Source organism: Perognathus longimembris, chromosome 1 (genome assembly GCF_023159225.1).
Source record: "Perognathus longimembris pacificus isolate PPM17 chromosome 1, ASM2315922v1, whole genome shotgun sequence".
Taxonomy (NCBI): domain Eukaryota; kingdom Metazoa; phylum Chordata; class Mammalia; order Rodentia; family Heteromyidae; genus Perognathus; species Perognathus longimembris.
In genome coordinates this window covers 68,019,566-68,080,513 of record NC_063161.1, presented here as the reverse complement: position 1 = coordinate 68,080,513, position 60,948 = coordinate 68,019,566, and the positions used below count along the sequence as shown (strand labels likewise).

The following is a 60,948-nucleotide window of genomic DNA, read 5'->3' as shown; positions in this document are numbered from 1 at the left end:
AAAACAACAAATGTGTACACACACACACCTGGGTTTTCAGAAAGATCTCTTTGCAGCATATTCAACATTGAAGACTGAGACTGTTTTTTGTTTTTGTTTTTTACTTTTTAGTATTAGCCATTTAATGGAATGTGTTGATTGTAATTTTGTATGTGAAAAACGGCATTTTTTTGGTCATCTTTCTCATTCTCTCAACTTAAGGACACCCATGACACCCACACCCACACTATAAGGTCACTATGGTTTTTATATGCAGCCTGGTTCCTGCATTGGACTTCGGTGGAGAGAAAACTGGAACATCAATGGGCTGGGGATATGGCCTAGTGGCAAGAGTGCCTGCCTCATATACATGAGGCCCTGGGTTCGATTCCCCAGCACCACATATACAGAAAATGGCCAGAAGTGGCGCTGTGGCTCAAGTGGCAGAGTGCTAGCCTTGAGCAAAAAGAAGCCAGGGACAGTGCTCAGGCCCTGAGTCCAAGCCCCAGGACTGGCAAAAAAAAAAAAAAAAAAAAAAAAAAAAAGAAAACTGGAACATCAAAACTCCAGGTGTGGCGGGCTAAGCAGGGGCTGCACCAGCTACAGGAGCAGGGGGGTCCTCTCTCCAGCTGGCTGGGGCTTTTGGAAGAACTCTCTGATCCTGGTGAATTGGTCCCAGAGTCTGTTTCTCAGTGGCAGGATGTGGTGACTAGGGTCCAGAATGTTTGTTACTCTGCGTTCTCTTTCTTGCTTCCACAGCTTGTAAGGGTGGGGAGGGAAAAATGGCTGCCCTCTTTCTCTTCGAATCTGTAATGTAATTCCACTGACAGCCAGCATACCCCATATTGCCAGGACAACAAAATCTAAAAAATAAAACAAGAGAAGCACCTTGAATTCTAAAACTTAATATATTTCTAAATCTAAAACATTCTAAATCCTTCATGGAATAAATCTATCTCTTCCTTTCTAGTATCAGATTTCCTGGGAAATTGAGTCTAAACTAGTGTGTTTACAAACCAAAAGACGACTAGAGAAGCTACAGGCTGATTTATGAATTAGACACTTTTAGCTAGGCACCAGTGGCTCACACCTATAATCCTAGCTGCTCAGGAGAAACTGAGGATCAAGATTCAAAGCCAGCCTAGACAAGAAAGTCTCTGAAAGTGTAGCTATGGCTCAAAGTGGTAGAACGCTAGCCTTGGGTGAAAGAACTCAGGGACTGTGTCCAGGCCCTGAGTTCAAGCCCCACGAACGGGGAAAAAAAAATCTCAAGAACGTCTCTGAGACTCTGATCTCCAATTAATCAGCAAAAAGCTAGACATGAAGCTGTGGCTCAAATGGCAGCGTGCCAGCCTTGAGTGAAAAAGCTAAGCAAGAGCATGAGGCCCTGAGTTTAAGCCCCAGTACCAACACAAGAAAAACATTAAATTCCCATGATGTACAATTTGCTTTTAATAATGCCTAATAGTCATACTTGTGGTTATTAAACCCAGCTTCAATTCTAAAATATTCTCTGCCACATTGTAACATTTCTGAAATCAACATATTTTACAAACCTTATGAAGGTTTAATGTAATTTTTTTTCTGCAAAAAGTTAATAAAAAGCCAGGCAACAGTGGCTCACACCTGTAATCCTAGCTACTCAGGATGCTGAGATCTGAGGACCAAGGTTCAAGGCTAGCCAAGGCAGGAAAGTACCTGATAGCCTTATCTCTATATAACCAGCAAAATGCTTCAAGCAGGGGCTGGGAATATGGCTCAGTGGTAGAGTGCTTACATTGCACGCACGAAGCATGCATGAAGCCGTGGGTTGAATTCCTCAGTGGTAGAGTGCTAAACTTTAGCAAAAGAAGATGCTGTCAGGCACCAGTGACTCCTGTTTATACCTAACTTCCAATGCTGAGATCTGAGCATGATTTTAAGCCAGCCGGGGCAGGTAAGGTAAGTGAGACTCTTATGTCCAATTAACTAGCAAAAAAACAGAAGTGGAGCTGTGGCTCAGGTGGCAGAGCTAGGTGCTGGTGGCTCACACCTGCAATCTTAGCTACTCAGGAGTCTGAGATCTGAGGATCACAGTTTGAAGCCAGCCCAGGCAGGAAAGTTTGTAAGATTTATCTCCAATTAACCAGCAAAAAAGCTGAAAGTGGAGCTGTAGCTCAAGTGGTAGAGTACTAGCCCTGAGCACAAACCTCAAGGACAGTGGTACCTAGGCCCTGAGTTCAAGACTCAGAACTTGTCTCCCTTTCCCCCCGAAAAAGCTAAGTGATGGAGGAAGGATGATGGAATACTGCTCAAGATGCATTGTACTTGTAACTTGACTTCTGGAATTGAGACCTCTTTGTACAACAATTTAATGAAAACAGTTTTTTAAAAGTAAGAGTATGGCTGGGAATATGGCCTAGTGGTAAAGTGCTCACCTCGTATACATGAAGGCCTGGATTTGATTCCTCAGTACCACATATACAGAAAAAGTCAGAAGTGGAACTGTGGCTCAAGTGGCAGAGTGCTAGCCTTGAGCAAAAAGAAGTCAGGGACAATGCTCAGGCCCTGAGTCCAAGCCCCAGGACTGGAAAAAAAAAAAAAAAAGTATGATACCTAGAGTTCAAGCTCCAGGGCTGATACACACACACACACACATTAACTTTACAAAAATCTAACTGTGCTATGTGCAAACATGGATATATTTTGATCAAATTCTCCCCTCTATTGATAATCTTGTTTATTAAATGGATTTTTTTTCTATTCTCATATATCCATACAAAGTAATTCAATAATATTCCCCAAACCCCGTGTATTCACTGGTTCAAAATAATCTTTTTTGTGCCAGTACCAGACCTGGGTGCTATCTGTTAGCTAGTTTGCTCAAGGGTGGAGCTCTACCACTTGAGCCACAGCTCTACTTCTAGCTTTTAGCTGGTTAACTGTAGATAAGAGTCTCAGGAACTCCCTAGGCTGGATGTACATCTTTTTTTTTTTTTTGCCAGTCCTGGGGCTTGAAATCAAGGCCTTGGCACTGTCTCTGAGCTTCTTTTACTCAAGGCTAGCACTCTGCCAGTTGAGCCACAGCACCATTTCCAGCCTTTTCTGTTTATGTGGTACTGAGGAATCAAACCCAAGGCCTCATGTATGCAAGGCAAGCACTCTACCGCTAAGCTACATTGCCAGCCCAGAAATGTATTATTTGCCTGACTTATGTAACCACAACTGCTCTGTATATCACCTTTACAATAACAATAAAAAGATTTAAAAATAAAAACATTTAAAAAAATGTTAAGCACTAAAAAAAGGGCTGCATTTCCTAACCCTTCCTCCATTCCTGTGTCCCTCCACTGCCCTCCCCCAGTTTGGGGGCTTTTAAGAGTCCTACCATTTGTTTGAAAAGGCACACTTGTGAAAGCCTTATTGAAATTCGCATCCAGGGCTCTCCTGAGGACATTGACGGTGATGGAAGAAAGGCTTGTGAACACATAGCTGCCAATAGCCAGAACCACGGAGTAGGAGCCAATGATTCCACATGTCAGGATGTTCAGCTGTGGAAGAGGGAAAGAGTGAGGCACTCATGATCCTTGGCAGAACATGCCTCTCACAACTGACTCCCATCACAAGGAGTCACTTCTCCCTAGCTCATGAAAAGATGACTACCTCAAAGTATAAACTCATAACCACCCTGGAGTTCCACAGTGGATTTTTTTTTTTTTTGTCGGTCATGGGGCTTGACCTCTGGGCCTGGGTGCTGTCCTTGAGCTCTGAGCTCTTCACCTCAAGGCTAGTGCTCTACAATTCTGACAGCACCACTTCCAGTTTTATTGTAGTTAATTGGAGATAAGAGTCTCAGAGACTTTCCTGCCCAGGCTGGCTTTGAACCGGGTTCCTCAGATCTCAGCCTCCTGAGTAGCTGGGATTACAGGCATGAGCCACCAGCGCCTGGCACATAGTAGATTCTTCTAATGCAATGGATCAAAATAACAGCCACGCACCACAAAACCCTCTTCTAGTACAATGTCAATCTCAGAAGAGTCTATTGCCTGGGCCAGGTGCTGGCGGTTCATACCAGAATCCTAGCTAGCTGGAAAGGCTGAGATCTGAAGACAGAGGTTCGAAGCCAGCCCAAGCCAACAAATCCAAAAAGCTCTTATCTACAACTGACCAGCAAAAAGCTTGAAGGGGAGCTGTATCTCAAGTGGTATAGTGACAGTCTTGGGGAAAAAAAGTTAAGGAACAGCATTCAGGCCCTAAGTTCAAGCCTCAGTACCATTACCAAAAGAAAAAAAAAAATCTCTTGCCTAAGACTAGTACTGGTAGTTCACACCTGAAATCTTAGCTACTCAGGAGACTGACAGCTGATGAGGGAGGTTCAAAACCAGTCCAGGCAGGAAAGGGCCTAAGTCTTTTATCTCCAACTAACTAGGAAAAAGTTAGAAGTATGCTGGGTACAGGTGGTTCATTCCTATAATCTGGAAGTTGAGATCTAAGGATCATGGTTCAAAGCCAACCTGGGCAGGAGTCTATGAAACTCTTATCTCCAAGTAACTGCCAAAAGAACCGGAAGTGAGGCTGTGGCTAGAGCACTAGCTGTAAGCAAAAAAGCTCAGGGACGGTGCCCAATCCCTGAGTTCATGCCCCAGGACCAGGAGAAAAAAAGCCAGAAGGTGTGACATAGTGGTACAGTGCCAGCAATGAGCAAAAGTCCAAGTAAGAGTGCAAGGCCCTGAGAGTTCAAGCCCCACTAAGAAAAGAGAAAAAATCTAATTTTTTAAAATAAAACACTTACTATTCTTAGGCAGCCCATGAAAACTACTGGAATAAGGATGGCTATACAAGAGAAAGTCATCCAAAACACACCATCGTCACGAAAAACCTTTAAGTTTCCTGAAAAAGAAAAATTATGATAGACAAGAGGTTCACCAAGTTAAGTTTCATTTTCTCATTATCTGAACACTTGACACACATTGAAGGTTTAAAGTAATGACCCAGGAATATGCTGGCAAATGGGATTCAACTCTGATGTTCTCCACTCAAGTAACAATACACTCCTACCGGGTATGTGTGACTTGCACCTGTCATCCATCCTAGCTACCCAGGAGGCTAATAGCTGAAGATGATGGTTCAAAGCCAGCCCTGGCAGGAAAGTCCCTGAGACTCTAGTCCAATGAACCACCAAAAAGCCAGAAGTGGAGGTGTGGCTCAAGTGGTAGCCTTGAGCAGAAAGAGATAAATGATAGCATCACTGGGCTGGGAATCTGGCTTAGTGGTAGAGTGCTTGCCTTGCATGCATGAAGCCCTGGGTTGGATTCCTTAGTACGGCATACACAGAAAAAGCCAGAAGTGGAACTGTGGCTCAAGTGGTAGAGCACTAGCCTTGAGCAAAAGAAGCTCAGACAGTGCCCAGGCCCTGAGTTAAACCCCAGAACTGTCAAAAAAAAAATATATATATATATAGCACCCGAGCCCTGAGTTTAAGCTCCAATACTGCCCCCTCCCCCCCAAAAAAATCAGGAGGCTGGGATATGAGGATAATGGCTCAAATCCAGCCTATGCAGGAAAGTCTATGAGAGTCTCCAATTAATTACCAAAAAGAAGAAAAAGCCAGAAGTGAAGCTGTGGCTCAAGTGGTAGAGTGCTAGCCTTGAACTGTTAGGGCTAACCTGAGTGACTAAATGTAAGTTTTAATGTTAAAATAACAGCTTCTAAACCCTGGTGATGACTCCATTCCAGAGGGCTGTACCCCCATCCATGAGACTAGTTTCTTGTAGTTTGACATTTAAAAACATAGGGAGCCCTTGTTCCCCTCTGTACCTAGGTAGCAACCATGGTAACCGACAGTAAAAAATGATCATAGCCATAGACTATAGAAATAACCATAATAGTAGTAGAAATGCCATGGTAACTGTTGGGTTGGTTTACTTATGATTGAGTACTGGATTGTTTTAGCTCGCTCAAGTTTGCTTAGTGGTAATGGGAAAACATGGTAGCGATTGTCAAAATAAAGTAGGTACTAGGTCAGCCTGACCACAGAATTCTGCTTCTGTAAATGGTGGTTTGCTTAACCCATTTGTGACTTGCTCTACCCCCTGCATTAACCCCATGCATCAGTGCTACATGACCACCTGCTCTCAGTTCCTGACACCAAGGCCAGTTCCCGTTATCAGAGCCAAAATAGTTAACTGAAAGGGTAGATAACCAGGGCTGGGGATATAGCCTAGTGGCAAGAGTGCCTGCCTCGGATACACGAGGCCCTAGGTTCGATTCCCCAGCACCACATATGCAGAAAACGGCCAGAAGCGGCGCTGTGGCTCAAGTGGCAGAGTGCTAGCCTTGAGTGGGAAGAAGCCAGGGAAAGTGCTCAGGCCCTGAGTTCAAGCCCCAGGACTGGCCCAAAAAGAGGTAAATAAATAAATAAGTAAGTAAACCCAACACTGCCACCCCAAAATAAAAAGAAAAGGAAAAATCAAGAGAAGAATAGTTAGCATGCAGCCATGTGAAGAATAGGTCTTTTTCCTTTCCAGAAAATAATCTCTTTGCTACCCACATGAGGTAAAAACAGCAGGGATTGAATCAGATATGAGAAGACAGACAAGTATTTTTCAAATTCTGATGCTTTAACAAAACTGAGGGTTTATTTAAAAAAAAACTGTGCAATAATGCGATGCTTGCTCTAATTGTATTTGAACTATGAGACAATGCATTAATATATCTAGTGGGAGTAAGTTAAATTATTTTCATAAACAGCAGTAGTTCTTTAAAAAGTTTAAAGATAATTCTCCCTCCCCTTGAGCCAGTGGCTCATGTCTGTAATCCTAGCTCACTGAGAATCAACAACACCTGCTGCTGGGTCATTTGTGTAGGGGAAGACACAAACTTTGAGAGTAGGTATGCTTGGCAAAGGGCTCCCTGATTCAATAGGTGTGTTTCAGATCTTATCTTTCCAGCTGCAACTGTCCCAGCCATCAGAAACTGGAACACAGCTAGTCTTCCTTGGGGCAGTACAGCCCATGGGAATTGCTGCTACTGGAGTCCTCAGCCAGAATGTCCCTCACCTCATTCCAGCCACTGCCCTGGGTCTGCAGCCTGAACCTACCTGGGCCCAGAGGGAACAAACCTAACAGCAGAACCACAAATACAAAGGTGAAGGTCAAAGGTTGGAGAACATCTAATGTACAACACAGCCTGGCTGGTACACACACACACACACACACACACACACACACACACACACACACACACACTGCTTCAACAAGGACAAACTACTTAGTTTCTCTTTTATAAGCACTTAGATTGGCAGTTTAGTCTACCTCCCCTTTTTGTTGCTTTTGTTTTAATCCTTTTTTTTTTCTTTTGTGCTGGTACTGAGGTTTGTGCTCTCTCTTGGCTTTTTTACTCAAGGCTGGAGTTCTACCTCCACTTCCGTTTTTTTGCTGATTAATTTCTCTTTGATTTGTTTGGTTTCAAATAGTAATCCTCCGGTCTCAGCCTCCTAGTAGCTAGGATTACAGGCATGAGCCACACACAGTGCCTAGTAAGACTGGAGGGATTCTTATTTGCATGAGTCTTCCGAAAGTCATCAAAGTCACCAGAACTCTTCAAAAGATGGAGATATGCAACATCCTTCCAGGATTCAAATCCCTAACATGCCTTCCAAACAATGAATTAACCCCAAAGAACATCAGTTACATATCTCTTACCCAGTGGAGTGAAGAAAGTCATGGATGAGGTGAGGAACCCCAGCACCAGCCCAACACAAAGCATACAGAACATGAGAACTCCAAATCGCCACCATGTAGCCACCAAGAAAACTCCTCCAATGCTTCCAGCTAAAGCTGTCAATATCAGGAGAACTGTACAAAGAAAAATGAATATGTGTGTGTATACATATACACACACACACACTTCCAGTGACAGTCACACAATACCACAGCAGAGTCAACCCAGCCTTCCGGACACGAAGCCAGTGTGCAGCAGTCATCTCTAAGGGGGGCCCTGAACTTGTCTGACAGGTGCAGTTTATCCTACGTAAGACCTGAACTGAACTGATCAAGACAGACTCAGCTTGACAATATGTTCGCCCACGAAAGAAAAGATGATAAGCATTCTATTAAATGATATGGACTTGGAGAAAGGGGTGTTTAAGATAAAGAAATTCTTGCCTTGGGTTCAATTCCTCAGCACCACATATATAGAAAAAGTCGGAAGTGGCGCTGTGGCTTAAGTGGTAGAGTACTAGCCTTGAGCAAAAAGAAGACAGGGACAGTGCTCAGGCCCTGAGTTCAAGCTCCAGGACTGGCAAAGAAATGCAAAACAAAAAGATAAAGAAATTCTTGCCCAAGGCTGGTGGTGCATGCCTCTACTGAGGAAGCTAAGATCTGAGAATCACAATTCAAAGTCAGCCTGGGCTTGCCATATCCAAAAGAATCTTAAGTCCAATGAAGCAGCAAAAAGCTAGAAGTGGAGATGTGGCTCAAGAGGTAGAGTGCCAGCCTTGAATGAAAAGGCACATTAGAGCATGAAGTTCTGAGTTCAAATCCCAGTACTGGCACTTAAATACTTTAGGAAAGGGGAGGCCCACTGTTTCACATTGAATGTGATACCCCACAACCATGGCTACGTTCTCTTTCAACCCACAATTACTTAATTTCACTTACCATCATATTTCATAGATGTCAGTCTTGCAATCAGGATGTAAAAGAAGAATCCCAGGAAGATAAAACCTATAAAGAACAATTCTAGTAGCAAATCACCATCAAACAAATAAAACACAAAAAAAGATGTGATCAGATATACTTCTTAACCATGTAATTAAAATATCTAATTGACAAATAGATGCTTAAGCTTCTAGAACTTATTCAGACTGGCATTTTAAGAAAAAAAATAATTATCTAAGAAGAAAAGAGAAATTGTGAAGTCATTGGAAATAAAGTTAGTATTAAGTACTTAATATATTAAAAACTTTACAGAACACATTTTCATGAATGTAAGTCAATTTCTTTCTTTTGTTGTGGGGTTTTTCTTTTTGTTTTGGTGCAGGTACTGAGGCTTGAACTCAGTGCCTGGTATGTCTCTTTGCTTTTTCTCTCAAGGTTGGCACACTACTACTTGAACCACACTTCCACTTCTAGATTTTCATGGTTACAGGAAGAGTCCCATAGAAATCAGGCACTGGTGACTCTTGCCTATAATCCTAGCTAGTCAAGAAGCTGAGATCTGAGGATCATAGTTCAAAGCCAATCTATGCAGGAAAATCTGAGAGACTCTTATCGCCAATTAACCACCAGAAAACTAAAGTGGAGCTATGGGTCAAGAGAGCACTAGCCTTGTGCAAAAGAAGTTAGCGATAGGGCCTACACCTCAAGTTCAACCCTCATGACTGACAAAAACAAAGAAAAAGAGTCCCATAGACTTTCCTGCAGGGGATGGCTTCTAGCCAAAATCCTCAGATCACTGCCTCCTTAGTAGCTATATTATAAGCATGAGCCACCAATGTCAGGCTGGATATAGGTAAATTTCAGTGATTAAATAGTTACTTTTAAATTTCATATTTATATTTATACTTAAAACAAAAATAGTTCTTTTTCTTTGCAATGCTAAGGATCAAGGAAAAATAGGACTTTTGTCACTTATGTCTAATCTGAAACTATACAGTAAATTTTTATGTATATACTTTTTTGTGGGGTGGGGGCTGGTCCTGGGGCTTGAACTTTGGGCCCAGGAGCTGTCCTTGAGCTTCTTTTGCTCAAGGTGAGTGCTCTACCACTTGAATCACAGTGCCACTTCTAGCTTTTTTGAGTAGTTTGTTGGAGATAAAGAGTTTTATGGGCTTTCCTGCCCAGGCTGGCTTCAAACCTGGATCCTCAGATCTCAGTCTCTTGAGTAGCTAGGATTACAGGCATGAACCACTGGCACCCGGTTTGTACAATTTTTAACTTTTTTTTTTTTAATGCTGGTCCTGGGGCTTGAACTCAGGGCCTGGGTACTGTCCCTGAGTTTTTATGCTAAAAGCCAGAACTCTACTACTTTGAGCCACAGCTCTACTTTCAGCTTTTAACTTTTCAGCGTTTAATTGAAGACAATTCTCAGGGACTTTCTTGCCCCACCTGGCTTTAAACTGTGATCCTCAGATCTCAACCTCCTGAAGAGCTAGGATTACAGGCTGGTGCCCAGGTTAAGGTTTTTTTTTTTTTTTTTGTTTTTTTTTTTTTTTGTTTTTTTTTTTTTTTGTGCCTGTCCTGGGGCTTGAACTCAGGGCCTGGGCACCATCTCTGAGATTCATTTTGCTCAAGGTTAGCACTCTATTCCAGCACCACTTCTGGCTTTTTCTGAGTAGTTTAGTGGAAATAAGAGTCTCTTGAATTTTCTTGCCCAGGCTGGTTTTGAACTGTGATCCTTAGAACTCAGCCTCCTGAGTAGCTAGGATTACAGGCATGAGCCACCAGGCCCCGGGCTGCAAAACTTGACTTTTATTTCTCCTTTTAAGGACTCTGTCTCACCCATTAAAACACCTGAAAGCACAAGCACATAGATCACTTGGTGTCCTATTAGTAAGACAATCCTATTTAAGGAAGATGCAACACTATTTTCTTGAATTCTTCTGTTATGCTATATCCCAATTTCAATATATAGTAATATGAAATACTAAAAAACAATATCGCTGGGTGCCAACTATTGCACACCTGTAATCCTAGCTACTCAGGAGGCTAAGATCTGAGGATCATGGTTCACAGCCAGCCCAGGCAGGAAAGTCCATAAAAATCCTATCTCCAATTAATCACCAGAAAACTGGAAGTGGTGCTGTGGCTCAAGTGGTAGTGTGCTAGCCTTGAGCTGAAAAGCTCAGGGACAACGCTCAGGCCCAGAGTTCAAGCCCCACAACTGACCAAAAAATATTAAATAAAAATAAAAAATAATATCAAAACCAATATAAAAGAAAAAACTGGTAATATCTTTAGGATTCTGCTCAGGTATAGCAATAAATTTTATTAAAGATTTGCTCTACACCTTAAAGAATTAAATAGTCTCCCATAATACTCTATTACTAATTGATCAAGAAAAAGTATTATCTTGAGCACCTATAATTCTAACTACTCAGTGAAGATAAATTCAAGAGACTCTTATCCCCAATTAACCAGCAAAAAGCAGGAAGTGATGTGTCTCAAGTGGTAGAGCACTAGCCTTGGTGGAAAAAGCTACCTGCACCAGAACAAACAAATAAAACCACTACTTCATAGAAAGAACCCAGCCATTAATCTAGTAAGACCTTAGGCAGAAGTGAGCACTCACTACCCCATAAGCCACAAAATAAAAATCCCCGATACACATAACTGTCATTTTCACAAGATGCGATACCTGTTTTCCAGAATCTGTGTCCAAAGAAACAAATGAAGAGACCAAGAAGAGCAGAGAGACTGAAGAACACTCTGGTCGAAACGCTTCCTAAAACAACCACAACTTCACAGTAAGTACAAACGATTTGGTATTGCTATTTAATTAACAAAGTCTCATGAAAAAGCAATGTGTACTGATGATTTATATCAACCATGCAATTATGTTAAAATATGCTTGCAAAGCTAATGAATTAATCTATGTAGGCAATCAATATGAATGGCTACCTTTATTTTTTTAAATTATCTTTAAGTGGTTAGACAAAAAGCTTTCAATTCCAAAGGTCAATTTGTGAGTACAATACATCTTGATCAATATCACCTCTTTCACTGTCCTCCCCCATCTCTCCCAACCCCACCCCTCTCCTCAAGTTACCTGGTTCCATTCTCACATGTGTACACTGACCACTATGATCACTCACTTTCCTCTCTCCATGCATCTGTCCCCCTCCCCTTGGTCCCACCTCAATCTCACAAAACATGTTTGTTTCCTGGCATTCATGTTGTTAAATCATAAGTTAGATGTTCAGAAGAGTTACAACACTGGAATCTTACTATGTGTATCATACTGTAGTCAATTTGTTTGTGAATATATGCATATGGCCATGTGTATACATATGTTTATAGGTTAGATCTAACTTCCATATGAGAGAAAATATCAGCCTCCATTCTCTGAGCCTGATGTACTTAACATAATTTTTTTCATGGTCCATCCATTTCTCTAAAAATGATATATTATTCTTCCTGAGGTAAGTAAAATTCATATACATATATATTTATATATATACATACTGTATGGGTGTGTGTATGTATGTGTGTGTGTGTATACACCACATATTTTCTTGATCCACTCATACTCAATGGCAACTGTTGGCCCAACAGCCTCCTCTCCCACAGCTTAGCATGCTCCTTTCCTAGGCAACACTAGGCCCATCTAGTGAGGGCAGTAGATAAATCAGCCTCCACCCCCTCTTCCTTGAGATGGCATTCCTTTGGGGCAATTATAATCATATATGGCAACAAGATCCCCTTAGAGTGACCTTCAGGCCTGGGCAGTTGCAGGACCCCTTATCTACCATTTGGGCAGCAGCCATAAATCCCAGCCCACCATGATGAAGCCCCTGGTCCACATGTCCACATCAAGGTCCCTTCCTCCGAGACCTCCTAGGTTATATATGTCACCCCAGACAACAGACAACACCTCTTCTCACTTCTCCCTTGTAAGAAGGGGTCTTTCAGGTCCCTTTGCTGGCAATAAACCTTTCCTTTGTTCTTTCATACCTGGATGTCCGCATGGTTTCTGGCAAAGTCTAACAGAAAATTTTATAAAAATGAAAATCAGCCAAGTGCTGGGTAGCTAAGATCTAAGGATCATGGTTCAAAGCCAACCCAAACAGTAAAGTCTCTGAGACACATCTCCAATTAACCAACAGCAGCCAGGCCCTAAATTCAAGCCCCTCTCCAGGACCAGTGCACATGCATGCACGCAGGTGCACACACACATGCATGCACACATGCACGCACGCACACACACACACCCATCAGAAAATACAAATTACTAACAGAGGTATATAACACTACCTACATATTTGGGGGAGGCAGATAAACAGTTTACCAACCGGACGCTGGTGGCTCACACTTGTAATCCTACCTACTCAGAAGGTTGAAATCTGAGAATCATGGTTCAAAGCCAGCCTGGGCAGGAAATTCCACGAGACTTATAGCCAGTTACACACCAGAAAACTAGAAGTGGTGCTGTGGCTCAAGTGGCAGAGCACTAGCCTTGAATTGAAGCGCTCAGGGACAGTGCCCAGGCCCAGAGTTCAAGCCCCATGACCGATCCAAAAAAAAAGAAAGAAATTTATGAAACATATCTAAAGGGGCTGGGATATGGCCTAGTGGCAAGAGTACTTGCCTCCATATACATGAAGCCCTGGGTTCAATTCCCCAGCACCACATATATAGAAAATGGCCAGAAGTGGCACTGTGGCTCAGGTGGAAAAGTGCTAGCCTTGAGCAAAAAGTAAGCCAGGGACAGTGCTCAGGCCCTGAGTCCAAGGCCCAGGACTGGCCAAAAAAAAAGAAACATATCTAAAATTTCATTCGAGCCAACAGTGGAAAGGTACTAAAATGATTTAGAAAAGATGATGGCTGTTAATATTATGCTATTAAATTCTTACCATTTTAATGGAAAACTGTGTTAAGGAACCTGGTGATACTGAGTCCAAACCAACACACACACACACACACACACACGGGTGTGCTCGCGCACACACACACACACACACGGGCGCGTGCACACACATACATGCACACATACACACACACAGAGAAAATAAAAACCTACATATATAGTTATTACTGCATGACTCCTAGAGAAACTTGTACCACAGGGCCAGGAAAGAAACACAAAAAAATTGTAGAAAATCAAGACGATAAGGAAGATTTCATAATAATCAGAATCCAGAGATAATGCAGAAGAGAAAATAGGCAGTCACTCCAGAGAGGGTTTAAAAAAAGACAAAGGAGAGCCAGGTGCTGGTGGCTTACAATTGTAATCCTAGCTACTCAGGAAGCTGAGATCTGAAGACTGAAGTTCAAAGCCAGCTGGAGTAGGAAAGGAGTGAATGAAAGAAGAACACTGGAGATCAAGTTTAAAGTATATTTACCCCTCATAGCGGCACTAGAGGTTATGAAACACGAGGCTCTAAAATAAAACAGCAATGCCGAAACCAGGCACCAGTGACTAACCCTGTCAACCCAGCTACTCAGGAGGCAGAGATCTGATGATCTTGGTTTGAAACTAGCCCAGGCAGGAAAGTCTGTGACATTCTTATCTCCAATTAGCTGGCAAAAAGCCAGAAGTGAAGATGGCTCAGGTGGTAGAGTACCAGCCTTGAGCAAAAAAGAGACAGCTCCCAGGTTCTGAGGGCAAACCCCAGTACCAACACACATAAACAAATTTCTTCAAGACTCAGAAGTAGAATATAGTGTTTTTATGAAATACGGGCACACATCATTACCAAGTAATCAAACTCATCCCCACCAGCATTGGGACAATCCACACCCCATGAGGATACATTCTCCCTTAATGAGAACTTTTGTTTTGGCCAGTCCTGTGTTAGTCTGGGCACTGTCCCTGAGCTTATTTTTGCTCAAGGCTAGTGCTATACCAGTGCCACTTCTGGCTTTTTCTTAATACTCTATTGGAGATGAGTCTCATGGACTTTCCTGCCCAAGCTGGCTTCAAACTGTGATCCTCAGATCTCAGCCTCCTGAGTAGCTAAGGATAACAGGCATAAGCCACAAGCACCTAGCTCTCTTTTTTCTTTTTCTTTTTCTTTTTTTTTTTGCCAGTCCTGCCGCGGCCTGAGCACTATATCTGAGCTTCTTTTTGCTCAAGGCTAGCACTCTACACTTGAGCCACAGCGCCCACTTCTGGCTTTTTCTGTGTATATGGTGCTGAGGAATTGAGCCCAGGGCATCATGCATGCTAGGTGAGCACTCTACCACTAAGCCACATTCCCAGCTCCCAGCACCTGGCTCTTAATTGGATTTTTTTTTTTTTTTTGCCAGTCCTGGGACCTGAACTCAGGGCCTAAGCACTGTCCCTGGCTTCTTTTTGCTCAAGGCTAGCACTCTACCATTTGAGCTACAGCTCCACTTTTGGCTTTTTTTTATATATGTGGTGCTGAGGAATCGAACCCAGGACTTCATGTATATGAGGCAAGAACTCTACCACTAGGCCACATTCCCAGCTCTTAACTGGAACTTAATGATAAGGAAACACTGATGTGACAAACTGAGGACATCCTCAAGAAGTAAACATACAGTTGGGAGAGAACAAGGGAAGGGTGAAATTGTCAAAAAAGAAATGTACCTTTACCTGGCCCATGTAACTGGAACCCCTCTTTATATCACCTTTATAGTAACAATTGAAACTTTCTTCAGTAAATATACTCTATTTCTCATAAAGGCCAAAGTTTTGAAAGAAAAACAGACTGAGGAACTATTTCAGAATAGAGAAGACATGTTAGTTAAATTCAACCTAGGATCCTGAACTGGACTCCAGAGAAGGAAAATGAAAATTTGGGAGGCTTTGTAAAGGATATTAGTGAAACTAGTCAAATTTTATAACATCTATAGTTCAGAAAACAGTACTGTAGTTCATGCCTGTAATCTTAGCCACTCAGGAAGCTGAGATCTGAGGATCATGGTTCAAAGCTAGCCTGGGTAGAAAATTCTGTGAGACTCTTATGTCCAATCAACCAGCAAAAAGCCAGAAGTGAAGGTGTGTATCAAGTAGCAGTGTACCAGCCTTGAGCAAAAAAGCTAAGGGACAGCGAGTGCCCAGGCTTTGACTTCAAACCTCAATACTGGAACAATAAACAAACAGATAATTTGAAGGGAAAAGAACTCTGAAGTCCATAGTATGAGCTACAGGCCCTGTACCTCTGGCCTTCCCTCTCCTCCCATCCTCCTCCACATACTGTTCTCACCTGTGTTTCTTCAAACCAATAGGCAGGGTCCCAGAAATGAGGCTTTGAATGGGTGTTCCCTCTCCTGGCACACAGAGCCCATAACTGCCAATACTCTGCCTCCAAGGCCTTCCCTCACCATGCCAACTCAGGTTGTATTCTCCCTGGCTCACATTATCTCTCTTTCCTATTGTTTTTCTTCTTGTATCTTATCTACATCATATCCTCCAACTCAATATACAGAGTACACAGCACAGGTCCTTTGGTTCTATTATTCACACTTATTTTCCAGGGCCCTGAACAGAAAATGGAATACGAGAAAAGCTCATAAGACATTTGCTGTATCACTGACAATGAATGGGTTGAATAAATAAGTGAATGAAAGAATCAATGAATGAATAAATGAAAACTAAACAAAAGTAGGTGGGCACTATAACCCTACCTACTCAGGAGGCTGAGATCTGAGAATCATGGTTCAAAATGAGCCCAAGCAGGAAAGTTTATGAGACTCTTATATCCAATGAACCACCAAAAAAAGCCAGAAGTAGAGCTGTGGCTCAAGTGGTAGGGTACTAGCTGCAAGCAACAAAGCTGGTCTTAAGTAGGAAAGCTAAGGGACAGCAACCAGGCCCTGAGTTCAAGCCCAAAGACCAGAAAGGGGGAAAAGAAACTAGACAAAAGCATATCTGAACTATTTTTTTGGCCAGTCCTGGGGCTTGAACTCAGGGCCTGAGCACTATCTCCGGCTTCTTTTTGCTCAACCACTTGAGCCACAGCGCCACTTCTGGCTTTTTCTATATATGTGGTGCTGGGGAATTGAACCCAGGGCTTCATGTATGTGAGACAAACACTCTACCACTAGACCATATTCCCAGCCCCATAGCTGAACATTCTTAAGTTCTGTACTAGTGATCTGCAAAGCCAAAGAAAGATTTGTTAAAATTGGAATCCATATACTCACCCAGGGAAGCACAGCTACCCTCCACTGCCTCGAAGCTACAAGCGTATGTGTGAACAGGAACATAAGCAGCGTAAGTATTGAAGAAGGGATCCCAGACAATGACATTATAAATGACTCCTTGGCCCAGAAGGGAAGAGAAGGAAACCTCTGTCTTATCATTAGCTGTTAGGGTAACCACCTAAAGCCAAAAATAATACACAATTAGTGGTTAGATTATTATTTTTTTTTTGCCAGTTCTGGGTCTCGGGCTCAGGGCCTGAGCACTGTCCTTGGCTTCTTTTTGCTCAAGGCTAGCACTCCACCTCTTGAGACACAGTGCTACTTCTGGTCTTTTCTGTTTATGTGGTGCTAAGGAATCAAACCCAAGGCTTTGTGTATGCTAGGCAAGCACTCTACTGCTAAGCCATATTCCCAGCCCCTGGTTAGATTTTTTTAAGGCGATTCTATATTATCCTGACTACATGTAAAGAGTTGCAATATTTAAACAAAAAATTTATAAGCAGAAAACAATCTTTTTATATTGATTTTTAAAAATGAAAATGAAGCATTTTTCTATTTGTGTTAAAGCCTAAAAGCACAGGACACATTTTCACATGGGCAATTTTATCAATTTATGGTGATATTTGCAGTATTAGAATATAGTTAGGTCGTATATAACTAAGTTCAACAAAGTCCAAAAGAAAGTGGTCTTCTTGAATTAATAGGCAAAGTATACAATGGAGACTGTGACAAAGGAGAATACACATGAGCAAAAAGAAGACTGGCAAGTTTAAATAAAAGCATATAAGGTGAGTGTTTTCAAAGGATTTTAAAAGCATGCTCTATTAGCATATAGCTTTTTCTTATTCATGTAACAGATAAATTTTTGTCTGCTATATATAGCACTTAGAATAAACCTTATTTCAAAAATGTCCTAGTCTTAGAAATGTACCCCATGAAAAAAAAATTAGAGGTTGGGGTATAATTGCAGCATTTAGGGAAGAGCTGAATAGGATAACAGATCTTTCACAGTACCAACAACTCAATAACCATTAACTGTGGCTCTTACAACCAAATACATGTTGTATCAAGCAGATAATTCCCTATATGAGTATCAATTAAAACAGCATATTTTTCAAATTATAAAGATGAGTACTGCAAGACTACTTGCAGTAGGTATCGCCTAAGCAAGGGACTTAACACCGAAAGGAGTCGTCTCTTTTGATGTGGCAAGACTTCACCAGTGGAAGTTTAATATTTAAAAAGTAATCTCATGGTCAAAGGAGACACTCTAAAAGTATTATTAGTCTACAGTCAGCAAACAGTATCTCATATTAAATTAGATGCTGACATAAAGATGTCTGGACAGTGATGCTATGAATGATAGCAGTGATGCCAGTTTAGGAAACAAAAACTATCTTAAGCTCAAGAAGATTCATAGAGAAAATTATGACAAGCAAAAACCAGTTCTTTTCTGATAAGGAAAAATAATTTTATTTTTTTTGGCCAGTCCTGGGGCTTGGACTCAGGGCCTGAGCACTGTCCCTGGCTTCTCTTTGCTCAAGGCTAGCACTCTGCCACTTGAGCCACAGCGCCACTTCTGGCCATTTTCTGTATATGTGGTGCTGGGGAATTGAACCCAGAGCCTCATGTATATGAGGCAAGCACTCTTGCCACTAGGCCATATCCCCAGCCCAGGAAAAATAATTTTTAACACAAATATAAAAAGAAAAGCACTCCCTTATTTCTTATGTGGTAATATTACATATATGATAAGAACAGAGCTAAAATAATCCAGTTCCGCTGCAATGTAAAACAGAAATTACTCATTCAATAGTGTAAGATTTAAATGCAACTTACAGAGGGCTCATGTTGTAAAATATAGTTAAGACTGTTGCTGCCCTGGCAAGTACTTCCAGTGCCTACCCAGGTCATTCTGAAATACTGATGGTCCCACATTTTACTGAAATCATTTTTTAAAAAGTTATCTGGAAGGATAAAAATATGACTAGGAGTAACATATCCAACTCAAATTTAACCTACTTAAATGAGTTTTATTTCCTTCCCACTTATAAACCCTTATTTCACACTAACATTGGAACAATAATTTTTTTCATATTTTCCTTGCCCAATAATTCAAAGAAAACTCAAAACGATTAGTAAAGAAAAATGGAGGAATTAACACCCCTTTAATTTGTTTCAAATATTTGAAAGAATCAGAAAGTGTTAAAGTTTTTAATTCCTAGGAGAACATTATCTGAATGAATACCCTAATGGCAAACCACCATAGGATGCTTCAGCTGCATTTGGTGCAGAGGGGTAGGGATAATCTTCAAAGCACCTCAGCTCGCCAGATGAGGACAGAGGTACACTGGTTTGTATTATTGTGACATCCACATAAGTGGTTGAGGTTGCTTTTCCTTCACCAAGGGCTTTCTCAGTGGGGCATTATGTTTGACCTCCAAATTTGGCAGACAATTTACTGATGAGGTTCATAACCTTTGGATTGCTCTGGTATTTTGACATATTTTCAGGGTTCTGGGCCACATCCTGGAAGGCCACCATAACCTCTGGATCCTGCATGGCTGCAAGAACCTCTGGATCACTAAGAATCTCATTGAGCCCAGGCATTCCTGTCATTCCAGGCATACTTCCTCCCATTCCAGGCATTCCTCCAGGAAAATTACCAGGTATTCCCCCTGGAAAGCCACCTGGAAAAGACCCATACTGAGATCCTGCTTGTGGTCTGGCCTCTTCTTCCCACTGGGCTCCCTCGTGTTCTTCTTGAGCCTTCTTAACCCTCTCTCTTCTTTCTTTAATCTCTCGCTCTTCCTGGTTTTTGCCAATCAGGACTTGAATTCAGGAGCTAGGTGCTGTCCCTTAGCTATTCTGCTCAAGCCTGGCACAAAACCACTTGAAACTGGCTTTGAACTGGAATCCTCAGAACTGAGCCTCTAAACAACTAGGTTTATAGGCATGAATGACTGACACATGACTTGAAATTATAATTTTTGCTTAAAGTATACACCAACTAATTTAACTCTATCAAAAGACCATCCAATGAGGTTTGTATAAGCTAATAAACAATTTCCTATTTAAAATGCCCTGAAAGTTTTTTTTAAATTTAATTTATTTATTAATTGAACACAAATTTTTTTGACAAGGTGTTGTGCAAAAAGGGTACAGTTACATAATAGGGTAGTGTGTACATTTCTTGTGATATCTTACGCCCTGTTTTTCTTTCCCTTCTCTGCCCTGAAAGTTTTGGTATAATTTGTTAAACATTAGCATTTTAAGTAAAATGTGATCTAAATAATATGATAGTTGGGACAACATAAAAAATTTCTTTATTAGATCTTAAAAAACAAAGGTGGGCCTGGGAATATGGCCTAGTGGTAAAGTGCTCGCCTCGTAACATGAAGCCCTGAGTTCGATTCCTCAGTACCACATATATAGAAAAAAACCAGGTGTGGCGCTGTGGCTCAAGTGGTAGAGTGCTAGCCATGAGCAAAAAGAAGCCAGGGACAGTCAGTGTTCAGGCCCTGAGTTCAAGCCCCAGGACTGGCAAAAAACAAAACAAACAAAAAACCCATAAAGGCAGGAATCCTTTTTTTTTTTTTTTTTTTTGGCCAGTACTGGGTATTGTAGCTTGAACCCAGGGCCTCCTGCTCTCATATGACTTTCTCAGTCAAGGCTGGCACTTTACCATTTGAGCCACACCTCCACTTCTGGCTTTTTTGCTGCTTACCTAATTATTTAGAGTCCCTTGGAATTTTCTTTTGAGGCTGGTTTTGCACCTTGACTCTCAAATCTCAGCTTCCTGAATAGCTAATATCATAGGTATGAGCTACCAGTAACCAGTCAGGAATCATATGCTTTTTATTACTTAATAGTAATTATGACTACAAAGTATCCAACTAAATAATACAAAATCTGATACTATTTCACAAATAACTTATTTTTGTCTAACATGACCTCAAATTACAAAACATTATTTATTGTTTTATCAACTTTAAGTTCACTTCAAAAATTCCTCTTAGGGCTGGGGATATGGCCTAGTGGCAAGAGTGCCTGCCTCATATACATGAGGCCCTGGGTTCGATTCCCCAGCACCACATATACAGAAAATGGCCAGAAGTGGCGCTGTGGCTCAAGTGGCAGAGTGCTAGCCTTGAGCAAAAAAAGAAGCCAGGGACAGTGGTCAGGCCCTGAATCCAAGCCCCAGGACTGGCCAAAAAAAAAAAAAAAAAAATTTCCTCTTAAAGTTGTTCTTTAGATAATAAAGTAGAAGAAATAATATATATGTAAACCACATTACCATAATATATACAAACATTATAGCTTCAAAGGCAAATAGCTATGCGCCTCTTAGAAAGGGTACTTCTGTTCAAAAGCATTGTTTCAGTAGCCAGGTGCCAGTGGCTCAGGCAACTCAGGAGAATGAGATCTGGTGGCTTGTACTTGTCATCCTAGCGACTCAGGAGGCTGAGAGCTGAGGGCCCTGACTCAAAGCCAGGCTGGTCAGGAAAGTCCCTGAGAGTCTTATTTCCAATTACCCACCATAAAAGCAGAAAGTAGAGCTTTGAATCAAGTGAGCACAAAGAGTACCAGCTTTGAGCTTTAAAAAAGCTCAGGGACAATGTCCGAATCTTGAGTTCAAGTCCCAGGACCAACACATACATACACATAAATACTGCACTCATATAATCCTAGCTACTCAGGAGACTGAGATCTGAGAATTCAGGTTCAAAAAGCCAGCCCAGGTAGACAAATCCATGAGACTCTTATTTGTAGTTATCCAGTAAACAACCAAAAATAGAGGGATGGCTCAGAAGGTAGCATTCCATTCTTGAGTGACAAAGACAAGGGGCAACACCTGGCCCTGAGTCAATCCCTAGTACTAGTAACAAGTACATACAACAACAAAAAAAGCTGTAGCATTTAGAATTGTCAAAGATTTTTCCTAATAGTTATCAGAGGACAGAGCTTACATCTCAAGACAACCAGGCCACAGAAGAGGCCACAATGAAGCTGATCATCACTTTACATGCATCTCCAAAAGGAAAATATAGACTCTCCATTCTCACTGACACTTTTTTTTCTTCCCTCATACTGATACTGAGGCTCAAACTCAGGGCCTGGGCATTTTCTCTTGACTTGTTCGCTCAAGGCTGGCGCTCTATCACTTGTACAACAGTTCCACTTCCATCTTTTTGCTAGTTAATTGTACATAAGAGTCTCAAGAACTATCCTGCTTTGGACTGGTTCTGAACTTTGATCCTCACATTTCAGATTCAACAGCAGCTAGTATTACAGGGGTGAACTACACTCTTACAAAGAGGTTACCGTGTAGCCACACAAACACTGAGAATCACTTACTTTGACAGCGTTGGCCCTCACCTGGGGCACCTGAGCCATCCTCTGCAGATGCTGGAGCAATGCATCCTCAGTGAGATCATTCTCAGGCAGAAAATACTGGTACACATCATATTGCAACCTCCACCGGAAATCCTGGCCCTCCTCAGTGTCACATGGTGGGGGAACTACACCTCTAAAGTTAACAAAGAAAACTGAACATTGGGGCTGGGAATATGGTCTGGTGGTAAAGTGCTCGCCTCGTATGCATGAAGCCCTGGGTTCAATTCCTCAGCACCACATATATAGAAAAAGCCAGAAGTAGCCTTGTGGCTCAAGTGGTAAGAGTGCTAGCCTTGATCAAAAAGAAGCCAGGACAGTGCTCAGGCCCTGAGTTCAAGCCCCATGACTGGCAAAAAACAAAACAAAACAAAACAGAAAACTAAACATTAGTCTCCTTGACGAAAGTACCATCTACAAGAAAGTACCAGAAGCTTTAATTTCAGAGGATTTGGGGGGATTCAGGACTGGAATTTGAACTCAGGGCCTCGAGCTCTTGCTTAGCTTTTTCCATTCAAAGCTGACATATCACACTTCTGCTTCTGGCTTTTTGCTGGTTAATTAAGAGATAAGAGTGTCTCACAGACTTTTCTGCCTGGGCTAGCTAGGATTTCAGGCATGAGCCACTAATGCCCGATTGCCTTCTATATTTAAAAAATGCTTTGCAGTAACTAAGATATACTTCTAAGCTCATCATAGGCCCGTATCTGGCTCTTCATATAGTACAGTTCATACAAACAGAACACAGGCGGGGTAATATTAAATACAAATCACAGCTCAAACTTTGGTAATGAAGTATACATTAGACAATTCCACACAAAAATCAAAACTTCCAATTTTCCGACAGAATACTATGGATTTGAGAGTTTAATAGTTATGTTATTAAACAGCTTGGAAAGACTGGGAGGTCATTATACCTTGCAAAGCCAACATTGGCTGGAGCAAACTTGATCCTCATTTCAAAGAAATTATACTCCAAGTAAATGTTGGGGTCAATATCTAAGTCAAACTCCAAATTACAGCCTCCAGGGACAGGATCTAGAGGAAAAACAAGTTATTTTAGATTTTGTGTGTGTGTGTGTGTGTGTGTGTGTGTGTGTGTGTGTGTGTATAGTGGTGCTGGGGCTTCAACTCAGGGCCTAGGCACTATCTCTTAGCTTTTTCTCTAAAAACTGGCACTTTTTCCTTTGAGCCGCAGCTCCACTCTTGGCTTTTTGTTGATTAATTGGTGATAACAGTACACAAACTTTCTTGCCCAGACTGTCTTTGAACCATGACCCTTAGATCTCAGCCTCTTGAGTAAGATAGGACTGACACTTGGCTATATCTTCAGATCTCTGATCTTACTGCTTCCTCTCCTAAAACATGACTCAACTTTTAGGACTGTGTCTTCACTTTCCAATGGCTCCTGCTTAGTTTATGAATGTATGTTTTTTCAAGCAAGACACTGGTGGCTCATGCCTATAATCCTAGCTACTCAGGAGGCTGAGATCTGAGGATCACAGTGAGAAGCCAGCTTGTCAAGAAAGGTCCTGAGACTTTTATCTCCAATTAACCACTAGAAAACCAGAAGTGAGTTGCAGTTCAAATGATAAGAGTGCAAGGAAAAAAGCTCAGAGACAATGCCTAGGCTCTGAGTTCAAGCCCCAGGATGAGAAACAAAATAAATAAATAAGCAAAACAAACAAATATTATGCATTTTTCTAGCTTCTTCCATCTTGCTAATTTTCTGGTTTCCTTCCCAGCAACTACTTCTGATTAAAGAAATGACATTTATAGTATTTATGAAAAGCTACACACTGGAAGCCTAAACCTGTAATCCTAGCTACTCAGGAGACTGAGATCTGAGGATCAGGGTTCAAAGCCAGCCCAGGCAGAAAAGTGAGACTCCAATTAACCACCAGGAAAACAGAAGTGAAGCTGTGGCTCAAAGTAATAGAGTGCTAGCCTTGAGCAAAAGAGCTCAGGGAGAGCACCCAGGCCCTGAGTTCAAGCCATACAACTGGGAAAACAAACAACCCATCCCACCCCCTGTATATGTGTATTTGTAACAAACAATCCTAACAGAACATTTTCCCTTACAGAACCCAAAAATTAGCAGGAAGGTCACCTCTTTCTGAGTAGGAGAGGGGGATGGCCATGTTATAGACAGGTTTCTCTTCTAGGGTCTCCAAGTGCCATGTGCACACAGTCTGCTCTGGTCTAAGAATGAAGACCAGACCTCTATCACTTCCTGTTCCTGAGGTATTGGGAAGAATAGTCTGCAATTAGAAAGAGAAATCATCATCAACAGGAGTTAAGCAACAAAGTGGTAAACTATTCAAAACCTTCTGAAGACAACAAGCAAACAAAAAGCCATGGGCTGAAGGCTCATGACTGTAATTTCTGTCTACACAGGAGGCTGAGATCTGAGGACCAAAATTCCAAGACAGTTTGGGCAAGAAAGGCTAGGACTCCTACTTCCAATTAATCAGGAAAAAAAAAAAGCTAGAAATGGAGGTGTGGCTAAGTGGTAGAGCACCAGCTTGAAGCAAAAAAGCTAAGGGACAGGAGCAGGACCTGAGTTCAAGCTCCAGTATTGGCAATTAAAAAAAAAAGGAAACAGGGCTGGGGATATAGCCTAGTGGCAAGAGTGCCTGCCTCGGATACACGAGGCCCTAGGTTCGATTCCCCAGCACCACATATACAGAAAAAAAACGGCCAGAAGCGGCGCTGTGGCTCAAGTGGCAGAGTGCTAGCCTTGAGCGGGAAGAAGCCAGGGACAGTGCTCAGGCCCTGAGTCCAAGCCCCAGGACTGGCCAAAAAAAAAAAAAAAAAAAAAAAAAAAAAAAAGGAAACAAAATAATCATCCTTAGGAAGAATTATTTTCCTCTTTATGTTTCTATTCTACACTATACCTGGAGAACTCTTTTAAAAAAAACCATCATTAAGTTTGGGTTGTGATAAGGAAATACCATAGGCTGGGTGATTTATAAAGAATAGAGAGGAAGGGAAGAAAGGAGGGGAAGAGGGGAGGGAGAGGGAGGGGGCCAGGAAGGGAGACAGAGAGAGAGGGAGGGAGGGAGGGAGGGAAGGAAGGAGGGAGAAAAGGGGGGGGGGAGAGAGAGAGAGAGTTCCCTAGGCTCAAGGCTAGTATTCTACCATTTGATCCACATCTCTACTTCTGGATTTTGTTAATTGGACATAAAAAGTGTCATGGACTTTCCTGCCTAAGTTGCCCTTGAACTGAGATTCTTCTATCTCAGCCTTCCAAGTAGTTAGGATTATAGGTATGAACCTAGCACCTGACTATGTGGATAATGCTTTATACAAGTTCTGTTTCTTCAAATGAAGAAATATGAATTACAACTTTTTTTTCAGCTACTCTGATAATTAATGAAAATAACTATATGGAAATCCCAAGATAAGGTTCTTAACCAGAGGACAATTTCCAAATGTTCCTGTAAGATTTTAGAGTAGATTCCACATGCATGAGATCATAGGAATTTGTGTGTGTACACATAATATTTATATATATGACATAATAATATGACAATATTATGACAATATGACATGCAATAGAAGTACTAGTAGAAACATGGTACCAGGCTGGATGAGCTAAGTGCTATAATTTCTTTGTTTGAACAAGAGACTCCAAAGAATAAGTTAATCAAGGTATTTTAGTAAACCATTATATAATATTACATGCAGCACTATATATTAAGTTTTACTTTTATTAATACATGCTATATATCATATGGTATAATTATATATATTAGTATATGTTGTATAGGTATATCATACATCATCCATACTATACATTAAATGCATAATACATAGTAGTATTTAAATTAACACACACGTATATACATAAGGTATGATACAATATATTACCTAGTATGTATTTACTGCATTATGACATTAACTATATTATAAATGCCTATTCTCTCGTTGTCTTGCTGTCTTTGCCTTTGCCAATAAATGTCTATCATTTGTGACATGTATAAAACTAGAGGCTACTATGTGCAGTGAACGAAATCAGGCACAGAAAGACAAGTAACTGTTGGGCCCAAATCGCCAGGTGTTGTTTCTTGAGGCCCTAGCCTTGTGCTCCTGACTTAGCACCACCGCTTTACCCTCTCTCCTTGACCACTTATAGCCCACTTATAGCTGGCAACAACCCAAGGCTTTGAACAGACACCCCACTCTACTTCCCTTTCTCCATCTGCGATCCATTTCCAATGTTATGTATGCCCCACCATTAGTTATTTTAAACAAACCTCCACCAGCCAACTGTAGTATTCCCAAGGACCCACTATAGAAGTCCTAGCTTCACTGGGCATCATCAGTGGCTCACACCTGTAACCCCAGCTACACAGAAGTCTGAGATCTGAGGATCATGTTTTGAAGCCAACATGGGCAGGGAAGTCCAGGTGACTTATATATCCTATTAAATGCGAGAAAGCTGAAAGTGGAGCTGTGGCTCAAGTGATACAGTACTAGCCTTGAGCACAAATGCTCAGGCCCCGAGTTCAAACACCAGGACCGACATTAAAAAAAAAAAGTCCTAGCCTATAAGCAAGGGCAAATCTCTAGCTCTGGTTAGAGGCTCCTATTAGCAGAGATTTTTTTCCCAATGAACTTGTGCTAGTGGGCTTTTTCTTTTTTGAGCCTATATTAACAGTGATCGTATTCAGAAGTGTAGAACGGAATGGTGGTTGAGAGTATGCAGGAAGAGGGGGAGAGGTCCACCAGTGTGCAAACTGCCAGGTCACAGTTCCACAGAAGCAGCATGCACTGACACATTGCTGCAAGGCAAGGGAACTAGGCATGACACTATTTGCAAAAAGCTTAGGAGTCTGAAAGCTTTCACCATGGGGAAAAGAAAAATGTTTGAGAAAATATGCTGGATTTTACATTACACAAAGATATATGTGTACTAAAATTATATATGAGGTGGACGCTGGTGGCTCACATTTGTAATCCTACTACTCAGGAGACTGAGGTCTGAGGATCACAGTTTGAAGCCAGACTGGGCAGGAAAGTCAGTGAGACTCTAATCTCCAGTTAACCACCAAAAAAGTCTCAGAGCTGTGGCTCAAGTGGTAGGGTGCTAGCCTTAAGCAAAAAAACTCAGGGACAGTGCCTAGGCCCCAAGACAGACACCAAAACCGAAACAACCACCCAAAATTAAAAAACAAACAAACAAACACATGGCTCCATAAATGTGTATTTTGTTTTGCAGTGATGGTGACTGAATCAAGACTTGACACTTGCTAGGCTGTATGGAACTCTAGAGCTGAGCTGTGAGACCAGGAAAGAGTTAAGCGGTTGGAATGGCAGCTCATCAGTACTCAGAAGGCTGAAAATTGGACCCTGGAAAGGTCAAAACAGGCAAAGCACGATAAATGTGTAAGTTACAACTAACTGGACCTAGTGTCTAAGTCACAGTAGACTGCACCCTATGACACTTGAGACAATGGACGTAGGATGAATGTTTGTGCTACAGTCTTGGCTTCTCACTGCTCCCTAGCTATAGGGAATTATTTCTATGTATACAAACTATGTCTTATGCTAATGACTGTAACCACAAGATAGATTAACACCTTGATATCTGCATGTACTGACAGTAACCTTCTCTGTACTGAACTAAATAAATAAACGAGCTGGGCATGGGTGGCTCATGCCTGTAATCCTAGCTACTCAGGAGGCTGAGATCTGAGGATCACAGTTCAAAGCCAACCTGGGCAGGAAAGTCTGTGAGACACTTATCTCCAATTAACCACCAGAAAACTGGAAGTGGCACTGTGGCTCAAGTGGTAGAGCACTAGCCTTGAGCTGAAGAGTTCAGGAACAGTGCCCAGGCAGAGTTCAAGCCCCATGACTGGCCAAAAAATACATACATACATACATATATACATAAACTTGCTTATCTTGGGGTTCAGAAGATGGTGAGCTTTGGACTCCCTGGTACCTCGCTTTTCTATCCTGTCTTTTTCTGTCTTCAGCTCTGGCGTCCTGTTGTGCTGTTTCTAGTTGTGCTTAGCAACATTAGGCAAGTACTCTTTTTTGTTTTCTTACTTTAGTAATTTTTTTTCAGTCCTGGGACTTGAACTCGGCCTGGGTGCTGTCCCTGAGCTTCTTTTTGCTTAAGGCTAGTACTCTACCACTAGAGCCACAGTGCAACTTCTAGCTTTTTCTGAGTAGTTTATTGCAGACAAGAGTCTGTCTCACAGATTTTCCTCCTGGACTGGCTTCGAATCACGATCCTCAAATGTCAGCCTCTAGAATAGCTAACAATATAGGTGTGACACCAGCACCAGGCACTATCTAGCTATCAATCTTTTTATTATTTATTTATTTATGTATTTCCCTGTTCTAGGGCTTCAACTCAGGGCCTGGGCACTGTCCCTGGCTTCTTTTGTTCAAGCCTAGTGCTCTACCACTTGAGCCACAGCACCACTTCCAGCCTTTTCTGTTTATGTGATGCTGAGGAACTGAACCCAGGGCTTCGTGCATGCTAGGCAAGCACTCTACCACTAAGCCACATTCTCAACCCTAATTGTTTTAAACTATTTGTTTTCACTTTTTTTTCTGGTACTATTTTGGTTTTCAGACACAGCCTCATTAACTTTATCAGCATCACTCTCAAACTCAAGATCCTCCTGTGTGCCTACAGGCAGTCAAGTCCAACTTAGTTTATATGTCAGCTAAATTTAATCTTATAATTAACAAGAAATAAAGTTGTCATTTGGAGTCCACCAAAAATGAAACATAAAACTAGCTTATGGTCCATCAACACCTCTTGGGCATTTACCCAAAAGATTACAAGTCAATATACAGTAAAGACACTTGCACACACATGTTCACTGCTGCACTACTCACCATGGCCAAAATATGGAAACAGCATAAATGCCCTTTAAAGGGGTGAACAGATTTTTAATGTGATACATATGTGTATATATACTATAAGTAATGCATCCACATATGCATGTGTCTGTGTATTGTTTTTAATGTGATTACATATAATATATATTACATTTACATGTATAGTATATATGTGTGTATGTGGCTATGCAGGATATATACACACACACACATATGTATATACTGAAAACATAACATACAATAAAAATTGACTCATCCGGGCTGGGGATATAGCCTAGTGGCAAAAGTGCCTGCCTCGGATACACGAGGCCCTAGGTTCGATTCCCCAGCACCACATATACAGAAAACGGCCAGAAGTGGCGCTGTGGCTCAAGTGGCAGAGTGCTAGCCTTGAGCGGGAAGAAGCCAGGGACAGTGCTCAGGCCCTGAGTCCAAGGCCCAGGACTGGCCAAAAAAAAAAAAAAAAATTGACTCATCCATCAGGAAAAATAACAGTATGTCATTTGCAGGAAAACAGAAAGCCCTGAGGGAAAAAATGTTAAGTACCAGTAGCTCACACCTGTAATCCTAGCTACTCAGGAAGCTGATATCTAAAGACCATGATTAAAAGCCATGCAGAGCAAGAACAAATGTGAGACTCTCATCTTTAATTAACTACCAATAAATCTGGAAGAGTTGTGACTCAAGAGTTAGAGTGGTCTTAAGCAAAAAACACTCAGGAACAACACCCAGGCCCTGAGTTCAAGCCCTAGGACTGGAATACAAACACACAAAATTATGGTAAGTGAAATAAGTCAGACTCAGAGAGAAAATCCCCATATGATTTCTCTCATATGTGGAAATTAATTCTAAATCATAAACATATATATAAACATATACATTATAAACATAAGCATATTAACTAAAGTATGGCATATGCAGAGGAGGAGATTCTAATGTTGAAACCCCTTTGAACAACTACCTTACAGTTTAACAACATGAACCCTAGGGAGCTAGAACATGCATTGTAAGATGAGGGGAGGGAGATTCAAGAGGGGGCAGAAAATAGAGAGGAAGGATGAGCAAACACAGTTATAATGTTCAGTGCACATGTGTGACGATGGAACCAGGTAACTTGAGGGGATGGGTAGGGTTGGAAGGGATGGGAAGGGGTGACATTGATCAGGGTGCATTGTATTCATAAACTGACATGTTGAATTGAACCCTCTTAGTACAACTACTTTTAATAAATTAAATTTAAAAGCAAAAAAAGAGCCAATGGCAGAGTCCTGGCCTTGAGCGATAAAACTAAGGGACATTTGGAGCTCAAGCCCAGGTAGACTTCCTTCCAAAAAACAAAAGGAAAAGAAAAAGATAGTGCCTTTATTATGGTATCACTAAAAAGAATTATTTGTCAACTAAAACTTTTTTAAAAAACAGCAAGATTGAAAACAGGAAAAAATAAAACAATCCATGTCTCTTTACTATACTCTCTACATGAGACTGGGAATGTGGTCTTATGAAACCTCAGTCCTAAGGAGAGCAGCAATCTGGAATTTGTGTTTTGAGAAAGCCTATGAAATTCATGCTTTCCTTCTTGCTCTGGTAATAAAGAACTGTGTCAATGTCCATGTGTGGGTTACAGATACAGGTGTCTCCTGCACTTAATTCAACTAATTCCTCCTTATTTCCCCTACACTATCTCTGATATCACCACCTACGATGCTCATACTTCTTTTTTCTTTTTTTCTTTTTCAGAATCCTGGGGCTTGAACTCGGGGCCTGAGCACTGTTCCTGGCTTCCTTTTGCTCAAGGCTAGTACTCTACCACTTGAGCCACAGCGCCACTCCTGGCTTTTCCTATGTATGTGGTGCTGAGGAATCGAACCCAGGGCAAGCACTCCACCACTAGGCCATATTCCCAGCCACAAGACCCTGTCTTGATTTAAAAAGAAACAAAAGGCTGGGAACATGGTTCAGTGGTTGAGTGTTTATGTAGCATGCATGAAGCCCTGGGTTTGATTCCTCAGTACAACATAAACAGAAAAAGTCATAAGTGGCACTTGTGGCTCAAATGGTAAAGTGCTAGTCTTGAGTTCAAAAGAAGCTCAGTGACAGTGCCTAGGCCCTGAGTTCAAGCCCCAGGACTGGCAAAAATAAAAAAAAATAAAATGAAAAGAAACAAAAACAAAAGCACAAATTATGTAAGACACAAAGTCAAAACCATTAAAAGACATCAAATTCTAATGTTTAGAAGTAAGTAAAAGAACCAAACATAGGGATATTAGTGAGATAATTCTATGTACTTACCTTAGAAAAGGAAAGTGTTGTATTCTGATACTGTGAGTGTATTTGAAAGAGAAGAAAAGTCACGTTGGTTGAAATATGATGTAAAATTGCCTCCTTGGGAAAAAGCCTGTTGAGCTCAAAGTATCTAAATTTCCCCACAGAAAATTCAAGAAGACCTGCAATGATTAAAACCTTTCATTATACCACCATACCTCTGATAGTAAAGTATATGTATGTACATATATACATATATATCAGATAGCATGTACCATTAGGCTACATCATAATATAATGAAAAAACAAGTATTATGATATATTAATAGATTATATTGATATAAAATGGCACATTGATATATAATTATATAGTATATTACTATATAATAACATCATTAGAATATTAATTTATAGAAATCACATTCATAAACAAATTAGAATACTAATTTAACCCTCAGCCAGGGACTGGTGCCTCATGTCTATAATTCTAGCTATACAGGAGGCTGACATCTTGTTGGGGACAACTGTGCTTTTATGAGGGGACGGCCCAGTTAGCCCGTCCCCCCTCCTTCCGCCTTCAACCGGAAGAGAAGCCCCTGCCTCTGGGGGCGAGTACATGTGTCACTATGGCGGCTGGAGACCCGAGGCCCGGTCCTTGAGGGGCTGTGATCTCCGCCCATAGAGGAAATGCCGTGACATCACCGTGATAGACAGTCCATTAGCCAATCGTTAATACCCAGTTAGCCCCTCTCCGCGCGCCTCTGCTGGTATAACTGTTAGCCCCTCCCTTATTAAACCAGAAAATCCTTTGAGAGTTCTCCGGGACACCCACGTGTCTGTGTCTTCCTTGGGATAGGAAGGGCGTCCTGCGACCACGCACTATGGAGGCTGCATGTGGCTTCCGCTCCCGCAGTTAATTCCTACTGACCAGGGGAATGCATTGAGAGCGGCAGAGTACCACACACGGAAGAGGCAGAGAAACCCAGGACCCCCACGTGGATGGGAGCTAGAGCGAAGCCCGGTAACATCTAAGGGTCCCAGCTCAAAGCCAGCCTGAGCAAAAAAGTTAAGAGAATCTTATCTATAATTAATCACCAAAAAGCCAGAAGTGGAGGTATGGCTCAAGTGTTAGAGCTGTAGCCTTGAACAAAAAATCTAAGGGACAAGCACCTAGGCCCTGAGTTCAAGCTCCAGTACCAGCATAAATTAAATTAAAAAAAATTTATATTTAAGTAACATATTCTTCTGTACCAGTTCCCAAGAAAGCCATTTTTCATCTATGCTTTTTCCTCTAAATTCAAATACTCTATAAAAATTTTTTTTTAAGAGGAGGCCAGTGGTTAAGGCTTGTGAAGCTAGCTACTGAGGCTAAAATCTGAGGATTGCAGGTCAAAGCCACCCTGGGCAGCAAAGTCCAGGCTAACAGTCCAGGATGCTACATCTGTGCATGCTCAAATTCCCTACGTAAACAGCATTGTGGTTAATAGAATACTTATGCATTTTATTTCCCAGTCCTGGGGCTTGGGACGTGGGGCCTGAGCACTGTCCCTGGCTTCTTTTTGCTCAAGGCTAGCACTCTACCTCTTGAGCTATAGTGCTACTTCTGGCTTTTTCTTTTATGTGGTGCTAAGGAATTGAACCCAGGGTTTCATGAATGCAAGACAAGCACTCTACCACTAAGCCACATTCCCAGCCCCTACTTAGGCATTTTTCCTGGATACTTTAAATCATTTCTGGATTGCTTACATTTCCAATGTTATGTTGTGTAAACAGTTATTAATATGTGTTACTTGGGGAAAACAACAAGAAAAAAGTGTATCTTCTATGGTGCAGGTGGTTCTAAATAAATATATATATATATATACATATATATGGAAAATTTTAAACCTAGTCATATGACAAGGCCAGCAGTTAAGTATTACACAGTTATTTCTGAGGGTATATTTTAAATTATTTTGTCTTTCCTTTAATGAAGGAATTCCAATGCAAACCTGACTGTTCAGTATAATCATGTTAGTCATGTGGAGGTGGATTTTTATAATGGTTCCAAGAGCTCTCTCTCAACCAGTTATAGCAACACTCTCAAGAAGGGGTTAAAAACAAGTCTTCATTAAAAGACTATGCAGATTACTGAATAATGACAATGAAAGTCCTTGGTAAAACAAATATATGCTAGTAATGCTTTTTAAAAGAATGCAAGAATATATTTTTTTGCAGCAGCACTGTCTCTTAGATTTTTGTTTGTTTTTGCCAGTCCTGGAGCTTGAACTCAGGGCCTGAGCACTGTCCCTGGCTTCTTTTTGCTCAAGGCTAGCACTCTGCCAAATGAGCCACAGTGCCACTTCTGGCTTTTTCTATATATGTGGTGCTGAGGAATGGAACCTAGAGCTTCATGTATTCGAGACAAGCACTCTTGTCACTAGGCCATATTCGCAGCCCCTCTCTTAGTTTTCTTGCTCAAGGCAGAAACTCTATCACTTGACTTACACCTCCATTTTTGGCTTTTGCTGGTTAACTGGAAATAAGACTTTCCTGCTCAGATCTCAGTCTCCTGGGTAGCTAGAAGTACAAGCATGAGCCATCAGCATGCAGCAAAAACTAATACATAATATATAATATATAAACATATATGACACGTGTACATGATGTATGTCATAGAAATATGCAATGTTATACATATCATATAATCACATATATATGTGTTCCCCCTTACCCTCAAAACAGATAAACTTAGAGACAAAAAGTATATCAGAAAGAATAAGGAAATGGAAAAACTTGGAAAAAATTATATTGAGAAGTAAGCCAGAAAGGAAACAGGTTGCATGGTTTCTCTCATTTGTTGTAGCTAGAATGTGCCTATAAATCTACAAGTAAACACACTGGATGGTAAAAGACAAAAAATACACCGAGATATGATAAATTATTCAGGACTCTAGACATTCACACAGTGGGAGGAAAACATTCTTAGGAGAGGATCACAAAAGCTCAATAGGTATGTGTATGTGTGATCATATAAAATGATATTTATCAAAATGAACTCCAAGAGATGGAAACAAGAAATGTTTTGTTTCTGTTTAAGTTCCAATATTCTTACTGACACATCTTTTTTTTTTCTTTCTTCTTTTTTTGCCAGTCTTGGGGCTTGAAACGTCCCTGAGCTTCTTTTTCTTTTGCTCAAGGATAGTGCTCTACCACTTGAGCCACAGTGCTACTTCTGGCTTTTCCTGTGTATATGGTATTGAGGAATCGAACCTAGGGCTACATGCATGCAAGGCAAGCATTCTACCACTAAGCCAGATTCCCAGCCCCTGGCACATCTTTTAAAAAAGCTCTTCAAGTGATGCTAATTCACAGCCCTGGCTGAGAAGCCCAGGTAGTCTGGTGAGTAGGCAAAGGATAAATGCCTTCTCTCTATCCTCAGCAGTCCAACAGCCGTTTCACAATTTTCCTGCAAGATTACACTTCAGCCTAACGGCTTTCAGTCTCCCTTCTGGCAGTGCAGGCCTTTGTCACAGTTGATGTGCAAGTGCCTGGCTCAGAACATCTCATAGTAAATGTGTTTAAACTATTTGGCCTCAGGCAACAACTTTAATTGTAGCTAAGACAGGGAATACAGAAATTGAGAGCCAGCCCAGGGAGAAAAATCCACAAATCTCCAATTCAACCAAAAGCTGAATGTGGTGGCATGCACCTGTCATTCCAGCTATACAGACAGTGTAAACAGGAGGAAGGTTCTGGATCCTTGCTGGCTTGGGCAATGAGTGAGGCCCTATGTGAAGAACTACAAAAGCATATGTAGAACCTGTATAGGAGAATAAGCAGCAGTCCTCCTTCCTCAACCTTTTGAGTAACTGGAACTACAGGTGTGTACTACCATTCCTTCCAGACTGAGAAAGTGGTTCAAGTGCTAGAATGATGATCTAGCAAGCCCACAAGTTTTTAGTTCAAACCCCAGCACTGGCCAAAAAACTAAAAACAAAAGCCAGGCAGTCTCAGATTGGCCCTGTAAATAAACAAATGTGAAAAATAAAGGCTTATCATAAGCATTAAATTGAGAAAGAGACTTTCACACAGTAACAATGAAAGCTATTAAAGTGAATGAATAGCTTAGTTAAAAAACAAAACAAAAAAACCTGCCAGCCAGGAGCAGTGGCTCATGCCTGTAATCCTAACTACTTAGGAGGCTGAGATCTGAGGATCTTGGTTCAAAGTCAAGAAAGTCTGTGAGATTCTTATCTCCCATTAACCACCAAAAAGCCAGAAATGTAGCTCTGGCTCAAGTGGTAGAGCAAACAAGCCTTGAGCAAAAAAGCTCAGGGACATGGCTCAGGCCCTGAGATAAAGCCCCAGACAAACACTTGCACAGGTCAGGTGCTGGGGGGTTTACACCTAAGGAGGCTGAAATCTGATAAATTTGGTTCAGAGACAGCCAGGACAGAAGTCTATGAGAGTCTTATCTCCAGTTAGCAAAAAGCTTGAAATGGAGCTGTGTGGCTCAAGTGGCTGAGTGCCAGTCTTGTACACAAACCCAAAATATATCCCTTAGAAGTTGACAGGACTCTAACTTCACTCCTTAGTCATCTGGAACAGGATTCACAGGATGCCATTTTATGAGGTATAGCTATTATGACTTTACGAGTGGTATGAAAAAAGACAGTTCATCAAATGATATTCCAGAGCAAACTGCCAGCATCAGAAAGGTATACTTACAGTGTAATTCTCCAGAAAGCAGTGACTTGCAACAAAAGGCATGGCCCTAGTGGTATATACCACCAGCCTTAAGCAAAAAGCCAAGCAAGAGCCCAAGGCCCAGAGTCCTGCACGATACGCATGGGCACACACACACACACAAAAAATCTTCTAACTTTTCCTCTTTATTGTTACTAAAATCTACCTCAGATTTCCTATTTTTTTGGTCAGTTGTAGAGCTTGAACTCTGGGACTGGGTATGTCACTGAGCTTTTGTCCTCAAGGCTAGCGCTTTACCACTTGAGCCATAGAGCCACTTCCTTCAGATTTCTTATTTTAACACAACCAAGGTCTAAAAGAGAAACTTAGACTTCATAATTCTGTTTTCTTTCTCAGTGCCTGGCTTAATGCACATCACATATGGTTTCAGACCTGCAACTCGGCTATGAACACAAAACTGAAGAATGCACTTACTTTCACTGAGAAGCATATGATTGCCAGACAAGCACAATTGCTGCAGTTAAAAAAAAAAAAAAATCCGTACTAACAAACCACCAGCTCTTGCTAAAACTCTCACCAAGCTCATGATATGAGTGAGATTTGGACATTCCAACTTGTAAAAGCATCTAGGTTTGGGAATTTTCTGGGCCTTTGGCCATAAAGTCTTCATTTCTCCCCAAGCAGAGGCAAAGGGGCCCCATTTCAATGTGTTCAATGAAGCCACAACCAAGCTGTGCACAGGTGGGCTTAGGCCTGTAACCCTGACTACTCAGGAGTCTGAGATCTGAGGATCGAGGTTCAAAACCAGTCTAGGCAGGAAAATTAACCACCCAAACGCCAGTAGTGGAGCTGTGGCTTAAGTGAGATAGCACCATCTTTGGGCAAAAGAACCCTCAAGATCAGTGCCTAGGCCCTGAGGTAAATCCCAGTACTGGCCAAGAGGGGATGGGGGAGGGAGGGAGAACTGAAAAAAATTTAAAAGGTCATTTATTCCCTTTTCCTCAAGGGGTCGACAAGGCGTTTCCGCGGCTGGAAGGACCCCAGTCCATTCGTGGTCGCCGACTCCAGCTCAATGCCGCCTTTTGGGGCCACCGGGCGGCCCTGGCCTGTTCGACCAGCTAACCCCACCAGGGGGTGGGGGGGCTTACCGGTGCTGGCGTTCCCGAAGACCTCGGCTACGGAGGTCGTCCCGCGTTGCGCCACCAGCACGGCTAGGATCAGCAGCCACAGGACCTGCATGGCCACACAGGCTCACGCCGACGCCCTCCGAGCCCGCGCCAGCCCCCGCGGGCCCCGCGGCGGCCCGGAGAGACGCCCCGGGTCAGCGCAGCACGTCGCCCCGGTCCGTGCGCGGCGGGCGGGGCAGCGCAGCGGGTCACCGCGGGTCTGTGCGCGGCGAGCGGAGCTCCGCGTGTTAGTTCCCTGCGGGGTGGGAGCAGCGTGAGGTTAGAACTCGGACCGGCGCTTTCCCTGAACTTTTTCGCTCCAGGCTGGCGCTCTATCACTTGAGTCACACCGGCCACTTCGACTTTTGAGTAGGTAACTGGAAGTAGAAGTTTTTGGAGGCCGTTTCTACCCGGGCTGCCTTTGAGCCGCGATCCTCAACCTCCTGGGACGACAGTCGTGAACTGGTCCTGACGTGTGGGCGAGGCGTCTGCGGCCCGGCAGGGGCCCGCCACCAAGCACCAAAGCTCGGAACCCAAGGACTAGACTCGCGGCGCTGCGCCTTCCTAGTTCCGGCATGCCCGGAGTGGCCCCGCCCGCCGGGAGCCTCTGCCTAACCCGCCGGGTCCAAGAACGCCCCTTGGTGATTGGCTGAGACCGGTCCTATAGACACCCAATCACGCTTGAGCGGCGGCTCCGGGCTGCTGGTGGGAACAACATGGCGGACCGCCTCACGCAGCTCCAAGACGCGGTGAATTCGGTGAGGACGGCTGGCGCGACGCCTTTCTCTATTCTGGCTTTCACGTGAGCCTGGAAGACAAACCCAGAAACCGAGGCGGGTTGTGGGGCGAGCGGAGGAAGTCCGCGGCCCGGGCCGGCTGGTCGTGGCTGCTCGCGGGCCGGGCGTTGTCTGCTCCCGCTGCTTTTCCCAAGTGGCTCCCATTGGCCTGGTCAGGTCTGTGGTTCGGGATCAAAAGGGTGGGCGTGGCCGCCGTGGGCTTAGGTCTCAGCCGGGCCGAGCGTTCCGGTCCCTCTTCTGCCTGATCATCTGAATGGTGAATATTCTGATCCGAGTATTTCTATTTATTATGTCTTTAGGGGATTTTTTGTTGTTGTTGGGTTTGTTTTGTTTAGTGCCAGGAATGAGCCTTGTACTCCAGGTCTTCAGCCCCCCACTTGGCTTTTGCCCAACCTGGCACTCTACCACTTGGGCCACACCTCCACTGCCAGCTTTTTGCTGGTTATTTTCAGCTAAGAATCTCATGGACTTTCCTGGTTTAGCATTGTGATCCTCAGATCTCAGCCTCCTGAGTAACTGGGATTACAGACGTGAGTCCCTGGCGCCCGGCTCCCATTTTACTTAAATCTGAATTTCTACAAAAATGTTAGCAGCTCTCCTCACTTGTCCTTTTTTGCTCCCCCCCCCCTCTTACTTAATATGTCTAATATTGGCCAAACGTGTGCTGGGTGCCGGTTGCTCATCCCTATAGCTACTCAGGAGGCTGAAATCTGAGTGTGTAGGTTCAAAGCTAGACCAGGCTGGAAAGTCGGTGAGACTCTTGTCTCCCATTAACCGCCAAAAAACCAAAAGTGGCACTGTGGCTCACGTGGTAGAGCACTAGCCTTGAGCAAAAGAGCTCAGGGAGAACACCCAGGCCTAGAGTTCAAGCCCCACAACCCACCAAAAAAAAAAGAATTGAACAGATTTCCATTAGTTAAATCTTTCAGTGTCACTTCTTTGTAAGTTAACATCCTCTGAAATACACTTGTGGCTGGTATCTGTCATCTTAGCTACTCAGGAAGCTGAGATCTGAGGATCATGGTTCCAAGCTAACCAAGACAAACAAGTGTAAAAGGCAATTACCTCCAATTAACCACCCCCCCTAAAAATCATTCCATCCTTGAGAGAAAAAAACTAGGGACAGTTGCACCCAGGGTCTGTGTTCAAGCTTCAGTAGTAGCACCCAAACACCCCCAACCATACCAAAAAGAATTAAGCAGATTTCTATTGATTGCAGTGTAATGTCCCAAGAAAAGTGTGGAAAATTATGCTGAGTATACTTGAAGAGTGCCAGTGTATAGAGCCCAACACTGATGGCTTGCACTGATCATCTTTAACTACTCAGGAGATTGAGATCTGAAGATTACATTTCTAAACCAGCACAGGGAGAAAAGTCCATGAGACTCTTACCTCCAGTTAACCACCAAAAAGTCAGAAGTGGAGGTGTGGCAAGTGATAGAGTGCTACATTTGAGCAAAAAAGCCAAATGAGAGCTATAGGACCTTGAGTTCAAGCCCCAGTATGAGCACAAACGAAAAACAAAGAGAGCAAAAGTTCACTGCCAAAATATGTATTTTTAAAAAACGCATATTCAGTGTAGAAGCTACCTATTTTATCCTGTAAAATCTTTCAAGACTTATTTCTTAATAAACATTTATTGAAAAGTCAGTCCCATGGCAAATATTGTGTGTAAACATGATAAAGATACAATGAACATGACATAGCTTCTGCATCATAGTTATTTCCAAGAGACAACAAATGGTAATAGTTGTACAAATATTTTTATTAGTGTAAGTGCTAAGATCGTCTCATTTTAGGTTTTGTTTTTTTTTGCTATGAGCTAATTGTACTAATCTGCTTTATCACTTGGCAGCCAAAACTAGTGGATTTATCCTAACTTGCTCATTACATCTGATATTCTCATGGTTAGAGAGGATCTGTGAACTCACAGGGTTTGTCCTCACAGTGCTTGTGTGAGTTTACCAAATCCAGCTCAGTTTGCAGTGCAGTTTTACTGTCCTCCAAGTTACAAGATATGTATGACTATGGGAAATTTTTCCTAAAATAACATTTACCCCCACTCTCCTTAGAATTTGATTTGATACTCAAAGGAGTATCTCCTCGAGAGGTGTTGCCTGGCAACCCAGGCAGTTAATCCTAGGGAGACGTGACCTTGGTGACTTATTCATCACCTTTTTGGTGTTTCAGGCTCTCAGCATTATTTTATTTACATTTCCCCCAACCCCCATGGGCTGGAGCTAGAACTTGGCATGGATGTTATCCCTTAGCTTTCTTGCTCAAGACTGGCACTCTACCACTTCTCTCCCCATAGCTCCACTTGCAGCATTTTGTTGGTTAAGAATCTGATGCACTGGGCTGGGAATATGGCCTAGTGGCAAGAGTACTTGTCTCGTATACATGACTCCCTGAGTTCGATTCCTCAGCACCACATATATAGAAAAGGCCAGAAGAGGCACTGTGGCTCAAGTGGCAGAGTGCTAGCCTTGAGCAAAAAGAAGCCAGAGACAGTGCTTAGGCCTTGAGTCCAAGCACCAGGACTGGCAAAAAAAGAAAAAAAAAAAATCTGATGTACTTTCTTACCTGATCTGCTTCAAACTACAATCCATAAATCTCAGCCTCTTAAATGGCTAATGTTACAGATATGAGCCCTCAGAGGCCATCTCTAGTGTGTGTGTGTGTATGTGTGTGTCCGTGTGTGTGTGTGCACACGTACACTGGTTCTGGGGCTTGGACTCAGGGCCTGAACACTGTCCATGAGCATTTTTCTCAAGGCTAGTGCTCTACCACTTGAACCACTGCTCCAATTCCTGATGTTTGCTGTTAATTGGAAATAAGATTTTGTGGACTTTTGTGCCCAAACTAGCTTTGCACCAAAGTCCTCAGATCTCAGCCTCTCATAGCTGGGATTACAGGCACAAGCCACTGGTCCCTGTCTAACTTCAGTGTCTTACATTCCACTCATTTCAAATCCTGATAATACTACAAATTTTCCCTTCTTGCCTTTTATTGTTATTTTTGCTGCCTAAGTCCAATCGTTACACATTGGTTTCATTCTTTTTCATTGTCAAATTTACAATATTATTTTTCCCTGCTTAAATCTGAGCTTACTCCAAATTTCTCTATAGGCACCTTACATTGGGCATCAAATTTGATGGCTTTCAAGGAAAATCTGCTAGGCTGTGTGAAAGCTTTCAATAAATTAAGTCAAATGGATTTCATTTCCTCCTCCTCCTTCTTACTTCACGCTATGGGTGCACTCGTGTCTAAATGGCCTTACTAAGCTTTTGCTACTTGAGATGTAATAAGCATTCAGAAGCTGTACAGATCCCCATGAAGAGCACAGCAGTCTGCATGCACTTGAAGAGTGTGACTGTGCTGTGAAGACTTGTTTTTTGTTTTTTTTTTCCAGTCCTGGGGCTTGGACTCAGGGCTTGGGTACTGCCCCTGGCTTCTTTTTGCTCAGGCTAGCACTCTGCCACTTGAGCCACAGTGCCACTTCTGCCTTTTTCTGTACATGTGGTGCTGAGGAATCAAATGCAGGGCTTCATGCATGCAAGACAAGCACTCTACCACTAAGCCACATTCCCAGCCCATGTGGAGACTCTTATCTCCAATTAACCACTAAAAAGAAAAAGCCAGAGTGGTGCTGTGGCTCAAGTGGTAGAGCACTAGCCTTGAGCAAAATGTTCAGGGATGGCATCTAAGCCCCGACTTCAAGCCCCAGGACTGGCACATAAATAAAACAAAACCTGCTTAAAGAATACATTTAGAATAAACTACACAATTTGTGGGAAGGGATGAGAGGGGAAATAAATAGAAGAAAGCAAGAGAAGGGGTGACACTTTGCAGAAAGAAATGTACTCATTACCTCATATAACTAACTCCTCTGTACATCACTTTTATAATAATTTTTTAAAAACTTTATAGCAAAATACATTTTGAGCAATAGATTATAACTTGAGCTTGGAGAAAACCATTTCTGATTTCTTATTTGGTTTTGTTTTTTGACAGTCCTGGAGCTTGAACTCAGGGCCTGAGCACTGTTTCTGGCTTCTTTTTGCTCAAGGCTAGTACTGTACCATTTAAGCCACTTCTGGCTTTTTCTATATATGTGGTGCTGAGGAATCAAACCCAGGGCTTCATGTATATGAGGCGAGCACTTTACCACTAGGCCATATTCCCAGCCCCCATTTCTGATTTCTTAAGGTGACATTTAAGCAGTCATTTTGTTACATTGTCCAACAATACCACTACAAGTAAATATTTACGTGTTGCTTAAAATAAATATTGATATCTTTATTTATTTTTTGGTGCCTGTAGGGCTTGAACTCAGGGTCTGGATGCTGTCCCTGAGCCCCCTTGTACTCAAGGATGGCACTCTTCCACTTGAGCCAAAGTGCCACTTTGGTTTTTGAGTGGTTAGTTGGAGATTAAGAGTCTCAGGGAAACATTTCTACCCAGGCCTGCTTTGAACTGCAATCCTTCTCAGTAGCTACAATTACAGGTGTGAGCCACCAGCACCCAGCACACCTTTATCTTTGTACTTACTTTGTATGACCTTTCTTTTTTTTTCATACCCTAATTAAAACATTTAACCCAGGCTGAGTAATCAGTGTGTGGTTATAATATGCCTGGGGTAATTGTTGGGGGGCTGGGAATATGGTTTAGTGGTAGAGTGCTTGCCTAGCATGCATGAAGCCCTGGATTCAATTCCTCAGTACTACACACACAGAGAATGCCAGAAATGGTGCTGTGGCTCAAGTGGTAGAGTGCTAGTTCTTGAGCAAAAGAAGCTCAGGGAGAGTGCCCAGGCCTTGCGTTCAAGCCCCAGGATAGGCAAAAAAATAATAAAAAAAATTGTTGTGGACTGGGAATATGGCCTAGTGGCAAGAGTGCTTGCCTCGTATACATGAAGCCCTGGGTTTGATTCCCCAGCACCATGTATATAGGAAATGGCCAGAAGTGGTGCTGTGGCTCAAGTGGCAGAGTACTAGCCTTGAGCCAAAAGAAGCCAGCGACAGTGCTCAGACCATGAGTCCAAGGCCCAGGAATGGCAAAAAAATAAATAAAAATAAAATAAATTGTTGTGAATACTAATGGCTTCTTTTACACAGAATTATTCCTTTATATGAAAGGCTTTCAAATCACTATTTTGAAAATTACCATAACTGAACAAACCCTTAAAATTGATACATCTTTTCTAACCTTGACCTGTTTTCTTTGGTCCAAGCTTGCAGATCAGTTTTGTAATGCCATTGGAGTATTGCAACAGTGTGGTCCAGCTTCATGTAATAACATTCAATCAGCAATTAACAAGGACCAGCCAGCCAACCCCACAGAAGGTAAATCATTTTCTTAGTGCCTGCTTGTTTGATGTGTTTTCTTAAGTAAGTCAACTTATAGATTTTGTTTTAATGTTATTGACTGGCAGTTTTACTCTTAAGTTTCATCATAAAAGAAATTAATTCAGCCGGTGCTGGTGGCTCACCCCTGTAATCCTTGCTACTCAGAGGCTGAGATCTGAGGATCATGGTTCAAAGCCAGACTGAGCAAGGAAGTCCATGGGACTCTTAACACCAGTAAACGATCAAAAGACCAGAAGTGGCACTGTGACTCAAGTGGTAGAGCAAAAGAATCTCAGGGATAGTGCCCAGAACTGGCACAAAAGGAAAAGGAAGAAATGAATTTTTTAGTATGCCAGTGCGTACACAGACTGGAATTCGGAACCTCATATACTTAGCTTATTTACTTAAGCAAAACTAGCAGTCTACCACTTGAGCCACAACTCCACTTCTGCCTTTTACTGGTTAGAGATAAGAGTCTCAGGGACTTTCTTGCCCAGTCTGGCTTTGAGCCATGATCCTCAGATTTCAGCCTCCTTAGTAGCTAGCATGACAGTTGTGAGCCACCAGTATCCAGCTACAAAGTAAATTTATACCTCTCACATTTCTGCTTATGAAATAAGAGATTGTTTCTCCTTTAAAAAAGAGTTTGTATGAATTTAGCAGAAATTTACTTATAGGACCTAAAGGAATGGATTCCATTTGCAAATTAACTGAAACCAATAGTGAGTGAAATGTATGATAGAATTTATGTGCTGACATTTTGCTTTAAGTTTTTTTTATGTTAATTAGAGTCATAGTATAAACCCAGTGTTGGTGGATAGTCCTGTAATCTTAGCTATCAGAAGGCTGAGTTCTTGGAAGATCAATCAACTGACTTCCCCAAGCAGGAAAGTCAGTGAGACTCTTATTTCCAATTAACCAGCAAAAAGCCAGAAGTAGTGGTAGAGTGCCAGTCTTGAGTGAAAAAGCCAAGTGAGAGCAAGAGGCCCTGAGTTTAAGATGCATTAAAGAAAAAGGCCAAGTACCGGTGACCCATGCCTGTAATCCTAGCTACTCAGGAGGCTGAGATCTGAGAATCACAGTTCAAAGCCAGCCCAGGCAGGAAAGTCCCCATGAGACTCCTATCTCCAGTTAACCACTCAAAAACTGGAAGTGTTGCTGTGGCCCAAAGTGGTAACACTAGTCTTGAGCAAAAAAGCTCAGGGATAGTAGCACCCAGGCCCTGAGTTCCAGCTCTATGACTGACAAAATAAATAAATAATCATAGTACATAAATGTAAATGACCTTTTTATCTTGTTAAAATTAAGTATTTCGGGCTGGGAATCTGGCTTAGTGGTAGAGTGCTTGCCTTGAATGCATGAAGCCCTGGGTTATATTCCTTAGTACCACATACACAGAAACAGCTGGAAGTGGCGCTGTGGCTCAAGTGGTAGAGTGCTAGCCTTGAGCAAAAGCAGCCCAGGGACAGTGCCTAGGCCCTGAGTTTAAGCCCCAGGACTGAAACCAAAAATTGAGTATTTCTGAAAAATTGAGGTTCTCTGATGTCCTATCTTAGTAATGTTTTCTCTTAGAATATGCTCAGCTTTTTGCTGCACTGATTGCCCGGACAGCAAAAGACATTGATGTTTTGATAGATTCCTTACCCAGCGAAGAATCCACAGCCGCATTACAGGTAAAGATCTCTTTTCCATTTTTTTCTTCCTTTTCTTTGTGCCAATATAAGGGCTTGAACTCAAAGCACAAGGCCTTGAGCTCTCATTTGGCTCTTTACTAATTCTCTATCACTTGAGATATACTGGCACTTCTGGCTTTTTTCAGTGGTTATGAGATAAGTGTCTTAAACCTGCCTATATTAGCTTTGAACAATAATCCTCACATCTCAGCCTCCTTTGATGATGTAATCAAGAGCATTGAATGGAAGGTTTGGCATCTTTATTACTCCATTAATTTTTTTAATTTCAAAATAGGGGTTTGGTCATTGTGAGCTAGTGTAGGACGTACTAAATAGATGTTTAGTTTCAAATTTTTGTTGTTGTTGTTGTTGTTGGTTGTGGGGCTTGAACTCTGGGCCTGGCACTGTCCCCGAGCTCCTCAGCTCAAGGCTCTATTACTTGAGCCATAGCACCACTTCTGGTTTTCTGGTGGTTAATTGAGGATAAGAGTTTTATGGACTTTTCCTGCCCAGGCTGGGTTAGAACCTTGATCTTCAGATCTCAGCCTCCTGAGTAGCTAGGATTACAAGTATGAGCCACTGACACCTGACGTCCAGTTTGAGTTCTATCTTTCTTTTTTCTTTTTTTTCTTTTTTTGCCAGTCCTGGGCCTTGGACTCAGGGCCTGAGCACTGTCCCTGGCTTCTTTTTGCTCAAGGCTAACACTCTGCCACTTGAGTCACAGCGCCACTTCTGGCCATTTTCTGTTATGTGGTGCTGGGGAATCGAACCCAGGGCTTCAAGTATACGAGGCAAGCGCTCTTGCCACTAGGCCATATCCCCAGCCTGACGTCCAGTTTGTAAAGAAGCTTCCTGTGTTTCTCAGCTTGTTATTTTGCTACCCAAGCATGAGAAGAGTGTGTGATATAGAGCTTTAAGAAAAACAAAAGTAACTGGGCATTGATGGCTCATGCCTGTAAACCTAACTACCCAGGAGGCTGAGATCTGAGAGTCACAGTTAAAAAAGTAAGTTCCAGGCACCAAGAGCTCATGGCTATCATCCTACCTACTCTGTAGGCTGAGATTTCAGGATCATGGATTGAAGCTAGCCCAGCCAGGAAACTGAGAACGATCTCTAATTAGCAAATAGCTAGAAGTAGAGGTATGGCTTAAGTAGTAGAGCACCAACCTTGAGTCAAGATAAAGCAAGAGTACCCAGTCCCTGAGCAAGCCCCAGTACCAAAATACACAGAGACACACACAGACACACAGACACACAGACACACATACACACACACGTCCAAAACCAGTGTGGTAGCAAACCACTTAGAGATACTTAGATATTTCCGAGAATCTATTCCTATTATAATTTGTATAGGAAACATTCTTAAATTCTCTAATACTTTTTAAAATTTCTAGTATTGGAAAATATAACATGATAGTTACAGTATCATCCACATTTAAAAAGAAATATTTCAAATGGATGCTAGTAGCTCACATGTATAATCCTAGCTACATAGCAGGCTGAGATCTGACAGTTGAGGTTCAAATCCAGCTTGGGCAGAAAAGTCTGATATTCTTATCTCCAATTAACCAAGAAGCCAGAAGGTAGAGATGTTGAACAAAGACGCCAAGTAAGAGCAGATGACCCTGAGTTCAAGCCCCATTAGGGGCGCCAAGAAAGAATAAAGAAAAAGAAATACATCTATGTTAATGTCTCTCCTTCTTATCTGCGTCTTCCAAGGCTGCTAGCTTGTATAAGCTGGAGGAAGAGAACCACGAAGCTGCTACCTGTCTGGAAGATGTTGTTTATAGAGGAGACTTGCTTCTGGAAAAGATCCAGAGTGCACTGGCTGACATTGCTCAGTCCCAGCTGAAGACAAGAAGTGGGGCCCACACCCAGCCTTTCCCAACTACTAGCACTGTCACACCCTGGCATGAGAAAAGGACCGGTCCATGCCGTTAGAATTCCACAGCAGATATACCAACATGGCAACATCAACCTCTCACACATGCTGCCTTTCAGCTGTTTTTAATTCTCTCTTCATTATTGATACATAAGTTTATAACATCCTGATGGAATCTGCTTTAAGTGATCTTTGTCATCATTTTGGTTTTTTCCCCTCTGGATGAAGATATAAGACAGGTATACAATTGTGTTCATAATAGAGTTAAGCATATAATAAAGTTGTGCTGTGGTTTTTTTCATTTTATGGGGGTTTTTGTTCTTTGACCATGCTGGGATAGAAACCAGGCCTGTGCATGCTTCAGCTTGTGCAGTACTTCACGGCTGGGCTCCATTTCCCACTTCTAAATTGTGAAGTTTTTTTTTTTTTTTTTTTTTTTTGGTGCCAGTCCTGGAGCTTAAACTAAGGGCCTGGGTAGGCACTGTCTCTGAGCCTTTTGCTCCATTTGATCCACAGCTCCACTTCTTTTTAGTGTTTGTTAGAATATATTAGACATTGCCAGAAACCATGCAGACTTCCAGGTACAGAAGAACAAAGGAAAGGTTTATTGCCAGCAAAGGGGTCTGGCAAGACTCCTTCTCACCAGGGAGAAGTGAGAAGTGTGGTGTATTGTCTGGGGTGACTTATATAACCTAGGAAGTTTTGGAGGTGGGGACCTTTGTGTGGATGTGCAGACCAGGGGCTTCACCATGTTGGGCTATGATTGATAGCTGCTGTCAAGGGGGTCCTGCAGCTTTTGTGACCTTGGAGGTTACTTGTAAGGGGATCTTGTTGCCTCACATGGTCATAATTGCCCTAGAGGAGTGCCATCTCAAGGAAGAGGGGGTGGAGGCTAGTTATTTACTGCCTTTACTAGATGGACCTAGTGTTGCCTAGGGAAGGAGCATGTTAAGCTATGGGAGAGGAGGCTATCAGGCTTACAGTGTTTAATTGGAGATAAGAGTCTCACATATTTTCCTGCCCAGGCTACCTTGAACTGCAATCCTCAAGGCAGAGCGATTTTGGATATTTTAGTTGAGACTGCTGTCATTCTGCCTCTTCACGAGTAATATTGTACAGATTTGGATGCTTGAACTAAAGTTTACTGCTTTGAAAAAACTGAAAAGGGAAGGTTGGCACAGGGTGTCATACCTGTAAGCTACTCCGGAAGTGAAAATTAGGAAGATTGCTGTTTGAGGCTAGGTCAGGCACAACAAAACCCCAAAAGTTGAGACCCAACCATTAAGCCAAAAACGGTAGTGTATGTAATGCCAGGTATGTGGACTTAAGTGCTGGAGGTAAAGTTCAAATCATAGAACATCTGCCTTCCAAAAATACAAGACCCTGAGTTCAAGTTCCAGATATACTCAGAAAAAGAAAAAGGGTCAAGCATGCTGGTATATACTTTTAATCCCAGCTTCTTAAGAGGCTTCTTGAAGATAATGAGGTCAAGGCTAGCCTGGATAAAGTTAGTAAGACCTTATCAAATACAAAAAAAGAGAAACAGGGAATGTGGCTTAGTGGTAGAGTGCTTGCCTAGCATGCATGAAGCCCTGGGTTGGATTCCTCAGCACCACATAAACAGAAAAAGCTGGAAGTGGCGCTGTGGCTCAAGTGATAGAGTGCTATCCTTGAACAAAAAGAAGCCAGGGACAGTGCTCAGGCCCTGAGCTCAAGCCCCAGAACTATTATATCCCAAGTTCAAATGAGACTCCAAGACCCTCAGTTAATTAGGAGCTAGGTATTTAATTCGGCTGGTCTGCCTCTCACCATCATGTTAGTGAAAAATGGCCCCTTGCTTAGGGTGGGGTAGGTTTTTGTGAGTGGGAGGCCATTGTGCTGACTCAGTGACCTGTGAGTTCATTTGTTTTTTACATAAACATCAGTCATTGTGGCTCACAATAGGCTGCCCATGGTGGCACCATACCATGATTATTCCTTTCCCGTGGGCAGTGGCATCACTGGTACATGTTGTTGGGGTAAGCAAGCAGTGTACAGGAGCAGAACTTAGCCTTGAGTTGCAGACACAAAACATAGGCCACCCAGGTCAGCATGACCATTACTCACTTTATAAAAAGCCAAAACTTGCTTAAATGCAAGATACAGCCTTGGATAGGGACAGTGTTTTCTTAGAGATGACCCTCATTAACTTTTTCTTTAAAACATAACTTTGTTAGCAGGGCTTACTCAGTACAGCCAGTGATAAACTTCAGGATTGTCAGTGACCCTTTGCTAAGCTATCAGCTCGGTGAACTTGGGTGAGGGAGAGATGCTGCTTTGCTTTTAGCAAGGATGGGAAATTTTGCCTTAATATTCGGCCCTATTTCTGATGTCCTATTTCTGATTTTTCATTAGTCAATTTTATAATTAAAGCAAGCAAGCTGGGTACAGAAGCTGCTCAAATGGTGGTTAGCACTTTAGAACAGAGTGTTCTACTTGTGACTGGGTTCCACATTGGCTCCTTCTCCCCCCCCCCCACCCACCCAAAAAAAGCTAAAGGCATAGTTCAGCTTGTCTCTGGGTTCAATTCCCCCGTTCCTAAGAAGAAAAATGGGTTATTTGGAGAGATGAAAATCACAGACAAACCTTTTCTCTTCCATACCTTATATGCAGTCTAGTCATTTATTTGTGTCTTTGTGTTGGTAATAAGGCTTAAATGTAGGACCTAAGAACTGTCCCTTAGCTTTTTCACTAAAGGTTGGCACTCTGCCTTTTGAATCACACCTCCATCTGCAGCTTTTTGCTAGTTAATTAGACCTAATAGACTTTCTAGGCTGCCTTGGAAGCACAATCCTCAGATCCCAGCCTTCTGAGTAGCTAGAATTAAAGATATAAGCCACCAGCTCCTGGCTATCTCCACAGGATTTCCATGCTATTGCAACAAATTTTATCCTGAATTATTATTTTTTCTTGTAGTGTCTGTCCTAGGGCTTGAACTCAAGGTCTAGGTGCTGTCCCTTGCTTTTTTTGCTGAAGACTGGCACTCTTACCAGGTGCTAGTGGCTCACGCCTATAATCCTAGCTACTCAGGCTGAGATCTAAGGATCATAGTTCAAAGCCCGCCCAGGCAAGAAAGTCTGTGAGATTTTTCTCCAGTTAACTACCAGAAAACTGGAACTGGAGCTATGGCTGAAAGTGGTAAAGCATTAGCCTTTTGCAAAAGGAGTTCAGAGACAGCACTCAGGCACTGAATTCAAGCCCCACAACCAACCAATCTTCCCCCCCCCCCCAAGAAAAAAACCCACAACAAACCAAAAACTAGTACTCTTGTGGCTGGGAATATGGCTTAGCCGTAGAGTGCCCGCTTTGCATGCATGAAGCCCTGGGTTTGATTCCTCAGCACCGCATAAACAGAAAAGGCCAGAAATGGAGCTATGGCTCAAATGGTAAGAGTGCTAGCCTTAAGCAAAAAGGAAGCCAGGGACAGTGGTCAGGCCCCAGGATTGGCAAAAAAAAAAAAAAAAAAAAAAGAAAAGAAAAAAACCCCACAAAACCTGGTACTCTTAACAATTGAGTCACACCTGTACCTCTTTTGCTTAGCTTATTGGACATAAGAAAGAATCTCTCAGATGTTCCTACCCAGGCTAGCTTCTTAAATGGCTGTAAGCCTGACAGCAGCCTTTCCTATATCTTTGGCATGCTCCCTTCCTAAGCTACACTAGGCCCATCTAGTAAGAGCAGTAAATAATTAGCCTCCACTCCCTCCTTGAGATGGCACTCCTTTAGGGCAATTATGACCATATAAGGTAACAAGATCCCCTTAGAGTGACCTTCAGGCCTGGGCAACTGCAGGACCCCTTATCTACCATTTGGGTAGCAGCAATAAATCCTAGGCTGACAAGATGAAGTCCTGGTCTGCACATCCACACTGAGGTCCCCCCCTTCAAGACCTCCTAGGTTATATATTTCACCCCAGACTATAGACCACACTACTTCTCACTTCTAGCACCTGGAAATCCCCTTTAACAAGAGTTGTTTCCCGAGTTCTCGGAGGTAATGTCTTTAACAAGATACAGCTGCTCTCAATCAGCCCCTGGACACTCCCTTTAACAGCATGAGAGTTGTTTCTTCAGTCACCAGAGTTAATCCCTTTACCAAGCCACAGCTGTTCTCAATCAGCTGGACACTCCCTTTAACAGCATAAGAGTTTTTTCCCGAGATTCCAGAACCAATCCCTTTAATAAGCTACAGCTGTTCTCAATCAGCACCCAGACACTCCCTTTATCCCCATAAGAGTTTTTTTCCCCCCCAACAAGTAACTGGAGCTAAACCCTTCAACAAGCCACAGCTGTTCTCAATCAGCATCGGGAAACTCCCTTTAACAGCATAAGAGTTGTTTCTCCAGTGCTAATGCCTTTAACAACTTACAGCTGTTCTCAATCAGCACCCAGACACTCCCTTTAACAAGGTAAGAACTGTTTCTCCAGTTTTCCTAGCTAATCCATTTAACAAGCTACAGCTGTTCCCAATCAGCACCAGGATACTTCCTTTAACAGAGTAAGATTTTTTTCCCGAGATTCCGGGGCTAATCCCTTTAAAAAGATACAGCTGTTCCCAATCAGCACATACACAATTCCTTCTACATCCTAAGAGTTTTTTCCCTAGTTAACTGAGCCAATCCCTTTAACAAGCTACAGCTGTTGTAATTCAGCCCCTGTACACTCCGTTTAACAATGTAAGAGTTGTTTCCTGAGTTCCCGGAGCTAATCTGTTTAACAAGCTACAAGTGTTCTCAATCAGCACCTGGGTACTCCCTTTAACAAGGTAAGAGTTTTTTCCAGAGTTGCTGGAGCTAATCCCTTTAACAAGCTACTTGGGGCTGGGGATATGGCCTAGTGGCAAGAGAGCTTGCCTCGTATACATGAGGCCCTGGGTTCGATTCCCCAGCACCACATATACAGAAAATGGCCAGAAGTGGCGCTGTGGCTCAAGTGGCAGAGTGCTAGCCTTGAGCAAAAAGGGAGCCAGGGACAGTGCTCAGGCCCTGAGTCCAAGGCCCAGGACTGGCCAAAAAAAATAAAAAGCCCAGCCCTTTAACAAGCTACAGCTGACAATCAGCATGGGCATTCTCCTTTAACAAGGTAAGAATTGTTTCCTGAGTTTTCATAGCTAATCCATTTAAAAGGCTGCAGCTGTTCTCAATAAGCACCTGGACACTACCTTTAACAGAGTTTTTTTCCCAAGTTGCCAAAGCCAATCTATTTAACAAGCTACAGCTGTTCTAAATCAGCCTGTGGACACTCCCTTTTACAGCCTAACAGGTTTATCCCAAGTAAACAGAGCTAATCCATTTCACAAGCTACAGTTGTTCTCAATTGGCACAGGGATACTCCCTTTAACAAAGTAAGAGTTACCAAGCTTCTGGAGCTGATCCCTTTAACAAGCTACATCTGTTCTCAATCAGCACATGGAACGCCCCCCTCCTCCCCTTTTCAATGTTAGAGTTTTTTTTTTTTTTTTTTTTTTTTTTTTTTACAGAGTTCCCAGAGCTAATCCCTTTAACAAGCTACAGCTATTCTCAATCAGCACCTGGACATTCCCTTTTACAGCCTGAGAGTTGTTTTCTGAGTTCATGTAGCTAATCCCTTTAACACGCTGCAGCTGTTCTCAATCAGCAGGGGAAAACTCCCTTTAACAAAGTAAGAGTTGTTTCCCCATTTCCTGCAGATAAACCCTTTAACAGATACAGCTGTTGTTGATGAGCACCAGGGAAACTCCCCATTACAGCTATGAGCTTGTTCCCGAGCTCCCAGAACTAACCCCTTTAATGAGCTATAGCTGTTCTCAATCAGCACCAGGAACCTACTTTTAATGAAGTAAGAGTTTTTTCCCGAGTTCCCAGAGCCAATCCCTTTAACAAGCTACAACTGTTCTCAGTCAGCACAGGGAAACTCCCTTTAACAAACTAGGTGTTATATACCTAGTTCCCAGAGATAATCCTTCTAACAAGCTACAGCTAGTCTCAATCAGAACCCGGACACGCCCTTTAACAACGTAAGAGTTACATAAGTAAGAGTTTTTCCCCCCAAGTTTCCAGAGTTAATCCCTTTAACAAGCTACAGCTGATCTCAGTCAGCACCGGGATACTCCCTTTAACAAGGTAAGAATTGTTTCCAGAGTTTCCGGAGCTAAAATCTTTAGCAAGCTACAGCTGTATTCACTCAGCAGGCGAATACTCCCTTTCACAGCATAAGAGTATTTTCCAGAGTTTCTAGAGCCTATCCCTTTAACAAGCTACAACAGTTCTCAATCAGCACCTTGACATCCCTTTTACAGCCTAGGCGTTATTTTTCCCCCCTGGAGTTAACAGCTGTTGTCAATCAGCACTGGGAAGCTCCCTTTCACAGCGTAAGAGTTTTTTCTCTAGCTCTTGGGCTAATCCATGTAACAAGTTACAGCTATTCTCAATCATCACCTGTACACTCCCTTTAACAAAGTAGGAGTTGTTTCCCTAGTTCCAGAGCTAATCATTTTCACAAGCTACAGCTGCTCTCAATCAGCACCCAGACATGCCCTTTAACAACATAAGAGTTTTTTTCTCGAGTTCCTGGAGCTAATCCCTTTAAAAAGCTACAGCTGTTCTCAACCAGCACTGGGATACTCCAACAAGGTAAGAATTGTTTCCAGAATTTGGGGCGTTAAAAGCTTTAACAAGCTACAGTTAGTTGTATTCAATCAGCGGTGAACACTCCCTTTTACAGCATAAGAGTTTTCTCCTGAGTTCCTGGGCTAATCCCTGTAGCAAGCTACAGCTGTTCTCAATCAGCACCGGGATACTCCCTTTAACAAGGTAAGAATTGTTTCCCGAGTTTCCATAGCTAATCCATTTAACAAGCTACAGCTTTTGACAATCAGCAACAGGAAACTCTGTTTTACAATGTAATAGTTACTTCCCCCCGCCCCCCCCCCCCCACGAGTACAAGCTACAGCTGTTGTTAATCAGCACTGGGAAACTCCCTTTTACACCATAAGAGTTTTTCCCACCCCTAGTTCCTGGAGCTAATCCCATTAACAAGCTACAGCTGTTCGCAATCAGCATCCTGAACCAGCGTTTAACAAAGTAAGAGTTGTTGTCTGAGTTCCCAGAGCTAATTCATTTAAGAAGCTACAGCTGTTCTCAATCAGCACATGGACACTCCTTTTTTCAACGTATGAGTTTTTTCCTGAGTTTCCGGAGCTAATCTGTTTAACAAGGTATAGCTGTTCTCAATAGGCACAGGGAAACTCCCTTTAACAAGGTAAGAGTTGGTTTCTCAGCTCCCAGAGATACAGGTGTTCTCAATCAGCACAGGGAACTGCACTTTAACAAAGGAAGAGTTGTTTCCAGTGTTCCCGGAGCTAATCCCTTTAACAAGCTACAGCTGTTCTCGATCAGCCCTGGCATACACCCTTAACAAGGTAAGAATTGTTTTCCAAGTTTCTGGAGCTAATCCATTTAACAAGCTAGAGCTGTTCTCAATCAGCACCTGGACACTGCCGTTTATTAACGGTAAGAGTAAGAGCTTTTTCCCCTGAGTTCTCGGAGCTAATCCGTTTAACAAGTTACAGCTGTACTCAATCAGGGGTGAACATTGCTTTAACAAAGAGTTTTTTTTCCTGAGTTCCAAGAACAAATGCCTTTAACAAGCTACAGCTGTTCTCAATCAGCACAGGGAAACTCTCTTCAACAAGGTAAGAGTTGTTTCCACAGAACCTGTAGATAAGCCCTTCAATGAGCTACAGGTGTTCTCAATCAATATCCAGACTCGCACTTTAACAACATAAGAGATTTTTCCTGGGTTTCTAGAGGTAATCCGCTTAACAAGCTACAACTGTTCTCATTCAGCACCCAGACACCTCCTTTTAGAACTTAAGAGTTGTTTCCTGAGTTCCTGGAGCTAATCCCCATAACAGTTTACAACTGTTCTCTATCAGTATAAGGAAACTCCCTTTTATGGCATAAGAGTTTTTTCTCAAGTTCCTGTGGCTAATCCCTTTAACAAGCTACAGCTGTTCTCAATCAGCACCGGGAAACTCCCTTTAACATAGTGTTGTTCCCCCAGCTCCTGGAGCAAGTCCCTTAAACCAGCTACAGCTAGTCTCAATCAGCTTTGGGACACTTCCTTTTTCAACAACATAGGTGTTGTTTCCCGAGTTCCAGAAACTAATCCATTTAACAAGCTACAGATGTTCTCAATCAGCACCAGGAACCTCCCTTTATCAAAGTTAGAATTTTTTCCTGAGTACTCTGAGCTAATCCCTTAACCAAGCTACAGCTGTTCTCAATCAATACCCAGACACATTCTTTAATAATGTAAATGTTTTTAACGAGTTCCCAGTTCTAATCCTTCTAACAAGCTACATCTGTTGTTAATCAGCACCTGGACACTTCCTTTTAAAGCTTAATAGTTGTTTCCAGCGTTCCCAGAGCAAATCCGTTTAAGAATCTACAGTTGTTCTCAATCAGAACACGGACACTCCTTTTTTAACATGTGAGTTGTTTTCCCAGTTTCTGGAGCTAATCCATTTAACAAGTTACAGCTATTCTCAATTGGCACAGGGAACCTCCCTTTAACAAGTTAAGTGTTGTTACCCCAGCTCCTGATGCTACACCTGTTCTAAATCAGCACCGGGAACCTCCCTTTATCACAGTAAGAGTTGTTTCCTGAGTTCCCGTAGCTAATCCCTTTAATAAGCTACAGCTGACACAATTGGCACAGGGAAACTCCCTTTTACAGCATATGAGTTTTTTCCCTAGTTTCTGGGGCTAATCCCTTTATCAAGCTACAGCTGTTGTTATTCAACATCGTGAACCTCCCTTTAACAAAGTAAGAGTGGTTTCCAGAGTTCCTGCAGCTAATCCATATAAGATTCTACAGCTGTTCTCAATCAACACACGGACACTCTCTTTTTCAATGTATGAGTTGCTTCCCTAGTTTCCGGAGCTAATCCGTTTAACAAGCTACAGCTGTTCTCAGTTGGCTCAGGGACACTCCCTTTAACAAGGTGAGTTGTTTCCCCAGCCACTGGAGCTACAGCTATTCTCAATCAACACCAGAATGACTCTTTAACAAAGGAAGAGTTATTACCTGAGTGCCTGGAGGTACAGCTGTACTCAGTCAGCTTCAGGACACTCCCTTTATCAACTTATGTATTGTTTGCCCAGTTCCAGAAGCTAATCCATTTAACAAGTTACGGCTGTTCTTAATCAGCACCAGTGACATCCCTTTATCAAAGTTAGCCCCCCCCCCGCCCAGTACCTTGAGCTAATCACTTAACCAAGCTACAACAATTCTCAATCAATACCCTGACATGCTCTTTAACAACATAAGAGGTTTTTCTCGAGTTCCTAGAGCTAATGCCTTTAACAAGCTACAGCTGCTCTCAATCAGCACCGGGAACCTCCCTTTATCAAAGTAAGAGTTTTTCCCGAGTTCCCGGTGATAGTGCCTTTAACAAGCTACAGCTTTTGTCATTCAGCACCCAGACACTTTCTTTTAAAGCTTAAGAGTTGTTTCCCCAGTTTCCGGAGCTAATCCCTTTAACAAGCTACAGCCATTCCCCATGAGCACCAGGAACATGCCTGTAACAAAGTAAGAGTTATTTCCCCAGTTCCGGAGCTTATCCATTTAAGAAGTTACAGCTGTTCTCAATCAGCACACGGACCCTTGTTTTTTAAAGTATGAGTTGTTTCCCAAGTACCCGGAGCTAATCCCTTTAACAAGCTACAGCTGTTCTCAACCAGCACAGGGAAACTCCCTTTAAAAAGACAACAGTGTTTTCCCAGCTCAGGGAGTTAATCCCTTTAAAAAGCTACAGCTGTTCTCAATCGGCAAAGGGAAACTCCCTTTCACAAAGTAGGAGTTTTTCCTGAGTTTCCGGAGCTAATCCCTTTAACAAGCTATAGCTGTTGGCTATTAGCTCCTTAACAGCCTGAGAGTTTTTCCCTGAATTTCCCCAGTAAATCCCTTTATCAAGATACAGGCTAAGGTTAAGGTTAGGGTTAAGGTTAGGGCTGGGGCTAGGATTAATGTTAGGGTTAGGGTTACAGTTAGGGTTCGGGTTATGGTAGAGTAAGGGTTAGGATTAGGGTTGGTGCTAGGTTTAGGGTTAGGGTTAGGGTTGGAAATAGATTTAGGATTAGCTATAGGGCATGGACTAGGGATAGGGTTAGGGCTGGGATTATGTTTAGGGTTAGGGTTAGAGTTGAGGCTAGTGTTAGGGTTATGGTTGGGTTAGGGTTAGGTTTTAGTGGTATAGTTATAATTAGAGTTAATGTTGGGTCTAGGGTTAGGGATCTGGTTTGGGTTAGGCTCAGAATCAGGGATGGGTCTTGGTTTATGGTTAGAATTACGGTTAGGTTTGGGCCCATGTTTCTGGTTAGGGCTGTGTTTTGCACTAGGTAAAGTGTTCAGTATCTGGTTAGGGTTAAGCTCAGCATCAGGGTTGCTTCTAAGTTTGTTGTTAGAATTAAGTTTAGGTTTGGTGCTAGGGTCCTGGTTAGGTTTAGGTTTAGGACTAGGGATATTTTTAGGGTTGTGGTAATGTATAGGGTTGGCACTTGGATTAGATTTTTTGTTTTGGTTATGGTTTTATGGGTTTTGGTTAGAGTTAATTTTGAGGCTATGGTTATGTTTGGAATAACCCCTTGGTTGGTGTTAGGATTTTGGTTAGTGCTAGGTTTGTGTTAGGGTTACGTTTGAGTTTAGCACTATGGGTTGTGTTTTGGTTGTGTCTAGGGTAATGGTGAGAGTTTTCTCTAGGCAAATTTTATGGTTATTTTGGCGGCTAATTTTAGAGTTGTGGTTATTTTGGGTCATGGTTAAGGTAATGTTGGGGCTAAGGTCTGGTTTGCTGCTATTATTACAGTTACTGTTTTATTTGTGTTGGAGCTATAGTTAAGGTTAGGATTATGGTTGTGGCTAAGGTTAGGGTTAGAGTTGGGGCTAAGGTCACGTTACAGTAACGGTTTAGTTTAGGGTTAAAGTTGGGTTGCTGTTTATGGTTAGACTTAGAATTAGGGATAGTGTTACGGTTAGGTTTAGGGTTAGGAGTGGGTTTATGGTTGCGGTCAGATTTAGGGTTTCGTTTTGGTTTAGGTTTTGGCTAGAGTTAGAGTTATAATAGGGATAGGATTTTGGTTAGGGCTAGGGTTAGGTTTATGGTTATGGTTGTGACTAGGGTTATGGTTAGGTTTATGACTAGTTTTAGGATTAGGTTGGGGCTAGGGTTAGGGATGTGGTTAGGGTTAGGTTTGTTAATAGGTTTATCCTTTGGTTTAGTGCTGGGGATAGGGTTAGAGTTAGGTTTAGTGTTGTGGCTAGGGTTAGGCAAAGGTTTAGGGTCAGTTTTGTTGCAAATATTGGTTTAGAGTTGGGGGTAGCTTTGTAGTTATTGTTATCTTTAGGATTAGGTATGGGCCCATGGTTACCTTATGGTTGTCGTTGGGTCCAGGCTTAGAGTTATTGTTAGCGATGCGACTAGTGTTGTTTCCCGAGTTTTCAGAGCTATTTCCTTTAGCAAGCTACAGGTATTGGTGACCAGCTTCTTGACACTCCATTTTACAGCCTAAGAGTTCTTTTCCCCCGAGTTTCTCCTATAAATCCCTCTTAGAAGATACATGCTATGGTTAGGGTTTTCTTTGGGATGGGCCTAGGATTAATGTTAGGGTTTTGGTTTCAGATAGGGTTTGCTTATGAAACGGTAGGGTAAGGCTAGGGTTTAGGCTAGGTTTTTGGTTAGGGTTAGGGTTGGAAATTGGTTTAGGATTAGGTTTAGGTCTGAGTTCGGGGATATGGTTGGGGTTGGGATTAGGTTTAGGATTAGGGTTAGAATTGAGGCTACTGTTATGGTTAGGGTTGGACCTAGTTTTAGGGTTACAGTTAGTGTGTGAGCTAGAGTTAGGGTTAAGTGTTAGTATTAGGTTTAGGGTTATTATGGGTGCTAGGGTTAGGTTTAGGCTTAGGTTAGGGATCTGATTAGATTTAGTGTCCGCATTATGATTGAATCCAGGGTTGTGGTTAGGGTTGTCCCTAGTGCTATTTTCTGGGTTAGGCTTAGGACTAAGGATAATGTTAGATTTTGGGCTAAGCTTAGGGTAAGGGATTGGGTTGAAGCCTGATCCGGATGAGCCAAGAAAGTTCTGGGTTGTCTCTTCTCTTCTTTCTTCCTTAAACAGTCTTCTTTGTTTATTTTCCTGTCATCTAAAGCTTAGTGTGAGATTTCCTCATCTTCTCCGGTATACCCATGCCTCGGGTCCTCGAAAGCTTAGTGTGAGATTGCCTCATCTTCTCGGTGATACCCTTGCCTCAGGTTGTCTAAAGCTTAGTGTGAGATTGCCCCACCTTTTTGGGGATACCCTTGCCTCGCAATCCGATTGGCTGGGCTCAATGAATTTCACTTTGGTGAACGTCTTCCTCGTTGTCCCTGTTCCTGCGCCATTTGTTGGGATTTTTAGCCCCCCCCCACACTCCCTCAACCCGTGGGAGAGACGGGGAAGGCATGCCCCGACCCGGACTAGCCAAGAAAGGAAAGGGTCTGCAGGCTGCCTGCTCCCAGCCCTCCCTCACCAGAGGACAATCAGACGGCCTGGGAGTCAAGTCAGTGCAAGATCTCATTTATTGGGGAAGTACGTGCCACTAATATAAGGCACAGGAGCCAATCAGGTCTAAGATCGGCAGGAAGGGGAGGGATGAGCTGTCCATCAAGGGTGGAAGAGCCGGGGCGTCACAGCCCACAGAACCGCCTCCGGGTTATAACCAAAGACACTTGTAGCAGCTGCACGTTGTTGTTAGGCGCCGCCATCTTAGCCACACATGGTCCCAAGACCATGAGAAACAGGCAGGGCCAGCTAGTTGACTTCCAGGTGTGCCCCACAGTTTAGGGCTATGATTAGGGTTAGTGTTGAGGCTACTGTTAGGGTTAGGGTGCGGTTAATGTTAGGGTTATTTTTAGGGTTAGGTTAGGCCTTCAGGTGGGGTATGTTTAGGATTTGGGCATGGGTTATGGCTAGAGTTGTGGGTAGAATTAGTGGTAGGGTTAGGGTTGGGGCAAGGCTTAGACGTAGGGTTAGGATATGGTCTAGTTTTATGGGTAGGGTTTGGGCTAGAGTTAGGGTTAGGGTTGGTCTTATGGTTAGGATTATGATACAGTCTAGCATTACATTAGAGTATGGATAGCCCAAGGTTCTGATAATGGTTATGATTGGAACTCGTGTTGGAATTGGGTTTAGTCTTGGTCCTGGGCTAGATTTAGGATTGGGGTTAGGGTTTGTTATAGGTTTGATGCTAGTGTTAGAGTTAGAGTTTGATGTGGGGTTGGCAAAAGAGTTCGGTTTACTGTTAGGGTTGGGGCAAGAGTTAAGGTTAGGGTTTTTTTTTTTTTTTTGGCCAGTCGTGGGCCTTGGACTCAGGGCCTGAGCACTGTCCCTGGCTTCTTTCCGCTCAAGGCTAGCACTCTGCCATTTGAGCCACAGCGCCGCTTCTGGCCGTTTTCTGTATATGTGGTGCTGGGGAATTGAACCTAGGGCCTCGTGTATCCGAGGCAGGCACTTTTGCCACTAGGCTATATCCCCAGCCCAAGGTTAGGGTTTTATCTGGGGTTAGGGTAAGTTTTAGGGTTACACTTAGGTTTACAGCCGGGTGGAAAGTTTGGTTTAGGCTTAGGGTTAAGGATAGTGTTAGGGTTAGGGTTATTATGAGGGTTGTGGCTAGGGTTGGGTTATTGATAGTGTTGTGGCTATGTTTAAGTGTGAGATTAACTTTAAGGTTAGTGTTAGTGTTAATGTCAGGACCTGGGATAGGGCTAGAGCTATGCTAAGGTTTCTTTATAGGGTTAGGGACAGGGTTACATTTATGGTTCGGGCTAGAGTTTGCATTAAGGTCTGGGGGAGGGTTGGGAATACATTTAGGGTTTTTGTGCTGGGGCTGGAGTTAAGGTTAGGGACAGCGCTAAGGCTATAGTTAGGTCTAGGGCCTGGGATAGGATTTGGATTGGTGTGGGGTAGGTTTAGGGTTAGGTTAAGGATTGGGTTAGGTTTAGTTCATGTTAGTTAGGCTT

General features: G+C 42.5%; 2 protein-coding genes across 7 annotated transcripts; one reads left to right on the top strand and one right to left on the bottom strand.

Annotated features, from left to right (window-relative positions):
* Nucleotides 1–535: 535 nt before the first annotated feature.
* On the bottom strand, nucleotides 536–37,260 carry Tm7sf3 (transmembrane 7 superfamily member 3). Of its 4 annotated transcripts, XM_048367269.1 has the most exons (12): nucleotides 37,151–37,260; nucleotides 31,341–31,495; nucleotides 24,295–24,445; nucleotides 23,102–23,222; nucleotides 22,149–22,320; nucleotides 16,791–16,968; nucleotides 11,317–11,403; nucleotides 8,619–8,699; nucleotides 7,662–7,814; nucleotides 4,751–4,848; nucleotides 3,347–3,509; nucleotides 536–842 (listed from the first exon to the last, which is right to left on the bottom strand). In XM_048367269.1, exons 1-12 carry the CDS (start codon nucleotides 37,239–37,241, stop codon nucleotides 580–582), a joined length of 1,713 nt encoding a protein of 570 aa, XP_048223226.1. In that variant the 5' UTR covers nucleotides 37,242–37,260; the 3' UTR covers nucleotides 536–579. The 4 variants fall into 4 exon arrangements, with proteins under 4 accessions (XP_048223226.1, XP_048223244.1, XP_048223235.1 ...); XM_048367287.1 differs by lacking the exon at nucleotides 7,662–7,814; XM_048367278.1 differs by lacking the exon at nucleotides 11,317–11,403.
* Nucleotides 37,261–37,850: 590 nt separating this feature from the next.
* LOC125366553 (mediator of RNA polymerase II transcription subunit 21-like) lies at nucleotides 37,851–47,178 on the top strand. Of its 3 annotated transcripts, none has more exons than XM_048367348.1 (4): nucleotides 37,851–37,926; nucleotides 43,199–43,310; nucleotides 44,886–44,986; nucleotides 46,710–47,178. In XM_048367348.1, exons 1-4 carry the CDS (start codon nucleotides 37,885–37,887, stop codon nucleotides 46,929–46,931), a joined length of 477 nt encoding a protein of 158 aa, XP_048223305.1. In that variant the 5' UTR covers nucleotides 37,851–37,884; the 3' UTR covers nucleotides 46,932–47,178. The 3 variants fall into 3 exon arrangements, with proteins under 3 accessions (XP_048223305.1, XP_048223313.1, XP_048223298.1); XM_048367356.1 differs by lacking the exon at nucleotides 37,851–37,926 and adding an exon at nucleotides 38,182–38,221; XM_048367341.1 differs by lacking the exon at nucleotides 37,851–37,926 and adding an exon at nucleotides 40,964–41,334.
* The last annotated feature ends 13,770 nt before the right edge of the window (nucleotides 47,179–60,948 follow it).

Bases quoted from the DNA above. Each gene is read 5' to 3' on its own strand.
- Tm7sf3 (XM_048367269.1), bottom strand. From the start codon at position 37,241: ATGCAGGTCCTGTGGCTGCTGATCCTAGCCGTGCTGGTGGCGCAACGC. The intron at 24,446-31,340 runs GTAAGTACATAG...TTCTAATTGCAG, and splicing joins CAACACTTTCCTTTTCTAAG to ACTATTCTTCCCAATACCTC. The intron at 8,700-11,316 runs GTATCGCATCTT...ATTTGCTACTAG, and splicing joins ACACAGATTCTGGAAAACAG to AATTGTTCTTTATAGGTTTT.
- LOC125366553 (XM_048367341.1), top strand. From the start codon at position 41,236: ATGGCCTTACTAAGCTTTTGCTACTTGAGATGTAATAAGCATTCAGAA. The intron at 43,311-44,885 runs GTAAATCATTTT...GTTTTCTCTTAG, and splicing joins GCCAGCCAACCCCACAGAAG to AATATGCTCAGCTTTTTGCT. The intron at 44,987-46,709 runs GTAAAGATCTCT...GCGTCTTCCAAG, and splicing joins AATCCACAGCCGCATTACAG to GCTGCTAGCTTGTATAAGCT.